This window comes from Balaenoptera musculus, chromosome 4 (assembly GCF_009873245.2).
Source record: "Balaenoptera musculus isolate JJ_BM4_2016_0621 chromosome 4, mBalMus1.pri.v3, whole genome shotgun sequence".
Lineage (NCBI taxonomy): Eukaryota > Metazoa > Chordata > Mammalia > Artiodactyla > Balaenopteridae > Balaenoptera > Balaenoptera musculus.
In genome coordinates, this window is record NC_045788.1 from 853 (window position 1) to 72,941 (window position 72,089).

At 42.5% G+C, this 72,089-nt stretch overlaps 1 long non-coding RNA gene and 1 pseudogene across 2 annotated transcripts; one reads left to right on the forward strand and one right to left on the reverse strand.

The window, feature by feature from the left end:
* The first annotated feature begins 5,554 nt into the window (after nucleotides 1-5,554).
* On the forward strand, nucleotides 5,555-30,811 carry LOC118894846. 2 transcript variants are annotated; one of them, XR_005019764.1, is made up of 4 exons: nucleotides 5,555-6,384; nucleotides 11,105-11,241; nucleotides 22,251-22,781; nucleotides 29,674-30,811. It is a non-coding gene; the product is annotated as an uncharacterized LOC118894846 (long non-coding RNA). The 2 variants fall into 2 exon arrangements; XR_005019765.1 differs by lacking the exon at nucleotides 11,105-11,241.
* Nucleotides 30,812-30,847: 36 nt separating this feature from the next.
* LOC118894473 lies at nucleotides 30,848-31,647 on the reverse strand (annotated as a pseudogene).
* Between the last annotated feature and the right edge of the window lie 40,442 nt (nucleotides 31,648-72,089).

Consider the following 72,089-nt stretch of genomic DNA (forward strand, 5'->3'; position numbering starts at 1 on the left):
TCTCAGCCTTGAAAGATCATCTTAACATTCATTTTTAGTCATCGAAGCTCATGTAACTGAGAGGAAAGGGGTGATTGGGAGGACCTAAGGCTTTTTCAAATCTCAGGCCCTTCCAGATCTACTGGTGAGTAAATGCACATCATGCCTTCAACCAGCAGCTCTTCTGTCCTTGGGATACAGAGTTCTGCAGAGTCTCTTGCTTTTCTTCAAGAGCATAGGTCTGCTTGGATTAGGGACCCATGCTAAAGGACTCACCTTAAACTAATCACATATGTAACTACCCTATGTCCATATACAATTGCATTCTGATGAAATAAATGTTAGGGCTTCAACATATGAATTTAAGGGAGGGGAACACAGTTCAGTTTATAAAAGTTGGTTCATTCTTTTCATATTTTTATATCTTAAAAACTTATTTTTCTTTTTTATTAAATAAAGGAATAATATCCATGAATTAATGGGGACAAAGACAAGATTGTTTGAGGTGAGAGGAAATGTTTATTAATGGATATGTCTTCAAAACTGGATTTTAAAAATGAAAGGGAAGCTATTGGAAATAAAAGGATTTCAAAATTTTAACCTTCTCCAAAAAATCAAATTTAAGGTTGGGCGATACCAAAGCTTATTTAAATGCTAAGAGGATGGTTCAGAGACAGGGAGTAGTTTCAAATAGAGTATACATCGTTTTACAACCCAGACAATTCAATATCAAAAAACTAAGCAACTCAATTTTAAAAATGAGAAGAGGATATGAACAGACATTTTCACAAAGGAGAAATACGCATGGCAACAGGCACATGAAAAGGTGCTCAGCAACACTACACATCAAGAAATACGAATCCAAAAATCCAAAATGAGATATCACCATGCACCAGACTAAATACCTTCATTAAAATTTCTACAAATAGAAAAATTTTCCAGGATATGGAGAAAAAAAGAACACTACTACACTGTTGGGGAGAATGCAAATTGGTGCAGTACTATGGAAAAGACTATGGAGGTTCCTAAAAAAAATTTTAATTAACATAGAACTACTATATGATCCAACAATTCCACTCCTGGTTATATATCTGAAGAAAATGGAAACACTATTTTGAAAAGATACATGCACCCCAATATTCATAACAATATTATTTACAATAGCCAAGACATGGAAGCAACCTATGTGTCCATCAACAGATGAATGGATAAATGACTAGTGGTGTATATATACAATGGAATATAACTCTGCCATGAGAAAAACAATGAAACTTTGCCATTGTTGACAACATGGATGGACTTGGAGAGTCTTATGTTTCAGGAAATACATCAGGCCAAAAAAAAAGAAAAAAAAGACAAAATGTGTAAAATCATTTAAAAAAATGAAACAAAGAAATGAAATAAGAACACAGAAACAGTCTCACAGATATAGAAAACAAAAAAGTGTTTACCATAGGGGAGAGGGAAGGGGGAGAGGGACAAATAAGAAACATGAGATGAAGAGATACTAACTACTATACATACAAATGGGGGAAAAACTTAGTTACATGGGGCTTCCCTGGTGGTACAGTGGTTAAGAATCCACCTGCCAATGCAGGGGACACGGGTTCGAGCCCTGGTCCGGGAAGATCCCACAGGCCGTGGAGCAACTAAGCCCGTGCACCACAACTACTGAGTCTGCATTCTAGAGCCCACGAGCCACAACTACTGAAGCCCGTGTGCCACAACTACTGAAGCCCACACGCCTAGAGCCCGTGCTCCACAACAAGAGAAGCCACCGCAATAAGAAGCCTGTGCACCGCAACAAAGAGTAGCCCCCGCTCTCAGCAACTAGAGAAAACCAGCATGCAGCAGCAAAGATCCAATGCAGCCAAAAATTAAATAAATGAATAAATAAATAAAATTTAAAAATAAACTTAGCTACAAGGATAAATTGTATGACACAAAAAATATAGGCAATATTTCATAATAACTTTAAGTGGAGTATAATGTTTAAAATAATTGAACCACTAGCTGTACACCTGAAACTAATATTGTAAATCATCCAGACTTAAAAAAATAAAACTAGAATAAGGTGTAATTGTTTTAAAGGATAACATAAATTCTGACAAAACAGGAGAGAATAGGAAAAAACACAGATGCAGAAAAAATTACCTAGCTGAGATGAAAAGCAATTTATTTCCTTGTATGAGGGAGAGGGACAAAGTAATAAATGACAGTAAGTAAATATTATTTTAAATCTTGTGATGGAAAGTACCTACATCCAAAATTATGTTTCATTTGTGTAATAGTTTACATATAATCTGACGAATGTGAGAGAAAAGTTGAGTCCATGGATATTGGGGGAAATGCCAAAGGTTTTAAATTATATATATATATATATATTTACTTGAAGTATAGTTGATTTACATTCTAGTAGTTTCAGATGGAATGCTCCTTTAACAATGAGCATGGGAGACAGAATCAAGATGGACATTTACCTAAGAAGCTGCCATTTCCTCCTCTCCTTCCTCCTGCTCTGGGTCATTTTCTCATTAATATCGTGTTGACGAACTACATCAGCATCTTGAAAATGTGCCTCCAGCACCGTCAGCACAGCTCCTTCACCTCTTCCCACAACACCAATAGGCAAAAGGACCTTGATATGTTAAATTCCCAACTTTTTTTTTAAAATTTTATTGGAGTATAGCTGATTTACAACGTTGTGTTAGTTTCAGGTGTACAGCAAAGTGATTCAGTTATACATATACATATATCCACTCTTTTTCAGATTCTTTTCCAAGATAGGCCAGTACAGAGCACTGAGTAGAGTTCCCTGTGCTATACAGTAGGTCCTTATTAGTTATCTATTTTATATATAGTAGTGTGTATATGTCAATCCCCATCTCCCAATGTTATCTCTCCCCCCCTTACCCCCTGGTAACCATAAGTTTATTTTCTACATCTATAACTCTATCCACCAGTCAGAATGGTCATCATCAAAAATTCTACAAACAATAAATGCTGGAGATGGTATGGAGAAAAGGGAACCCTCCTATACTGTTTGTGGGAACATAAAGTGGTACAGCCACTATGGAGAACAGTATGAAGCTTCCTTAAAAAAATTTAAAATAGAGCTACCATATGATCCAGCAATCCCAATCCTGGCCATGTATCCATAGAAAACTGTAATTCAGAAAGATACATGCACCCCAATGTCTCTGTTCTGAGAGATGGTCTTGAGCAAAACCTAAAAGGGCAGAGGATCCATGAATCTTCATGCACAATGTTACTAACAAAGTGTCTGTGTAAATCTCCACAAACGTTTTAACTCACAAACTTGATTCTGTGGAAACTGCCAGTGTCTTTTTTGCCTTCAAAGTGTCTTTCCTCACCTGGTGTCACTCAGGGAAGTACTTTCCCATATAGGAAACAGAAAATGCCCCCCCTTGGGGGTCACAGCATGAGGTCTTCTTGCTGCTGGCAGTCCTGGGGTCCAGGTTGGATCTTTCTTCAGAGTCTAGAACTTTGAACTTTCCACCAGATAAAGAATGTAGTCAAGCATTAATTTGTCAGACATCGACATACTTAGTGAAAATTTCCAGATTATGGAATAAGTATAATACACATAAAGGCAGTATGTTACCTCCTTTGGTTCACAGATGAACAGGTCTTGGAAAGTTACTTTTGGAATGCCACTGCAGATTCTCATGATGAATTTACCCAATGGGCTATCCTGTATATTGTTTGGCCTAGAAAGAAAATTCAATGTCTCCTGGACACACACGGTTTGTACCGGAGAGTTAGGCTGGATTTCGTGAGAACAGAGATGGCAACAGAGGTTAAGTGGTTACTTACTGCAATAGATCATTTGTAGTCCAGGTGGGAGCTTCCACAACGGAATCTAAGATATTAAAGGAAATGCATTCAAGGACACATGGAACATTCTCCAGGATCGTGCATATGCTGGGCCCTAAAACTCATAAAAAGGATAGAAATACAAAAAGTATGCTCTCCAACCACTATGCAGTTAAATTAGGAAATACATTTTGCAAAGCCAAATATCTGGACACACTCCCTTGAGGCTTTTCACGTTGGGAATTCTTAGACATGTTTAATATTGATGAGTTTGACCTCCTGGGATTTAAATATATGCACCATTTTTGAATATAAATGCTGTTTGTTTTATTTGGTAAAAGCATAGAAATTCAGAGTTCAGCATTTTATTTTATTTATTATTTTTTAAAATTTGTGTGGAGCCCTATATCTAGGGCACAGGACAAAAACTCTGGAATTAACTGAGCCCCCATGGCAACTGTTGCCATGGGCTCTCCTGACCTAAACGGGACACCCCTCCCCCACTCCATATTAGGTAAAATATTCACCATGTAGCAACCTTGTAGCATCCTGACCAATCACCTAATGCCAACCTGCCAGCAGGTTCTTTGTCTTGAAGCTATAAAAGTTGGCTACTAGCCCACAAAGGGGGTCGGCTCTCCCAGGTCTATCGGGAAGTCCTCTTGCTGTATTTGCAGCGACCTTCCCGCGCGCGGACCAGAATAATTTGGTAATGTGGCCTTTCCACCACCATTTTCTTTCTCTTTCTTCCTTTCCTTCTTTCCCTCCCCCTTTCTTTTCCTTTCTTCCTTCCTTGTCTATTTTTGGCTGCATCGGGCCTTACTTGAGGCACGCAGGATCTTCTTTGTGGCCCACGCCATCTCTCTAGTTGTGGAGTTTGGGCTTCTCTTCTCTCTAGTTGTGGCACGTAGGCTCCAGGGCACGTGGGCTCTGTAGTTTGTTGCACATGGGCTCCAGTAGAGGCTCACAGAGCTCAGTAGCTGTGGAACGCGGGTTTAGTTGCCCGGAGGCATGTGGGATCTTAGTTCCCTGACCAGGGATCGAACTGCATCCCCTGCATTGCAAGGCAGATTTTTTTTACCACTGGACCCCCAGGGAAGTCCCTGTAATTAACATTTTAATCAAGTCTAATCTCTTAGTATTTCCTGATTCCCCCCCTCGCCATTTTGTCAAAGAAAGTTTGAAAAATGAAATTTTGAAATGACCACTAATGTTCTCTCATGGAGATGCAAAGTCTGCATGAACATAAAAGCAGCATTATGTGTAGCAACCTTTCCTAAACCATAGGTCAAGCACGTTAACAGTGTTTAAGATGATCAATTATTGAAGAAAAGACCAATCCATTCAACCAATATTTTTTAAATAGCCATGCTTCCGCAGGCAGGCGGGAGGGGGTAGTGTATGTGGCCTTGATATTTTCACACCTCTTAACTGGAATTTGGCTTCCCTTTTTCCCCTTTAAAGTTTTTCTGTTTTGCTCGGCATTCATATTCCACCTGCCAAGCTCTCTGGCGGGGACCAGGCATTGGATTCCCGGGATGAAGATTAAGGTCCCCAGACCTACACCCGGGGGCGCCGAGGGGCCAGCGGGCCGAGGGGGCGGGGCCGAGGGGCCGGTAGGGGGCGGGGCCTTGGACGTCCTGCGCGGCCATTGGCGGCGCTGCGTGAGCGCGTTGGGTCTGCGCGGGCGGGCGCAGCCGCGGTGAGTTGTGCGAAGCGCGTCAGGTGCGCTGCCGGCCTCCCACCTCCCAGGCTCGCCCGCCCCCCACTCCCCTCCCCGGGAGCACAGCGCGGCCCGGCCGAGGGGCCGGCGTCGTCTGAGCGCTCGGGGCGGCGGCGGTGGCGGCAGCGTGGGGAACCAGGACGCGAAGCCGAAGAGGAGCATGGCGATGCCCCGCACGAAGCCCCCGCGAGGCCGAGGCGCAAAGAAGGCAGGCGGGGGCGAGAAGGGCCGGGCCTGCACGGGGAGGGGCTGGCGGGGAGGAGCCGGGCAGGAAGAAGAGCCGGTCGGACCCCAGGGCCTCGGTCTTTTCCAGCCTGCGCATCCGGAAGATCCTGTCCAAGGGCAGAGGTGCCGGCGGCTCCCGTGACGCTCTGCCGGACCCTCAGGCCCTGCAGGCCGGCGAGCTGGACAGCGCCCACTCCCTGGTCCCCAGAACCCCGGACCTCAGCCTCTCGGCCGTCGAGACGGGCCCGTCCGATACCGAGTGTGCCGACCCTTCCAAGGTTACCCTTCTTCCGGCATCCCGGCTGGGCCGGGTTGGGGGGCCCGGCGGTGGCCGCGGAGTCCGAGACCGCGGCGGGGCGCAGCGTGGACACAGACCTCCACAGCTTTCACTTGGCCGCGGGGCAGGAGGACCTGCTCTCGGACGTCCAGCAGGCGATCCGCGTCCAGGAGCTGCAGCAGCTGCGCCCTCCCCCTCCCCACGCCGGGGCCCTGCTGGGCCTGGACCGACCCCCGCCCGCCGGGCCCCAGACCCGCCCGCTGCCGCCGCTTGGTTGAAGTGGGCTCTAGGCAGACCGTCCTGGATTTGAGCCCTGGATTTTCCACTTTACTGGCAAACTAAGGTAAATGGCTTAATTTCTCAAAGTTTGTTTCTTCTGTAAAATGAGGAGTCACCGTAGTTTCTGAGTAAGAAGAAAGCATGAATACAAGTAAAACATTTTGCACAGTATGGGGTGTACAGTAAGTGTTCGATGTATGCAGTGTTATAGTATTTGGGGTCCCAGTGGAGCCATGCACAGTAGGGGAGCAAAAGGGGAGGGTTGACTGAGTCTCCTTGTAGCTCGGGAGATAGTATTGGAGGCAGGACCTGTGAGTCCACGAGGAGTTGACTGCAGGGACCGGCTGTAAAAGGAGTGTGTGTGCTCGGCATGCAGATGCAAGTGACCATGGAGTACAGGTGGTTCTGGGTTGTAAACTCGGAGACTGATGGGTGGCAAGGAGGCCGGACGTGTAAACAAGGACATTTGTGTCATCCTGGTGGTGCTTTTAAATAATTTTGTGTAGTTATACCATGAAAAGATTGGCATTTATTAAAAAAAAAATATTCTGGTGGCAGAACGGAGAATGGATTGAAGAAATTTAAAATTAGTGTCTGGGTGGTCGGTAAAAGTGCCTAAACTGAAACAGGGGCAGTGGGGAAGGAAAGAGACAGGTATGGGGAATATTCAGGATATACAGCTGTCAGGACTCGACGTTTGATTGGATGATTTCCTTGGCTTCTGAGTCACATCTTTGGGTGGATGGTGATTCTCTACGAAGCGTCAGAATGTGAAAGCGAGAACAGATTTCAGGCAAGATGGTCATTTTCTTTTGGACATCTAGAATTCGCGACTCTTTGGGACATTGCCGTGGCAGTTCTTGGAGGACAGAGGAACTGGGGTTACTGGCATAGGCCATGAGTTATATGCTAAAAAGGTAAGCGTATGAATCTCGTTAAGTTACGATACAGTGGAGAGAAATACATTGGGATAAAGTTCTCAGGAACAGTGAGGTGCAGGTGTAGAGAGAGTAGACGGAATGGATTCACGGGAGGCTTGCCTGGAGGATATCGTTTAAGATCTGAGGGGCGGAGCTGGTCTCCTAATTCCGAAGTCCAGTCTGTGGAGTGATTAGAACTGAGCTGTCAGCTGAGAGTGGACGCCCCCTGAATGGTGGAGGACGTTCTGAGAAGCAGACGCGGGGTCGCGGGGCCGGGGGAGGAAGGCGGGGCCTCGAGGGGTAGGCGGGGCCGCGGGAGGTAGGCGGGGCCGAGGAGGCCAGCCAGGGTCCTCACTGAGGGGGTCGATGATGACACTGCCAGGTGAAAGGGGATTCAGAGGTGGAGAGGAGTTTGCACAGGGTGGGCCTGGAACATTCTCTAGATGATTCCGGAGGCCTAGGTTGTGCGGCCACGTTGTATGAGAGGAATCAGGAAAGTCACCTTTCAGCTCGGCTGTCACTTGCTTGGCTTTCACATCCGTCTTGTCAGTTACCTTCTTGGGTCCTCAGTCCCGCTCCTCGCTTCAGCCTGTGGTTCTCAGTTCAGGGCCACAGTCCTTCCAGGGTGGGATTGGCAATGTCTGAGGCTATTTGGTCGCCGCAGCGGGGGAGGGGTGCAGCTGGCATGTAATGGTGGAGACCAGGGATGCTGTCCAGTACTTTACAGGACCCCTCCCCCAACGGAGAGTGTCCAGTACCAATGCCAGCAGTTGAGGAACCCCGTGATGACATTTGACTGCATCATATTCCCACGTAAAGCCTTTTTAGTGGTTTTTCTGTCAGGATGAAGCCCACATTCCTTGGATCTCCATGACCTGCCTCCTTCTCCAGCTCGTGACCCACCTCCCGTTCTGTTCCTCCACACCCTTCACCTGCTGAAGTGCTGTTCGGTTTCCAGGACCGTCCCTGGGGCTGGGTGAAGGTTCCTGCTTCTACTCCTGAACTCTTCCTTCCTAGTTCAGTTATACTGTCTGTCAGAGGATGCTCTTCAGGGCCAGATGTCACTCCTCAGACACCTGCCGTCACCACCAAAGTCTGCATTTTTCTCTCTCCAAGGACCTAACCTGTGTCATTGTAGGCTACGTACCCTGCATGCCCCGGTGCATATTAAATCTCCCGTGGAGCTGCCCTCGTGATGGTGCAGTGCCGCATCCCTGTATTTACCGTAGAAACAGAGATCTACGATGAACGCAGGGATCTGGTGTCCCCAGAGTGGTCAGAGCAGACTCCAGTCCTAGACTGTGGACTCCTGCCCATCTCCTCAACTTACTGAAGACGTTGGGGCAGTTACCCAAGGTCACAGATTAAAAATTTTCATGTATAAGAATAGTACCTACTGGGGGTTATTTTGAAGATTAAATGAGACTAATTGTTAAAGCATTTAGCACACTACCTGTCATGTGATAAGTGCGAAGTAAATACTAGAGATTACTGTTTTTATTATATTTCAAGTTTCTGTCTAAGAATCCAGTGTAGCCATTCATTAAATACGCCCTGATTTCATGAAGAGGAGGCTGGAAGGAAAGCCGTGGTGACTGAGGAAAGGAAGACCTGGAGGATCTATTAAGTGAATTGTTTGAGTGATCAGGAGTTTCCTATATTTCATAATCTCATGAACTTGGAGGGAAAGAGGTAGAGGATGGGATGGAATGTGGATTTGCCTAGGAATTGCTTGTCTTGGGAACCGACTCTCTATTGGATTTCTGCTTCAGGTCTTATTGTCATTCTTCTTTCTTAATCTACTTGCTACTCTTGATTTTCCTGGTGTGATTTCCACCTTCTTCCCCCAACCCTCCCGCTGCACATTTTTCTGGAGAGAGTGGGAAAAGCTATGAGTCAGACACCTGGCAGTTTGGAGAGGTGAGGCCATCACACCCACTTGGTGGTGTGTTCATGGCCACTTCACAGTGACCACATGCTTTCGGGGGAAGTGTCACATGCAAATACTGGCACATCAGTTACTTATTTGTAGTGTCAACCTAAATAAAGGAGGTAAACTGAGGCAACCTCAAATGACCAGAAATTGAGTTTATTGGGGAGTAGCAGAGGAATTGCAATTCAGGAAGTTGGTTGAAGGCTCAGGGAAGCTCTGTTTATGGACAAGGAGTGAAAACGGGGCGTCCAGCCAGAGTCCAGGCAGTGAGTTCATTGACTTGAAGATGGGGAGGGACTCTTGGCAGGTGTTCACTGGTCAGGAGACAGGTTTCCGTCTTCTGTAAACCAGGCACTTAGGGGAAATCAGTCTCTTGGTTCCTCAGTTTGTTTCCTGGGGGCGTGTGCGTGAGAGTCTCCATCCCCTCCCCCAGTTCTATTTCACACTGAAATCCTCTCCTGGTCACTTTCACTCACTCTGTTGTGTGTGTGTGTCCAGCATACTTTGCAGATAATATGGCCTGAAAGAATGAAAGTACCGCTGTCTACAAGGACCTCTGCTTTACTCAGAATTCCTGAGACAGAGGAACCCAAGTGCTAGAGGTTGTTTATGCACAACATTGTTCTGCTCTCTCAAGGACTCTACAATGTGGAATACACTTAATTTTCTTGGCTGAATAATTCTTGTAGGGTAAAATTATTGAGGGGAACTGTCAATAAATGTAAACAGGAAGAAATCTGCTTACTATTCTTAGTTTTCTTCAAAGGGCATTTTTTCATCCAACTTTATTTTTAGTTAAAAAGTAGTTTATTTCCTAAAGAATATGATAAGTAGATTGTGTCAAGAAGTTCTGAGTTGGTTTCTCTCTTTGCTGGCTGTACACTTACATGGTTTTTCAATAGTTGTGTTAGTAACCTTTCTTTAGCACAGGCTTGATTGTGTGCCGGGTCAGGTTACATCCCCCAGATTTGTAGTCATATGGTTCAGTGTGAAAGAGAAGGATTTTAAAACATGTTTTGGAAGTTATTTCTCTGGACTGCATCATTGTATGGTTGTATGTAGTAATCAGTATCCAAGCTTTCATGCATATGAATTGAAGCACATATATTTTGAGATTATTTTATTTTTTTGACTTGGTATGTGGTTTAGTAAATTTCTAACATGTGCTGCTTTTTGTGTATTCCTTCTCAGAAGGCAGGCAGGTGATTCCCCCCACCCCCACCCCCCAGTTACGCTCAGATGGAGAGTATTGTTGCAAAAGTAGTGATGCTGCTGATTGCTATTTCCTCACCACGGTGTAAATGCTGCCAGGACTTTTATGGATTTCAGAATAATAATCTCCAGCCATGAAGTTCATTGAGGTTTAGAAAAATCAGCTTTTAAAAACTCATTAGTGGCAGTCACCCTGTTTAAGTTAATGACGTACTTTCTTCTCTGTGGTTTGTTTTTCTCATTTAAGGATCATGCTATTTCGGATGCCTGTTTTGCTTTCACAACTAGCGCTCTTACCACTTCTTTGGCAAACAGTGTGGGTGATGCAGAATCCATTTTGAGTTTATATGATGGACTTTTATTAAAATGGGTGACTCAGCCCAACTTTTCTGTTGTGATTTTCTTCTCTTTCTCGTGGATGTGCACTGAGTAGTAATTAGTTCTGTGGATGTGACTCGCCTTTTGGTGGCCTCCTTCTCCCGTCTCAGGAGCCAGGAGGAGTGCAGAACCTGAAGGGCCCTTGGACCCAGAGGACACCAGCCAACCAGGAGCTTAGAGGGCTTTTCCTCCAGATTTTTACTAGCCTTTGGAAATCGGAAAGATGATTTATTTCCGTGTATCACTTTATTGTCTAGATGAGGGGTTGGCACAGTTTCTTAACGTTGGCCAGAGAGAAGATATCTTAGGCTTTAGTAACTGTTTTACAGCCTCTGTCTCAGTACCCAGCTCTGCTGTCGTCCTGTGAGAGCCGCCGCGGACAACGTGCAGTGAATAAGCGTGGCTGTTACTTCCTAACAAGACTTCATTTACAAACATGGCAGCGGCTGCAGTTTGCTGGCCCCTGGTCTATACTTAGGTAAAACGTAAAATGTAAATGTATTGTGTAGTGTGGCTTTTCTTTCCGTCTCTAACCATGTGTGGTCACCAGCCAGTCACATAATCGTTACTGACTTTTTTCATGAAAAACGCAGCTCCTCTCCCTGTGCTGTGTCGCTCACTGTCCAAGGGGCTGCCGGGTGGGCAGATGCAATGGCACAGTGTCTCGTGGGGACAGGAGACTTGAGTTCCGAGTGGTCATTGCGGCTGGAGCACAGTGTCCAGTGTGAGGGGCCGGCATGGGGGCGGGGCATCTGCAGAGAAGACTCTGGGTGGTACCCAGAGCCCTGGATGGAGGCTTCTGGAAGACGGGTTTAGGAATTGGAACTCAATCCCGGGAGCGGTGGGGAACCACTGGAGGGTTTAGGCAGAGGAGAGGGCATTCTGGGTGCTGTGGAGTCTGGACCGAGGGGTATTCTGTGGGTCTGACTTGGAGGCTGGAAGATTCTGAGGAAGATGAAGTGGGAATCCAGGGGAGTGGAGGTGCTGCCCTTAGCTATAGACGTGGTGCTGGGGATGAAGAAGGGGCAGTTCTGATGATACTGGTAGATTAGTTGTTCTCCCAGCACGCGCGGGCGTTGGAATCACCTGGAGGACTTGTGAGCACAATTGCTGGGCCCGCCCCAGAGGTTCTGAGGAGGTCTGAGCTGGGTTCCCAAGTGATGCTGCTGATGGTGGCCCGGGACCACACTCTGAGACGCTCTGCCTTAGAAGGTCCACATGACGAGCCTCAGGGATTTGGCTGATGATATAAAGGCGAGGGAGAGGGCAGGAATGAGGAGGGTATGTGCCCAGATTTCCGGCTCGGGCAACAGGGGAGAGGGTGGTGCTGTTTACTGTGTGAAGTACAGGAAGAGCAGGTTGGGAGAACAGCTAGTTCAGTTTAGGTCGTACGGAATTTGGGGATAATCTCCTAAAAGATATGCAAAAGTAACTGGTTATGTGTGTCTAGGGGTCAGGAGACAGAGCCTAGGGGGAGAGAGATGGAGGAATCTTCATCGCGTAGATGATCCCTGAAGCCGTTATGCATTGAAAAGGCCTGCAGGGTGAGAATCAAGCAGGGCGTGATTTACAGATGAACATTTATGCAATGGGCAGGGGGCAAGCTGCATGGGGCAGGTAAAGAACAGTCAGAGGTGGGGCAGAAAAAAAGATTAAAAAATAGACAGATGGAGTATTAAGTGATATTAAATGTTGCTGAGAGGTCAAGATCGAGTAAGGCTGAAAAGCAGTCATTGACTTTGCCACAGGTTATTGTTATTGTCAATAACCTTGCAGATGTAGAGAGCAGTCTGGGTGGGGTGCAGGGGGCGCCGGCCGGGTCTCCGCAGGCTGAGGCTGGACGGACGGTCTGGGTGAGCTAGGGAGATGGGAGGGGGTCAGCGCAGGTGTGTGATGAGTGCCAGCGGCTTTGTGTCAGGTGGGTTATGAGTGGGGAAGGAGAAGTACCTTTGTTAAAAAGCTTGGGAGTGTTTAGAGCCTGTGCAGATGCCAATGGGAGGGGTCCCATAGAGAAGGAGAACTGATGGATAGCATGTGGTCCTGGAACGCAGAGGGAGGGCATACGTAGCTCAGGTCAGGGTTGGCCTGGGACACGGACAGGAACACCTGTGTGTGAAAACAGCCGTGGGAAGGGGGACGCAGTGCAGGTGGGCTTTCTAGGTGGCTCACAGGAAGGTGAGGGAGTGCTGGCGGCTTCCGTGTTCGCTGTGAATTAGGAGACGTTGACCTCTGCACTGGATGAGTAAGGGTTTGTGAGGCCAGATATTTGAAAATGGGGTGGAAACAGTTCATTTGGATGCACAGAACTGGGACTGAAGGCTGGCGGGAGGGATAGGGGTGCCCATGGAGGCCGGCAGAGGTGCAGGGTGGTGGGTTAATGTCGGCCCTGCCCCAGCACTGGGTGTGGCAAAGGCAAAGCAGCACAGGGATCTCAGGCTGGCGCTGTGCCGGGTGATGCATCGGAAGGTGAGTGAGGATGGGAGTTGGGAGTCAAAGAGCTCAGAAAGGGGCAGTGACTTACCTGTGGCCGAAATGCTTTGGACAGAGCCAGAAACCTGTCTCCTGAGACTCAGGTGGATTGCTTTTCTCCACAGCCACCCTGCCTCCCTGAGAGAAGGAAAAACTTCTTCCACTTGAAACATTCTAACTTTCCCCATGTTCTTGGTGGTTAATGGTGCCAGTGTATTCATTAACTGAAGTTGGGTAATGAGTATTTTTTTAACAAAGTAATCCTGTGGCTTCAGGTCAGGTGAATGTGCTCTAAAGAATCTTGGACATTTTTAAAGCTGTTTGAGGGCTTCCCTGGTGGCGCAGTAGTTAAGAATCTGCCTGCCAATGCAGGGAACACGGGCTCGAGCCCTGGTCCAGGAAGATCACACATGCCGCGGAGCAACTAAGCCCGTGAGCCACAACTACTGAGCCTGCCCTCTAGAGCCTGCAAGTCACAACTACTGAGCCCGCGTGCCACAACTACTGAAGCCCTCGTGCTCCGCAACAAGAGAAGCCACCGCAATGAGAAACCTGCGCACCACAACGAAGAGTAGCCCCCGTGAACCGCAACTAGAGAAAGCCTGCGCGCAACAAGAAGACCCAACGTAGCCAAAAATAAATAAATAAAATAAATAAAAAAAAATAAAGCTGTTTGAAAAAGATGTTGGGGATCCTTGTAAGTAAATACTAGGGATTCACAGATGGAAGACAGCCTATGAAGAGTGGAGCTTAGTATTAGTAGCTTGAGAAATCTGCGTGGAAAATGAGGACCCGAAAATGTACTTGAAATACTGCCCTGAAAGGAGAACTTTAAAAACGAGAATTTTTCCACGATGTTCCATGTGAAAACCCTGGTGTCACCAGTTCACTTGGAGCAGCCTGGGAGGAGGTCAGTTTAGATCAGAGACTGAGGGGATGGGCCTTGGGTGCAGCTCAGAAACGTGTTGGAGTGTCCTGGTTCCCGTGAGTCTGGAGAGACCACATGTGAGCCTGCGGGTAGGCGTAAGGTGTCTGGGTGTCATCACCATTGTTTTCCAAGGCCAAGCTTCTCAAGGTACCAGGTGGGCTGTATTGAAGGTCTTACCGATCCCACCAGGAGCATGATAATAGGGTATCCTTGCAAACAAAGCATCTGATGCAAAGTCAAAATATAACTGAGGTTAGGGATTGGCATTAATGGATTCTGAATCTGAAAGTGGCCTCATTTAGTAGTAAATATTGGTTGTATGTTGTCTATATATTTACTGAAAGTGGACAGGGAAGAGGACGTCTGGACACGTGGAGGTGGAGGAGGAGGACAGGTGCCTCCCGAGGAGGGTCACAGGCGCGGTGGAGAAGGCCTTTCTTTCTAGTTTTCTGTTACAAATGCAACCAATATTTACTACAGTAGGAGGTGATCTTCAGATTCAAAATAGATGGCAGGGGAAGCCAGGGCAAGATCTGAGTGGAAATCCTGCGTTATGTACCTTAGAATGCTGATCTTGACTTAATACTCTGCAAACAGGGATGTTCGGGAGACAGGCTCTGAGATTCATGCACCAAGTAGCAGAAGGTCTTTGAGGGGCCCCCGTTGGTGCATCCACCACTCCCCTTCCTGGGTGTCAGTTATGAAACTGAAAGATAGTGGTCTACATATGCTGACTTTCAAAGTATTTGGGAAAAAGTATGTACTGAGGTTTGCTATCTAATAAGAAAAAATTTACTCTCATAGAGGATGTATTGACTTAATATTTAAGAAGCTGCCCCTGATTTATCAGGCACAAATCTGATAGCAGTATTGTGGTATTTCAGTTGGCAACTGCTGCAGGCTTGTCCTTTAAAATGGTATCTTGGGAATTCCCTGGCGGTCCAATGGTTAAGACTTAGTGCTTCCACTGCAGGGGGCCTGGGTTCCATCCAAACCAGGAATGTCAACTCACTGTGGACAATAGGCAGTGAAGATCTAAAGGCAGGCAATGCTTTCCTCAGTGTGAGCAGGAAAATGTGAGAGGGAGTGATTATGTCCATGGCAAATGCAGGTTAAGTGAATCCACGTGGGTCTGTTGGGTTCCCCCAGTCCAGGCGTTAGGGCTGAGGAGAGTCAGAAAACTGGAATTTATTTCTTGTTCTTGATGCCATGAGACACATAATGTAGATGGTCTGTGGCTTTCAGGACCATGGTAACAAAACTAAACTGTTTCCATACTTCAGCATTTCTCTGTTTTGCTAAATAAATAAATAAATACATACATACATACATACATACCTTAGCAGTAGTTATGGAGGAAACTGAAAGTGGTCTTGGGTCCCCATATTTATCATCAGGGGAGCTTTTTTTTCCATCGCACCCAAAGTAGGTCTCAATGAGTTATGTTTTTATAGCAACATCATTAAGGACAAAATCCATGAATAGAAGCCAACATTTAGTCTTAGGTCCAAGCACTGTGCTAAGTGTTATTTAATTTAAACATTTATTTATTTAACCCTACTTCCATTTTCTGGTGTGAAAACTGAGGCATAGAGAGTGTCACTTGCTAAGTCCCAGAGTTCTGTAAGTGGCAGAGGCGGAATCCAGACCCAGGAAAGCTGACCCCACGTCTCCTGCCTTTCCTCGCTTCTGTAGCTGATGTGTTGCCGCCAGAGCTGTTGATTCAGAGACGCTGCTGCCCGTGAACAGCGCGGGGCCCCCTCCGACCCCCGGAGGGCGCATCCTCCCATAAGTTATGGGCGGCCCTCCGCCTGCAGCCGCGGTTCTCTCTGCGGAGCATATGATTCTGAAGTGTTGCCTCCTGAACGAAATCCGTGTGGAAGCGGACCCGCGCCATTCAGACCCGCGTTGTTCAGGGGTCACTTGTCTATCTGGGAACTCTGGCCTTGTTCCGTTGTCGTCACTCTGGTGCACGTCACCTCTGTGCCTCCTACTTGGTCTCCGTGTCCCCCCTCCTGCCCCTCAGCTCCTTCTCCACAGACGAACGATCCCGTCACCTGCTGGAGATGTTCACCCTCACCTGAGGCGGCCTCGGAGCCCTCACGCACGCCTGCAGGGCCCTCCCTCAGCGGGCTCCCGGCTGGGTCTGCAGCCTCTGCTCCTCTCTGCCACGTTACCGTGCTACCGCAGAGCTTCCTAAAATTCTAATTTGGGCTCCAGTTTTGGAAAGTCCGATTGATTAGGTCTGAGGTTGACCTCTGGAAATAGGGGGTTTTGATCGGCCAGGTTTGGGAAAGCCTTGCTCTAGAAAATGTGTTCTATGATTATTAGTTGCTGCTTAGACGTGGAAGCTGCTTTTTGCCTTTTTTCATTAACCCCAAGGAGGTCCTACCTTTGAATTCTCAAGAGTTTGAGCTCAGCCGATGAGGGCCACTAGGCTAAGCTTAATGACCCAACGTCTTCCCCAGACGGCTCGTTACGTTTTGGTTCACTTTCTGTGTGTAATTGAGAAACTGCTCACGTGAGAGAGAGAGACGGAGCTGGTCTCCAGGTGGTTGATGGACTTTTCAGTGGAGCTAATGCCACCTCTAATTTATTATGGGAACTTCCTCTGTTTAATTCTTTCATTGTTCTCATTTGAAAAAAGATGAGATGTAAAATGCAGATATTCAGACCTGGAAGCGTAACTCTGAATAAATCCCTGTCTTTAACAAAAAGTTTATTAAATTTAATCTTATTCAGTATTTACTGTGGCCCCAGGCCTAATCCCTGGGATTTTTCTCCCTTTATATATTTATAAGCATGTTCTTCGGAATTTTACTTTTGAAATACAGGGGGTTGTGGAACAAGGAAGTTACAGAATATTAAGACTGAGAATAAAATAATTATTTATGAGTTTACCAAAGTTTCAAACAATTCTACAGAGAAAAATTTTAAAGCTTTTCTATAATCTTGTCTACAGGGTACGTATTCTAGATTAAGAAGTTGTTATGGAATGCATATACAGATATAGATAAAGTTATTTTTTACAGATATTTTTATCTCTACTGTTATCACACATACTCAGTATTTCTGATTTGATTTGTAAGCTATTTAATTGTACCACATAAATGTGAATGCATAAAATGAGCAAGGTACTATTACTGTTAGATTCTTCCTTTCTTTGCTCTGTTCGTGCCAAGCATTTCTGTGGCATTTATTCTATAGCGTTTATTCTGCTGCATTGTTGATTGCCATTCCCCTATTTTTGTGGAAGAGAAGTTAGGAGGCCATTTCTTCTTGGCAAGTCTCTACGCTCAGCAAATACGCAACCGCAACCGAGGTGCTAAATTTCAGTCAAAAGTAGAAGTCAGCGTCATTTTGAAAGTTTCTTCTCATTCCTGCACAGGGATCCAAGTAGCACATGCTTAGCTCTGCCCTCTTCTGGTGATTTCAAATTATGGAAAGGGAATTCCCAGAACAGGATTACAGATGACCCTTGAACAATGTGGGGTGAGGGCTACCCTCCGAGCAGTCGACAAGCTGTGTATACTTTATAGTGAGCTCTCTGTGTCTGCCGTTCAGCCAGCGGGTTGGGCTGCAGTATTTACTATTGAGAAAATCCACGTGCAAGCAGACCTGTGCAGTTCAAACCCTTGTTGTTGAAGGGTCAGTTGTAATTTCCAAGGTTACAGAGTGGCTGGAAGACGTTTTAAAATTTCAGCACCATAGAATATATTCACTGAAAAATTAATTGTAATAGTTTTGATTTTTAAAATGTAAAATAATCATTCAAATTGGAGAAAAATGGAAACTGCTTTCTACATTGCTCAAGAAAAGTCATTGTAATTTTCTTTCTCCAAGTACAGATGAAAACAAATACAAATATAGTTAAGGTTACAGTCATATTAGAGAGAATAATCCAATATTTTGAATGTTGACGCTGATGAAGTTAAAGGATTTTTTTGTACTCTTCTGACCCAGTACTTTCTCAGTTCAAGCTCTAGATAACTCTCTTCCGTTGACTTTTAGGTTAAAGGAACAGACCTTCCTTTTTAGATAAAACAGTTTTCATTAAGATGAATTTGCTAACTGATTACCTCCCTTAGCTACAGGATTAACTTTTACTGAAATATTCTTTCCCTTTTAAGGATTTGTACAAAACTTTGTGAAGGAGCTTGTGTCAAGATATAAAGATCATGGGTGCTTACAGACATGATGGACTACAAATGCACATTTAAAAAAAAATATGTATTTATTTCTTTGGCTGTGCGCCAGGCCTTAGTTGCGGCGCTCGGGAACTTCATTGCGGCATGCGGGATCTAGTTCCCTGACCGGGTATCGAACCTGGGCCCCCTGCATTGGGAGCACAGAGTCTTAACCACTGCACCTCCAGGGAAGTCCCTACAAATGCACATTTCAGAACAACCAGCCATCAGACATAGTGAACACAGAGTACTGACGGGAACCGGTTAACCTCTTCTTTACCCAGCAGTAAACTACCGTTGATTAAACGAGACACCAGGCCATCCCATGATCTCCTTAGCTATGAGCAAGAAGCATTGTCTTTGAGCATGAGGAAAGCTTCCACAAGGTAAGACCAAGCAATCACAATTAAGGTACCTCCTGCTGAGAGCCTTGCTGGATCATGACTTTACTTAAGGTCACACTGACATTTAATAATAATTTGAGATTAAAATCCAGCTAAAGAGCACTGAGCTAGGGGATGAAAATTGATTTTGTTTCTAAACTCTGTAATGAGTTGTGTTATCTCACTGGTAAAATGAAGTCCAATTCCATGACCCTTTAAATAACAGTAACATTTGTGGAGCTGTTAGTTTGCTAAGGATTTTGCACATGTCATTTGATCTTACACACCTTATAACACCCTGGAGGTATTATTCTTAATGTCTATTTTCGAGAGAGGGAGACTGGGCATTGCAATTAGCAGGAGATGGTCCCCATCTAAGTCTGTTGAACTCTGACACGCCTCCTCTTGACTATCGTGTCTGTCATGCAGAGACCGTTGAATCTCTTTTAGAATCAGTACAGGCTATGGACACGAACATGTTAGCATCTCACAAGTATGGTCTAAGACAAATGCACAAGTTCCAACAGGAGCCTTCCTTTGTTAATAACTTCAGAAAATAAGTGATACGTAGTAGAAGCAAGATGAAGCTAATAAACTATCTTTCCTGGATAGCTTATGGATACATGGGTCATATCGATAAATTTTGTTAGTCCTAAGTCCCAGTTGTTACATTAGTATAAGTGCTTGATCTTTGGAAATGGCTTGTCACGGCCTCTGTTTTGTGTAGTTGTGTTTGCGCTCTGGAGAGTGGCTGGTCTCTGAACGAGGATGATCACAGCTGTAGCCTTAATGGCAGCGCCGTTCACTAATCATCCCATCAGGTTCCCTGGAAGCACCGTCCAGGCCCCCTTGTCTGTAAGGAGTAGAGCTCATTATAGATTTTTACCTCACTTCCACATTGCTGCTTGTGGTTGGTGACACAGCCTTTATTTTAGCTCCTCTTTCTGTGAGAGAGGCTCAACAGGCAGCTGTAGCCGATGTGCTGCTTCCACTCGGTCTGTGTTTTCCTGGAGCGCATTGTCAGACCTCCCCCTCAGCTGATACCTGTGAGAAAGTGTAGGCGCTGGTGTGTGGAGCCTGGACTCCGGGGAGGGGCGTCGTGTCCTGAAAACTCAGGAATGCAGTTTCCTGCAGCACTTCCTCCTAGAGAAGGAAGCTTCTTCCGCCTGAGGTGGGTCGCCAGTGAGCGTGGCTCTGCCCCGCCCCGAGCAGGACCCTGCGGTCCCCGCCAGCCCTGGCTCTCAGCTCCCGCTTCCTGCTGCTCCTCGCGGGCGGCTGCCTCCAAGGGCCCTGACGTTTACAGCGTACACGTCACGCTCCCTCTGTCTCATTCAGCCCTCGTCTCTCCTCCAGGCCCGGCTGAGCCTGTGTGCCCTTCTCTGGGCCCTTTTGTTACTCTGAGCTATTTATTCCCCTCAAAAAATTACTTTCACTCCTTCCTTTAACTTAAAATTGGTTTCCTTTCATCAGACCGCAGTTTTTTGAAATCCATACCTTTGTTGGCCTTCTCTCTGGCTCTCTCGTAACCTCCTAGTACCGGGAGGCGGGGGTGTGTGTGCACGTGCGCGTGCATCAGTAGGGTCATACAGCACCTCCCCACCAGGCTCTCCCTCCCTGGGCCTGCTCCCGGATCACTGGGAACCTCAGCACCCGGCCCCGTCGCCTGTCGCTGCTTCTGCTGTGAGCTGGAGGGTGAGGCAGGGATCGCATCCCTGGAAACAAAGTCGTGCCAGGTACCAATGAGGAAATTCTGTTGCTGCAACCCTTGCTGCTCTATGGAGCAGATGTGTGCAGAGAAGAGCTTGCATCATCTGGATTTTCTGCCTTACTGCTCATCCCCTCTGTCTGCCTGATGAAAGCCTTGACCTCCGTGTTCCACTGGCATCTCAGATTCAACTTACCTGAAATCAGACTCCTTTGCAGAACATCCTCAAGTGGTCCTCTTTTCTCAAGGGCACGACTGTGGCTTTCTTCCAGGTGCAAAACCTTGCCTGCCTCTGCACCGAAGCCCTGTGGCCCTCAGCTCCTGGGAAGTCTGCCTCTCAGCCCGGGGTCCCCACCACCTCTCGCTTTAGGCCTCTTGCCTGGATCAGTCCCCATACTTCCCATCCCCTGCTTGTTGTGGCTCATTCTCACCAGGACCGGGTCTGCTTTATTTTACTGAGGGCCCCTGGTCCTGCTCACATGGTGCACATCCCGACTGGATCGGCACTCCCCTGCCTTCTCCCTTCTCCACTTTGACTCTCCCTGGTCCCCCGAGTACCCTGCGATTCTGTGTCCCCGATTTGCTGATTTCCCCCTTTTCCTGAATGTTCTCCAGCCATACTTTTTGGATTTAAATAATAATTTTCATTTTTTATTGGCAAATTTTGTTTTTCAGATTCTTTTTAAAATTGAGGTAGAGTTGATTTACAATGTTGTGTGAATTTTTACTGTACAGCAAAGTGTTTCAGTTATACACCTATATATGCATTCTTTTTCATGTTCTTTTCCATTCTGGTTTATCACAGGATATTGAATATAGTTCCCTGTGCTATACAGTAGGACCTTGTTGTTTAACCATTCTGTATTCAGTAGTTTGCATCTACTAATCCCAAACTCCCAGTCCATCCCTCCCCTTGGAGGTTCCGCCTTGGTAACCACAAGTCTGTTCTCTCTGTCCATAAGCTTGTTTCTGCTTGGTAAATATGTTGATTTGTGTCATATTATAGATTCCACATATAAGTGATATCATATGGTCTTTCTCTGTCTGACTTACTTCACTTAGTATGATAATCTCTAGGTCCATCCATGTTATTGCAAGTGGCATTATTTCATTCATTTTCATGGCTGAGTAATATTCCATTGTATACATGTACCACATCTTCTTTATCCATTCGTCTGTCGATTGACATTTAGGTTGCTTCCATGTCTTGGCTATTGTAAATAGTGCTGCGGTGAACATTGGGGCACATGTATCTTTTTGAATTAGATTTTTCTCTGGATATATACCCAGGAGTGGGATTGCTGGATCGTATGGTTACTCTATTTTTAGTTTTTTGAGTCACCTCTATATTGTTTTCCATAGTGACTGTACCAATTTACATTCCCACCAACAGTGTGGAAGGCTTCTTTTTTCTCCACATCCTCTCAAGCATTTATTTGTAGATTTTTTGATGATGGCCATTCTGACTGGTACGAGGTGGTATTTCATTGTAGTTTTGATTTACATTTCTCTAGTAATTAGTGATGAGCATCTTTTTATGTGCCTCTTGGCCATCCGTATGTCTTCTTCGGAGAAACGTCTGTTTAGGTCTTCTGTCCATTTATTGATTGGGTTGTTTGTTTTTTTCTTGATATGGAGCTGCTTGAGCTGTTTGTAAATTTTGGAGATTAATCCCTTGTCAGTCACATACTTTGCAAATATTTTCTCCCATTGTGTGGGTTGTCTTTTTGTTTATGGTTTCCTTTTCTGTGCAAAAGCTTTTCAATTTAATTAGGTCCCATTTGTTTATTTTTGTCTTTATTTCCATTACTCTAGGAGCTGTCTCGAAGAAAAGATATTGCTGTCAGTGATGTGATGTGGAATCTCACGCTTTTACTGAGCCAGCATCTGTCCTCAGCATCTGTCCAAGTGCAGCACCTCAGCTTTCCTTTGGGAACTACCTCTCACCTGCTTCCTGTCCAAACAGTTTCAGGGGGCTGATCCCACGTTCCACCCACCTGGAAGATGGGTGTATAATCCATGTCTAGCCAATCCCATTTTCCATCCTGTGCTTGCTGTGACCGGTTCAAGGATGAGAACGTGACCCAAGCCAGGCCAAAGGCATTCAAAGTCATGAGTTTTCACGGAGCTTAGGGAAGGAGAAAACCTTCCAGGAAGAATGGAGATTGAGTGGGTTTCATCCTGGAGTTACTGGAGGCCCTAGATGCAGTGAGAAAGACTGTGCCTATGATTGGGACCACCCAAGGCACTCAGCAGGACTGATGGTTGGAGAGGGACCAGGTCACACTGTGAGAATGTGAGCCCTTGGGCCTGATACCTCCAACCCCACTCTTCAACTTGTCTCTTGTAAGTATTAATTTATTTCTGTAATTTATAATAATATTATTTATTTTACTTGAGTAAGCATGTCTAGTCCCTTGTAATCAAAAAAGTCCTGACACATCAGGACCAATGATTCCTGAGACTCCCTCTGGCCTGGTGTCCTCATTGGGCGGGCGTGTCTGGGGGAGATGAAGACACTGGGTTGGGTCGGATCTAAGGGGAGCAGCTAACAACTCTGTGCCTGTTCCTTCTATGTCCTGGGAGAGGGAAACCTCAGAACAACGAGAGGAGAACTAGCCCGGAGAAAGGGTCATAGGATGGATAATTGGTCTGCTTGTATTTTCCGTATTTTAGGGTTCATTTTGTTTGTGTGTTATTAAGAAATCACCTTTTTATTCTAGATTTACAGGGTGGTGCAATCGCTTGTTCTCATTTGACATTTAATTTCACCTCTCATCCTAGTTTTCTACAGAATTGTCACAGTTAATGAACAAATATGGATACTTTACCATGAACTATAATCCATATTTTATTCAGGTTCCCATCATTCTCCCATTTTCTGTCCTAGGATCCCATCCAGCGTATCACAGGGCATTGAGTCATCATGTCACTTTAGGATCTCTTTGGCTTTGACATTTTCTCACACTGTCCTTCTCTCAGTGACCTAGACAGTGTTGAGGAGGACTAGTCAGGTATTTTGCAGACTGTCCCACACTGAGATTTACTTGGTGTTTTTCTTGTGATTAGAATGGGTTCATGGGTTTTGAGGAAGCAGATCCCAGAGGCAAAGTGCTTTCTCATGACTGTATATCACGGGAACATACATAAAGGCAACTTATCACTGTTCATGTTAACTTTGTCTTCCTGGCTTAGGTAGTGTTTTTCCCCACTGTAATGTCACTTTTTCCTTAAGTCTGCGCCGTGTGTCTTCTTTAGGATGAAGTCACTATGTGGCCCCTACACTTCAGGCCAGGGGAGTGAGCCCCACTTCCTTAATGAATGACTGAGTATCTACATCAACTCTTTGGAGTTGTTCCATGCAGTTGATTCAACAGCACTCATAAAACACACACACACACACACACACATGCACACACACACACTGTATATAATCATTTACTTTTACCAGTGTGGACACTCCACCCAGATCGTTATTTTAAGCTTTTGGTTATAATTCAGCAGAACGGTATTTGGTTGTTCAATTCGCTCCTGCTTTGGCTCTTGAGAGCTCCTTCCATGGGCTCCTGCTTTCCTCTGACATAGTTCCATCCTGTGGGTTTCCTGTCTTCTTGGTGCACATTTTCTTATGTGCTTGTTGACCATTTGCATTTCTCGTCTGGAGAAGGGTCTGTTCAAGTCCTTTTCCATTTTAAAAATTTGGTTATCTTTTTGTTGTTGATGATTTGTAAAAGATGTTGATGTATTCTGAAAAGCAGGCTCTTGTCAGATATATCACACGCAAATATTTTCTTCCCTTCTGTGGGCTGTGTTTTCACTTTCTGGATAGCACTTTTTGATGCACTAAAGTTTTTAAAATTGAGGAAATATAATCTATCCATTATCACATGGGTGTTGTAACCTTCTTCCTTTGCTTGTCTGTAACCTCTCACTCTAAAGGTAAGAAACCTGGCTTCCACCATTTGTCCTTCATTGCATTCACTGCTTGCTCCATTCCGGATTACAGATATACTAGTTTCAGTATTGTTAGCTTCTACCACCATGGGAAGGAACTTATAGAGCCCACTATTTATGGATGGCACAACTTGCCTTTGTTCTACAGATTCTGGTCTTTTCTTCTATATTTAATTAGGTCAAGTATCTTTTGCCCCACCATCCAGGAGTGAGTTTTTTTCATTACATTTCTAAATCAGTTAGATTCCTTGTCACATTCTCTGTTCCATCCTGTGACATTCCCATATCTTAAACCACTACATTTGAGTGTATGATGATTTCCTGGCTGGGTTGTAAAGATCTATGGCTTTAGACTACTGCATAGTGGCAGGCATCCGTCACTGAAGTATCCCATGGAATATTTCAGCTCCCCACCCCATAACCTGTTTACCACCTCTGATTGACCTGTCCCAGAATGTCATAGAAATGGAGTCCTGTGGTGTGTAGCTGCCTCAGACTGAATTCTTTCAGTTAGTAATACACATGTGAGAGTCACCAGTGTTTTTTTGCATGGGTTGCTGGTTTATTCCTTTCTGTTTCTGAATAGTTTCCATTGCATGCATATGGGAGGCAAAATAACTTTCCCTCTACCCTCCTAGGTTCTTGACTGAGGACTCCACACCCCCACCCCTCGTAGGAAAAGACAAACATAATCATATAGACAAATGCCAGTAGATATATCATCTTTCTTTCCAAAATATTAGCCATGAGTCAGTAAAACTGAGTAATGCAAAATCATCTGTGTATAGAAAATGGTAGACTCTGAATTGTGTTTCTGGCAGATGGAACAAGAATGATTACTTGCTTAGTGAGAGCTAAAGATTTTTACTAATATCTGTGGAGGATCCTTTTCAGATTTAGATTTGCCCTGATATGTAATCTTATGGAGGCTGTGGACTAAATTCTGGACAAAGGAATTTTTGGAAATACCTGTAGCCATCTTGGTGTTTTTTAAAGCCAATCTGAGTGGACAAAATATCCAGTTTGTCTACAATTAGCATTTTCCCTTCCAGTCTCGGGTAGCAACTTTAGTGGACTTAGTTAATTTCAATGGCTGGACATGCAAAGGAAGAGAGCATTGCGATTTTGGAGGGGGGCGGGTGGCGTGGGTGGAGGAGGTTTTAATTGCATTCATCAGGTGAAGAAATAATGTCTCCTATTTTATGACAGGAGGCAAGAAGCACAGTAAAAGCAAGGCACCCTCAAGTTAGAGTTATTTCCTTGGATGTTTGCATTTAAAGACTTGGTTCTCAGGACCAGGAGGACAGAGCTCTTGCTGGCAGAAGGGCCTGAGGGAGGGTGCAAGCATCTTAAAGAAGAACTTCTGGGCATATTTCCTATTATCAGAGGTGTGGGGCAATTACTATTTAAGTGTTTCTTCTTTCTTGAGTGTACGGTAGTTCTTTTCCCTGTCGCCTGACATGAAAGAAAGTGGAGACTCTCATATTGATAAGAAGGGTGGGTGGGCTTTGAACTCCTCCTAGAGCCGCATTTCTTTTTTTATCTAGACGAGATTCATAAAGCACGAACACGTGGGCTGCCCTCCAGGAGCTTGCTGCCTATTGGGAAAATGCAAACAAGTCCACTGCAGTGAGAAACTTGTGTTGCGGAAGGTGAAATGGGAGCAAAGGGGAGGGCGGAGCGAGTCCTGTGTGGTTTCTCCTTAGATCCTCCTGCACCTGGTTTCCTGACTTTTCTTCTTTCTAGAAGCGATCCCCTTGTTAGCCAGAAAAAGAAGAAGAGTTACAAGAGACTAAGAGAGAATTAAGAGTCAAATCTCCAAAAGCGAGCGGGGCAGCGTTTCCTGCTGGCTTGCTCCTCGTTTTCTTTCCTCAGGTCTCCTCTGCCCTGCACACCTCTCTTCTCACCTGAGAGTCAGAAGTCAGAGGAGGTGGTGGTGATCAATCTCCACGCTTATCTCTGAGTCTCAGCTCCTCAGTGGGGTTTTAGCTGAGCCCTAACGGTGAGATGAGGGCAGGCCTGGCTAACGGTAACAGGGCGCCCACTACAGACAGCTTTGTGCAAAGCACTTTACAAGCCTCATTTCACTGGCTACTCCCCACACTGTCCCCGCTTCCCCGCTCCCCCGCCCCCCCCCCCCCCCCCCCCCGCCATTCAGCGCTATTATTAGTCTCATTTCACAGGTTAGATGCTCAATAACTTGCCCCGGGTTATACGGTGATGAGGTGTCAGAGCCAGTTCTTGGTGATGCTAGGGCTCGAGGTCTGGACCCCTGTGGTTGCACGGGGGCATCCAGAGGACGTGGGGGGAAGGGGAGAGGGAGGGCTGAGCCGCTTAGGGGTCATGCGTGTGGGGAGCGGCCGCCCTCCCGCACGTCCGACGCCGAGCTCCACGTCTCCCCCCAGCCCCCCGGCAGGTGTGTGTCCCCCGAGGTGTGCTGCTGGGGAAGGCCTGCTCCTCCCGCCCACTGGACCGCCCGTGGCGTGGGGCTCCTGCCCCCCCTGCCAGACCTGGGGGCGCCCGGGGAGCTGAGTGTAGCCCGTCCCCTCAAAGGGCGTCTGGGCCAGAGGGTGGGGCAGAGAGGTAGGGGGTCAGGAGGGACACTGAGGTGCGGTGGCTCCGGGGTGGAGGGGAAATGGGTGGAACTGGTGTTGATGGGGGGTGTGGGGGGCTGAGAAAGGGAGGAGCCCGACTGCCATGAGGAGATGGGTGGTGATGCCGCTGATTGAAACAAGGAAGAGAACCCTCTGCAGACGCTGGGACCGTACTTTTATATCACACAGTTATTACGTGTTATTGATTTGATGGAATTTTTTTCTGAAAAAAATCACCCAATTCCTTTATGTGATAGGGAGATATAACTATATATAACTTTCCAGAATACATAGAGCAGAAATATTATTATTTGGCCCATAAAATCACGTTCCCTTCCTGCCTGTTTCAGTATATTACTTTTCCTCCTTTCGCATCATTCCCTTATCCTTTTCTGCTCTCTAGGGTAGGAAAACACACTTCTTGCTCTCTGTATGATTGGTTTGGCAGGTTCTTCTTGAATTCTTTGGACGCCAGGTGGAGGGTCACACTTATCTCTCATTGGTGATATCCTGCGAGCACAGTGGTGTGAAACCTCATCATGGGCAAAGCATTGCACTTGCACGCTTGTTAGAGCACACCCAGCTGGGCTGTATCTTGCTTAAGTCACAGGTGAATGAGTTGTTCACTCAGGATGACACAGGGCTATCACTTAGAGCTGGGGGTCACTCTGATTTCCTTACCCACTGCCGTGCTCTGCCCCCGCCCCGCCGTGTTACCCACACGCGTGACCATCCGTTTGGGGTGTCCAGGAGGGGTCTGCAAACGCAAAGGCACTTGCTCCCAGGCGCCGCCGGTGTTCGCGGTGGTGGTCACGGGAGTGTGGAGCCAGCTCTGCCCCCTTGGAGCACACTGATGCCCAACATCATAACAAAGCCGTGGCTTCCACACTGGGGAGAAGGATGAAAATGCAGCCAGTCTGGTGAGTGGTCATACAAATTTCAGGCCCTTTCCTGGCAGGAGGGGGTGGAGGAAAAAAGCCACTGGGCTGTGGGGAGTGAGGTAGCTGGCCTCCCAGTTCTGCTCGGGGCCAGCCCCCCGCCCCCGGGCAGTTTAGAAACGCACGGCTGCCAGCTGGGGAGGCACGACCTCGCCCGCTGACTCTGCCTCGCCCTGCGGGTCTGCTCCCGGCTCAGGACCGGCAGACGTGGTACCAAATCCCGCTGCGCTGTGGCTGGGACCCGCATCTCCCTCTCACACATGCAGGCCAGCGCTCTGCTCCGCTGCCTGCCATGTCTGCAGCTGTGTGTCCCCAGTCTGAGGCCTCCAGCGTGGGCTGGAGGGGAGAGACAGGAGCCTCTGGATGAGGAGAGGGATGACGGGCCTCACTCCCAGAGACCTTCCCCGGGAGCTGCTGCTGCAGTGCTTTCATTCCTCCTGTTACAGCCTTGAAACCATGCTTGCGCTAAGAGCTCTGGGAAGTATGTCACCCTTCTGTTCCTGTTATTTTGATGACCTTTTAGAGACTGCCATCCTTGGAAATATCTTCCTATAAGTTATATGGGTTCCCCCTGCTCCATGAAACAAAAGCTGCTTCGGAAGCACCCCTGCCCTGTGTCCCTGCGCAGTCGTCAAGAGGCCCCGCTCCCAGCTTCCCATCATTCTCCTGCCGGGCCATCTGTGTCTCACCCCCAGAAGCTGAGGATGCCTGGCAGGGGCCCTGCCCACACACCACCTCGCCATCCCAGGGGGTCCCAGCCTGGCTCACGTGCGCATGTAGGTTTCCACCTGGCAGCACAGATCCTGTCGGGGATTCATCTCCTGTTCCCAGCGATGCCTGTTCCCACCCTCGGTCTCTTCCCTAAGCCTAAGCAGGACACGCACGCCTTCAGCTGTCCACAGCTCAACTCGTTGGCTCGAGAACCTGCCTGTCCTGGGAGCCTATTTAACTTAAGGCACTGAAAGCGAGAGATTTTTTACATTCCCACTAGAATGAATAATACTGTGGGTGGACTTTTTCTTATTAATATTTGAATGGATTTAGGGTTAGAAGTGAGTGTTGGAACAAGTTATAAACGAATAATAAACTTAAAAACAATAAATATAAACCTCACTATCTCAGACAATACTCAGCTCTGTGCATGTGTGTGCATGTTTGTGTCAGAGAGAGAAGGAGAGGAAGAGAGACGAGGTCCTGCTTTTCTCTGCACATTTTGTAAGTGAGGGGCCTATTTGGCATGGTAACTATTTAAATCTTAAAAATAAAGACGGTTTTAAATTAATCTTTACATCAAAAAAGTATACCATTTTCCCAGTCACATGAAAGAATGTTTTTTTTTCTTTTTTATGAGAATAAAGAAGTAAAAGGTACTACATTTATTCTGTGCAATACAGTGGTTACAAGTAACCAGATCTATGTATACATACCAATATAGAGCCCCAAGATACATGTAATAAGTGAAAATACAGAATACAGACAGCTTGATATTTTGTACATTTTAAAAACACCAGAACAATACCGTTGTTCCCTTATGACACTAGGTGGCCACGTGAAGGGTGGATGGGTGTACAGACTCACGGTGCTGGCTGCCTCTGTAGAGAACAGGAGGAAACAGGACAGCGACAGCTGCTTAAAGGAGCTTGGCTTACATCGCAATGTGTTATTTCTTTTTAAGAAAAACGGGGAGCGGTATTACTTCTGGATGGCGGGGATGTGGACGTTTATGATCTGTCCTTTTTGGTTACTTTCCAGCTTTTCGTCTGCAGTGAACTTCCTCTGCGCTCGACCACGTGCTCTGCTCCAGTACTGGCACGAACACGGGCAGCGCTGGACACACTAAGGACAGCATGATCCTGAACTTGAAATATGACCACACGTGATTTTAGCCTTAACTGACAGCCTCAGTCCTACCCTCTTGTGAGCTGAGACTCACAGCATTCATCAACGTGATCATTTAAAGGCAAACTGCATGGAAAACATTTTCTCCACTTAGATGAGAGCCTCAGAGCGACCCATCTTTTGTACAAAATTAAGGTAACCAAACTCCCTTTTCTCTGGTGCCATCTGGTGGAAAGGAGAGCAAACCTCATCTGTACCTTCCACAAAAAAAAACCACGGTTCTTTTCAGTGAAGCCTCTCTTTTATTCTGGGGCTACTGTGAAGCAGCCGTTTACTTTCTTTAGCGCCGTCTTCAAACTAAATTCTTCAGCCTACAGGTTAGATAAGAAAGATCTGCTCTTTTCTCTTGCTCCGCTCCAATTCCTTCTTTAAAAATTTTGTAATCAGATGATGCTTCTTCCTCATGAGACTATTTTGCAACCGCAATCCACATTCATCTGCATCTCAAACCCTCCAGAGTAAACAATTCCAACAGTTGATTTCTGTATTAAACATTGTCATTTGCTTTTACATAAACTATGACAGCACGCATATCTCCTTTAAAGAACTTTTTGAATATAACATTGTCACATAAATATAGAGTGGAAATTACAAATAGTTCCCTCTTCTAAGAACTGGATGAGATAGTAAAAAAGAAAACATACAGTATCTTACCAAGAGCCAATAAAATAGGCTAGATTTTTCAGACATTAAAGAAAAATACCAAAAAAAACCCCAGGATATTAAAAAAGCAAAAAACCCCATAGTAACAGGATTATTAATCCCCCAATTTGCAATACTGAGTTCCTTCATCCATTGGCGGTAAAATTACCCTGGGAAATTCCAACTGTACTCACTAAAAAGAAGTCAATTCCCGATGGTTTTCCATTAGTGTTTCATGTGGCTCCGATTCCATTCGAGCTTTATAACCTGCTATAACGGACAGCTTTTTAACTGTTTCCAAGTCTGCATTAGCAGAGAGTGGAAATAAAGTCAAAGGCGCTCCCTCAGAGGCTCACGTTTTTTAGATTTTGATGCAGATTTCCATTTAGTGAGTTTTGGTCACCCCGGTCAGGTGGCCCTGTAGGTTCACACACACACACTGGTGGTTGGTTTCACTTCTCCTTTCTCAAAGTTTATGATAAAGATGCTCATCCCTGTATTGGGGCTGACTGATGTGAGTTCGGACCTGCTCAGGGTCACCGGGAAGGAACACTTAAGGTCGGTCAGGAAATAATCCAACAGGCTTCTCATGTAGGCGCCGTGACTCACAACTAAGACACTGGCCACTAATCCTGGAGCGCCGCTGTCCGAATTAAACTTGGAGGCACAGGTTTTCCCTAAAGGAAATATCTCTGCCAAAGAACTTTCCAGACAGTTGCTCGGGGCTTCTTGGGAAAACTTCATTCTGACCTTCTTTCAGGATCAGCTGACAAATTCAAAGAAGTCTTTTCCACGCATTTTCACCTGGTCCAAGGTCTCTCTTCTGGGTGGTGTGAACACAGGGCACTCCTGCCCAGCTGCTTTGGCCATGGCCCTTAGCTCACTCAGTGGCCAGCCTTCTGCAACCCCGTATTTCCTTTCTCCAAGTCTTGAATCATACTTTACTGTCATATCTTTGCAAAATTTGCTCTTCTCCAAAATTCCATGCACGGTCTGCTTTGTCCTCATGAGGTCACTGGAAAAAATGTGAGTAAACTTCACGTTATTAAGACATATACCAGCAGCAGCTGCTTGTTTAAATCCAGTTTCTGAAAGAGGCTCATCTATTCATTGTCCTTGAAGTATCTTCTCCTTGCTAAGTCTTGTGTCTCCATGCCGGACCACGGTCAGACCGAAGCGCATCATCCCGCCGGCGCCGGGATAGAGCGAAGCAAAGGCCGCGCGCGCCGCCCGCACCCGCCCTCGCTGCCGGGCACCCGCCTCCTCAGCGCCCCGCCGCTTCCACACCCGCCACCGGCCGGCTCCACTGCCATAGGCCAAGGCGGCCGCCACGTCACTCGCGGATGGCCAATCACGGCGGCGGGGGGACTGAAAGAAGAATTTCTGACGGCTGCGGAGCGAATAGAAGTTCATGCTGCAAAATAGGGAATGGGATGGTTTATTAATTCGTGAGATCTCTAACAGATGCTTAAAGTGTTAATATTTTCCTAATGCAACCCACAATGGTTTAAATCAGACTTCTTTTGAAATCCTCAGAGCCATTTAATTGCTGTGTGACCGTAAGCAAGTTAGAGTACCTACAAGTTGGGGAAAATAGTTCCTACCTTAAATGAGTTAATCTATATGCAGCACTTAGTAGGAAGCTTGGCAAAGAGCAGGGATTATGGGCTTTTTAATGACTATTTTGAGAAGGAAAAGTTGGTTGCAATGTTGTCATTTTATCACAAGAGGGCAGTGCTAGAATAGAGAAAGCAGGACATGCACTTGGTATTAGAAATGGCAAGAAGTTTAACAGTACTGTTCATGTATTTCGTGGGATCAGAGAATGGGGCTTCACTTGGCCTTGGTCATCACTTTATTCATCCTCTCATCCGTCTCTATAGAGTTCTCTGGCAATTTTTAGCCAGATTTTGGAAAATGATCTCTTACTGGTTCTCCCCCAAAGTAAACTGCTTTTTTTTTTTTTTTAACCCTCTCTGTCTCTACAACAAAGATGTTTTTAAGTGTTGCATACTTGTGTATAAAATTTGGAGAACAGGCATGTTTCTCCACCACGTGGCTTTCTGTGTCTTTCCCTGTCTTTGTGTTTTTGCCTGTCTGATTCCTCGGTTCATTCTCACTTCACCCCATTATTTTCAGACATAGAACATCGCCATCATTAGGAAACATTTTCTGAACACATTTATTGAGTCAATAAAACGGGAAAGGTGCCAGGTCCACAGTGCTTGTCTGTCATCTCTTTTTTTTTTTTTTTTTTTTTTTTTAAACATCTTTATTGAAGTATAATTGCCTTACAATAGTGTGTTAGCTTCTGCTTTATAACAAAGTGAATCAGTTATACATATACAATATGTTCCCATTTCTCTTCCCTCTTGCATCTCCCTCCCTCCCACCCTCCCCATCCCACCCCTCTAGGTGGTCACAAAGCACCGAGCTGATCTCCCTGTGCTATGCGGCTGCTTCCCACTAGCTATTTTACATTTGGTAGTGTATATATGTCCATGACACTCTCTTACCCTGTCACATCTCACCCCACCCCCTCCCCATATCCTCAAGTCCATTCTCTAGTAGGTCTGTGTCTTTATTCCCGTCTTGCCACTAGGTTCTTCATGGCCTTTTTTTTTTTTTTTTCCTTAGATTCCGTATATATGTGTTAGCATACTGTATTTGTTTTTCTCTTTCTGACTTACTTCACTCTGTATGACAGACTCTAACTCCATCCACCTCATTACAAATACCTCCATTTCATTTCTTTTTATGGCTGAGTAATATTCCATTGTATATATGTGCCACATCTTCTTTATCCATTCATCTGTCGATGGACATTTAGGTTGCTTCCAGGTCCTGGCTATTGTAAATAGAGCTGCAATGAACATTGTGGTACATGACACTTTTTGACCTATGGTTTTCTCAGGGTATATGCCCAGTAGTGGGATTGCTGGGTCGTATGGTAGTTCTATTTGTAGTTTTTTAAGGAACCTCCATACTGTTCTCCATAGTGGCTGTATCAATTTACATTCCCACCAACAGTGCAAGAGTGTTCCCTTTCCTCCACACCCTCTCCAGCATTTATTGTTTCTAGATTTTTTGATGATGGCCATTCTGAAAGGAAACCATAAACAAGACCAAAAGACAACCATCAGAATGGGAGAAAATATTTGCAAATGAAGCAACTGACAAAGGATTAATCTCCAAGATTTACAAGCAGCTCATGCAGCTCAATAACAAAAAAACGAACAACCCAATCCAAAAATGGGCAGAAGACCTAAATAGACATTTCTCCAAAGAAGATATACAGATGGCCTACAGACACATGAAAGAATGCTCAACATCATTAATCATTAGAGAAATGCAAATCAAAACTACAATGAGATATCATGTCATCTCTTACTATCAGTACTTGTCTATGCTCCGGTCACACTCTGTTAGGATCTGATCAGCGTTTATTTAGCATTCTGCATGGGGCATCTGCCTACTGCATTTAGTTTTGTTGTCATGTAATTCTCCGTTTGGGTGGAGGTGAGACAGAGCCTCGGTGCAGGACAGACTTGCTCTCCGCTGAAACGGGCTGGCCTCCCTGATTCAGTTATCAGATGCTAATGCTAGTCCATTCTCACGGTACCTTCTGCAGCCAGCTTGCCTGATCTTGTTAAGCTGTGATTCTAGAGAAGTGCTCTCAAAGTAACAGACTTTGTGCTGTTTGTTAGGAAAGAAACACCTTTGTCTTAGAAGCGTTTTCCCTTCATGCTTGGCAGTAAATCCTTTGGACAGCACATGTGCTCTGATGTCTTGACAAATTCAGAGACAAATTTTTATTTACTACAAGGATTTGGACCACCCCATAAATTCCAGAACTAAATTCAAACTCATGAAATAAACCTAGGCACTACCAGATTCAGTGGCAAGTATTGCCTATAGGCCTAAAATAAAAATTGTCAAAATATATCTTTGTAATAATTTATGTTTCAAGGGCTACACACTTAAAGACAGATTTATTCCTTGACGTTAACCCAGTGTGTGTCCGTAACAATAAATATGTGGTGAGACATTTAACTCTTCTTGAGCCATTAATAGGGAAGTGAGTTAAATATGTATAATAAAATATCTAATATCCCTTAAAGTTATAGGACAGTCAAAAAAACTGCTGTACTTACCACAGAGAATTCTTCTATTTTATCGTTTTAAATTTCATCAGAATGTCTAACTTGTGCAAATTGGATTTCAGCAGCTGCTCACAGACATCATTTGCAAGACCTGTGTTTATTAGCTTGGATATCAGTCACACATAACCATGGGCTTTCTTAACACAGTTCCCATGTTCATACCGTAGTTATGAAACAAAGAAAATGCCTCCTACAAGAATGCCTGCTTTAAGAAAACCCAGTATACTGTACTCCAGATGTATAAAGCAGATAAATTAAGGGGTGATTTGTTGCCATACAAAAGGATTCTCAGGATTCGTCAGAAGGGTTCCTTTGAATACAGGCTCCCCCAGAGAGCTGAAGTGTTTTGCAGATCATTCACACCACTTGACACCCAGACTGGGGGACAGAGAAACTCAGAATTTAAGTGTTGAAAAGCCATCATTAATTGGAGATGAACACAAAATGAATATAGAGATTCTCTGTTACTTAAATAGTAGAAAACTCCGATTTGCTTTTTAGAAATGTAGATGGTCTTATTTATATACATGTATAGATTAAGTCAGAAATAATATCTTCCATTTTTTATGGAGCACCTACTGTTTGCCAGGAATCACATAGGACTGTTACTTACATTGAATTCTGTTAATAATCTCATGAGAAAGATTGTGTCCATTCGCAAATGAGGATACTGAGGCACCTGGGAGCCTTCTCCCCAAAGCCCAGGGTTAGTAACTGGCAGAGATGAGCTTTGAATCTGGTCTACAAGGTACATGCTCTTCTCCCTGTGCTGCCTCCAGGGGATTTTCCCGCTAAGCGTGGAGTGTGCTGACCCTGGTGCCACCAGGTGTGTAACCTTGGATGCTCCCTGCCTTCCAGCAGGGCTGGATCATTGACATGTTTGTTAACTTTCCTAACACCAACTTTCATGAGTGAAGATAACCAGACCCCACCTATTCCGCTGAAACCCATACCACACCAAGATATTGCTCCTGACTTCAGTTGGTACCAAGCTGGGCAGGAGGAGAAGCCGGAAGCTGGGGCTGCCCATAGTGGAGGTGGGTGCCATCTCGAGAGCCTGAGCAGGGGGTGCTGGGCAGGAGTCGAGGGGCAAGCAGAGTGCTGGAGAAGCACAGCCCCCAGGTGAGCAGGTGAAGGGCTGAGGCAGGTCTAACGTGATGGGTAGGGCTTGGTCATGGGCAGGGAGGCAGGAAGCAGGCCCAGGGATGGAGGTGGGAGGCCAGGCAGGCTGACGAAGAGGCCTGGTGTTGGAAGGATGCCCGAGGGGAGCCGGGGCGCAGGGAGGCTGTCAGAACAAGGCAGTCTGTCACTTTGGGAAGAATTAGGATACCAGGCAGGTTATCAGGGCAGAGACAACAGAAAGATAGGAACCCAGTTTCTCCAGCTGAAGTTGGCACTCTGTGATCAGAACTGGGGCACAGGATCAGAGTGGGAAAAGCAGAAATGTGGATGCGATCCTTAGTTTCTGGCTTTGATTCTTTATATTTCTCCTGTTGAGTAAGAAGATTGGTGCCCCAGCCTGGAATAGATTTGATCCTCTAGATAAGGGTCAAGTGGACCCCGCTATTGGAATTGGAGGGTTAGAGGGAGAGCAGTGCCAAATGTGGGTATTTTCCTGGTGATATGGAATTACTAGGTGTTCAGTAAATCTGTAAATTGGCTGATTGAAAAAAGAACCTGTATGGATTAAATTAATACTTCAATCAATCAATCCAATTAATCAATTTTCCTACTGAGCCTTGGAAAGAAGTACTTAAATTTCATATAACAGTTTAAGAAATACATGGGAGCTAATTAGATTGACTAGTGTCTAGTCCCAACTCTTCTAGACAGTTCGTTAGTCACGTTTGGGCAGATTATCGAACATCTTTGAGCCTGATTTTCCTCAACCTATAAAATAGCAATAATCCCAATGTTGCAGGATTGTTTTAATACTACCATCAGTAAGAATATCCAAAATTTATTAAGCATTTCTTTTGAGCCAGGCACTGTGCAGAGGACTTAAATACATTATCTCCTTTAACTGTTGTGAGGAATTAAGCAGACGTCATAGTCATGACACCTGGTCCAGTGCATGGCACATAGTACTCCGCTCACATGTGTGGAGACTCATGTGCATAGTGATGCACAGGAGGATGTGTATTATTAAGGGTGAGTGGGTAATTAAGGGTTTAGATGGTAGGAGAAGGAGTGATCAGGTGGACTGATGGATGAGAGAGAGCTTTATCAGATCCAAAGAAGAAACCAGGTATCATATCAGTCATATCAGTAACCTGCCATAGGTAATTCTTTGTTTGAGAGCCCATCACCCCTAGTCATAGTAGCACTGGCCTCAGAGACCCGGTGTGCTTTACTAAGACAATGAAGTCTTCCCAGGTGTCACCCAAGGGCTACTGCACGTAGAATGTGTCTGATGCAAAGCAGTCAGTGACAAACTGGAATCTGTCGGTATTACAGAATCTCTCTGGGAATATTGGTTCAGCCCAGTACCTCCCTAGAGGTCTCAGTGTAATTTGGGACTCACAGCCGTGTTTAGCCAACCCAGTCTCTTGTTCCCCCAGAAGCCAACCTGGAGACAGGGATTTGGCTGCGTGTGGTTTTTATGGAGGAGACCCCAGGAAACACTGCAAGGAAGCGGGGAATTGAGACGAGGAATGAGGAATGCCAGCAAAAGTGTGTGGATAAGGAGTTCAGCTGTGGGCAGCTGGGGTCACTCCTTCTGGGGACCCTCTAAGAAACGGTGTAGGGTAGGAAGCTGGGTTATTTATCTTCCTACGTTCATGCCCCTCTGCTTGAAGATGCACGTTACAGGCATGAACTGCCCAGCGCTGTCCTCTCAGGCAGAGCAGTGCAGGTGAGAGGGGAAAGCACAGGCATGTGTGGGCACTGTCCAGAACGCAAGGATGCCTTCGAGTGTAGGGGTGGGGTGGGGGAATCACGCAGGACCCCAGCAGCATCTGCTAAACACATCTTCGTATTTGAAGACACTCAAGTTTTTAACTCTTCATCTTTGAAAGTCCTCAAAAGAAATTGCCACCTTAATGTAAAATAGGACCTTCCTTCACCGTTGATGTTTCATCGTCTTTGCTGATTGCTTTCTTCAGCCTCTGTCACTGTAAATATTTCCTTTGGGGTAACCTTTCTGAACATTAATCTGCAAATGAGCAGAAAATAAGAGTCCTATTTAATAATTATTGAGACATGAGCAGATCTCTAGAGCCTGTATGAGCTTAAAAGGAGTAACAGTGTTGCATTCAGAAACTGACACGTGCAGCTACTGGTGAAAGCGTGCAGTGAGCCTCTCTACAGGGTTTCAGGCTTGCAACTCTTACCTACAGGGAGGGGTCTGGTTAGCTGGCAGCGTGGACCAAAATAAGAGTCCTTCTGCCACACCGACTCACATTCATGCTCCTCACATTTCCCCTATCTTTGAATTTACAAACTGAGAGACACATACTGGTTCTGCTACATGAGAGAACATTTGAATGTCAATGTCCTTATTTGATAATTATTTTCTAAACACTGTGCACAACGCCCCCCGGAATTCAAGTGTAAACAAGGCCTGGCCCCCAGGGACTGTAAAGAGAGTGATTCATCTTTAGGGTGAAGATGGTCTTCTTAGGACTTTCTTCTTTCCTGTGCCCAGTTATCCCAGTGCCCAATGCACACTTCGCAGATCCATTCAGATTCCTAAGTAAATTTGTCCTAAAAATACTGAGTCGGCTGATAGTCAAGTTTGGACTTGCAGGTAACACTTCTTTCAGGTGAGGGTTTACAGTCCTACCTTCAAGACCGTAGCTTGTTTTTATGATCCCTGTCCTTCAATTTGGGAGGATCAAGTGTGAAAGAGGAGATGAAGGAAGGAGGGATCCCACACTCAGCTCTGGTGGGAGAGTGTGGGACACTGGCTATAAGCTGAGGGGCTGGATGAAATGACCGGGCTGGTGTCTGTCTGCACGCAGAGGTCCTGACAGTGAGCTGCACCGAGAAGGCGCTTGGCAATACTGACGTGACTGAATGTTGTTACCTGTGATGAGGCAAGGGTCCTGTTAAACTCTCTAGCGGAAATCCAGGAATAATTTCAACCTTTTGTCTTTAGTACAGGAGCTGCTCACTAGCAGGAAGATGGGCTCAAGTGACTTTCACAGCCTGTGTCTTACTTTGTGTACCTTTGGTGACACGTGGTGACGTGTCAGGGATAGAAGGTGAGAAATGCAGAGGACAACTTGATCCATAAAAATTTACAGCTGGGGGCTTCCCTGGTGGCGCAGTGGTTAAGAGTCCGCCTGCCAGTGCAGGGGACAAGGGTTTGAGCCCTGGTCTGGGAAGAGCCCACGTGCTGCAGAGCAACTAAGCCCGTGCGCCACAACTACTGAAGCCCGTGTGCCTGGAGCCCGTGCTCCGCAACAAGAGAAGCCACCGCAATGAGAAACCTGCGCACCGTGATGAAGAGTAGCCCCCGCTCACCAGCAACCAGAGAAAGCCCGCATATAGCCACGAAGACCCAATGCAGCCAAAATAAATAAATTTTTAAAAAAACCTACAGCTGGGTCACAAATAACAGATCTTCATAGTTCTTTTGCATTGTAGTTTGTGGATAACCATAGATAATTAATCTACGTGGATAGTGGCAGGAGTAATATTTATGGTTCATCCCTGTCAGGTTTTAAAATAGAAATTTACACTGGAAAGTAGAAATTAGGCTAAGAGAATTCTTTCTGAAGGGTTCAGATGATACAAAAAAGATGAAGTAGGCTGGTGGGGTCCTCAAGCAAACATGATAGCCTAGAGAATTTGTGAAAGGCTGTGATTTATCGTAATCCATCTTGTGCTTTTACTAGAATTTGAAAATTACTCAGAAGTATCTAATTTGCTGATTACTGGTGTTTCAGCTCTGGGGATATTTTTCTGACAGTTTGTTTGCAGATCCCTTTCCGGAAAATTTATTAGCAAGCCATTTTTACATTTCCCCATGATCTTTCATTCTCTTTTGAGATATTATTGATTTTATTTTCCTGAACACAGTTTTATACAGTCATATCTGTGCAGAAGCAATTTGGTATCGTTCAAGGAACTGGGTTCGTATGGGCATTTGTCTTAGTAATGTATAAATAACATTTGCCTATTATCTTGTATGAGATGCATGAAAGGAAAACTGTGCTTTCTAACTCAGGATTACCCTTGTGTATCTCCCTTAGTTGATAATGCCTTGCAAAATTAATGTCCACGTGATTTAAAAAAAAAATAAATTTACTTACTTATTTTATTTTTGGCTGCACTGGGGCTTCGTTGCTGTGCACGGGCTTTCTCTAGTTGTGGCGAGCGGGGGATGCTCTTCATTGCAGTGCACGGGTCTCTCACTGCGGTGGCCTCTCTTGTTGCGGAGCACAGGCTCTAGGCGCGCAGGCTCAGTAGTTGTGGCGCACGGGCTTAGTTGCTCCGCAGCATGTGGGATCTTCCCGGACCAGGGCTCGAACCCATGTCCCCTGCATTGGCAGGCGGATTCTCAACCACTGCACCACCAGGGAAGCCCTGTCCGATTCCTTTTATGTGACGTTCTAAAACTGGCGAAATTCTTTTATGGTGTTGGAAATCAGAACGATGATTGCCTCTGAAAGCAGCGTCCTGACTGGAAAGGAGCATGAAGAAACTTTCAGGGGTGATAGAAATGCTCTGTTTCTTGATTTGGGTGGTGATTACATGGTGTATATATTTGTCAAAACTTGCTGAACTGTGCAATTGATTTGAGTGTTTTACTGTATGCAAATTACAGTTGACCCTTGAACAACATGGCTTTGAACTATGTGGGTCCACTCACAGCAGAGTTTTTTCAATAGTAAATACCACAGTACCTCATAATCTGTGGCTGGTTGAATCTGCTGATGTAGAAGAGGTGGATACAGAGGAACCACGATTTACTCAGATTTTCTACTGAGCGGAAGTTTGGCACCCCTGACCCCCGCATTGTTCAAGGGTCAACTATATACTTCAAGGAAAAGACAATGTTTACTTTTCTAACGACCAGTTTTGGGGATTCTTAGGATGCAGTGCCCATCTGTGCTCTGGGAAACGGGACAGCCTTTGGAGAGTCCATTCTGGATGCCACATCCCGCCATTCGACCCTCGTTACTGGGGAGCAGCGAACTGCTCCGCATCAAGCAGAAGGACTTCAAGGCACTATGCAAGGGGAGCCCCAAGGCTGGTTTGTCAGTTAACGTGGTTGCAGAAAAGAAAGGGAGCTGCCACTTGGATAATGGCATTATAGTCAAGCCTTAATGTGTTCTGCTTTCAGCCGGTGGATGGAATTTAATTTTCAAAACTTGTTTTTGAAATAAGTGTGTAAAAAAGCCATTTTGACACAAGACATCCTTCTTTTTTTTTTTTTTAATTTAGTGAGTGCTCAGTTTTCTGTCGCTTGACATGCCTTATAGTTATTTCTTGAATGACCATAGTGTGTTTTATGTATTTCCTTCCGCCTATTCCACGGATGTATTCTTAACCAGGGAACAAAATACTTGGATGTTTTCTTTGGCGTTTTAAAAATCATCGTCGACATGTTCCCTGGGAAAGTGGAATGAATGGGGTTAACATCTGCTTCATTTAAATGCTTTTAAAAATGAGGTGCCCTGTAATAAGATGCGGGAAATGAGGGACGTAAAGATGACTGGTTACATGCCAACTTCACAGTGCACAGGGAGCACAGCAGTGGATGGATGGGCCTGGTGGCGTGTGCATTTCCCATTTCTCACCAGCGCCCCTTAGGGTACTGCGAGGGGCAGGAAATAAATCATCTTACATGCAGTGATGGCAAATGGAGTGCTTAGAATGGAGCTCATTCCTTTTCAGTTCTTCAAGCTGATTTTAACCTGTGGTTGTTCCTTATCTTTGTCCTCGGTTCAGTATGTCCAAGTGTTAACCCATCGAGCTGGCCGGCTTTGCCGCTTGTTCCTGAGTGGCTAAGATATTAAACTTGATCGAAAAAGAATTTTGTGTAATCAAATAGTTTCTTCCAGAGCCAAACAGATGACACATGCTTTAAGGGAGCAAACCTGCAGGTGAAAGAGTGCTGCTTTGCTTTCAAAGTCCTGCAAAGCCTTGGAAGGCCTTGGCGGTGAAACCTGTTACTTTTATTCTTGGCAGTAGTGAATAAATTGCGGGGTTACTTGTTTGAAATATTCCTCTTAGAAAATACTAAGGAGCTCCAACTGGTCTGTAAAGTTCAGAGACAAAAGCGAGTTTTAGGCAGGGAAAGCTAAAGTAGGTTTGCATGAGGTGTGTGCAGAGAGGTTTTCTGTCAAGTAAAAGGGACCAAGCAAGCTTGAGGCAAATAAGCCACTTTTTGGATCTTTCACTTAAAAGGTAAAGTGAAAAGTCTTTTCCAAAAATAACATTTGGAAAACTGATTTATGACTCCTACTTGTGATGTATGTCATTATAATTGCTTTTGTCTGTGATGACTTATTCAAGTTGCTGGTCAAGGATAGTTTGTGGCAATATTTAAAAATTTATTTTAATTAGGAGGCCTCAGTGATGTGAAAGAAGTTCCTGAGAAGCAACTGCTTGCTACCTGTAAACATTTAAAAAAATTTATTAAAACAATTTTCAAACATACAGAAAATCAAAAAGGATAATACAATACACCCATACACTCTCACTTAGTTCAGCAGTCGTTAACATATAGCCATATTTGCTTCATCTTTTTTTTTTTTGCTGAACCACTTTAATGTAAATGACAAACATCATGACGTTTCATCCTAAACATTAGCATATATCTCCAAAAAATCAGAATATCCTGCTACATACCCATAATACCATTATTTCACCTACAAAACTAAATAATATGCTAATGTCATCTAATACCCAGTCCACAGTTCAAATTTCCCCGTAAATATCTGTAAATAAATAAATTTACTACATAAGCATCTTATATTTGTTTTATTTCAAATGAGGTTCAAATAAAGAACTATGTGTTATATTGGATTGTTATATCTAAGTAGTTAAGTGTAGGCTTGGAAGTTTTAATTAAGCCATTTATTAATACCTGATCCAAGATTGTGAGTATTTATGATTGCTGGTGGCTCTTAGAATAAAAAAATGCTGATTTACTGTCCAATTCCATGAATTTCTTCTCAGCACACACAGTCTAAAGTTCCAGTGGTTAGAACAACAGCGAGGGCTTTTTTGATTTTCTTCCTGATTTTCTAACATTGTATATGAAGGGGCTTTCAGGTCAGCAGCATGTTTTGACATCTTTACATGGAATATTCCAAATACATGAACTTGAATGGGGAGGTGTGTCCACTGTGTCCAGAGAAGTAGATTAGAGAGGCAGTTTCCATCAAACTTACACAGACGCCACTGAGAGGTCCTGGCACTAGTGACCTACACCTGTTTACCTGTGTTCCAATTGCATGAACATCATTCTGGCCAAAAACTTTCCTTCATTGTGGACGTGTTTGAGCATGTCCACAAATACACACTTGTGAATAAATTATTTGAAATTTAAGACAGCAGTGAAACTAGACTCTTTAAAAACAAACCTCAGAATGGGAGAAAATATTTGCAAACGAAGCAACGGACAAAAGATTAATCTCCAAAATATACAAACAGCTCATGGAGCTCAACATCAAAAAGCAAACAACCCAATTAAAAAATGCACAGAAGACATTTCACCAAAGAAGGCATACAGATGGGCAAGAGGCACATGAAAAGATGCTCAACATCTCTAATTATTACAGAAATGCAAATCAAAATTACAATGAGGTATCACCTCACACCAGTCAGAATGGCAATCATCAAAAAATCTACAGGCTTCCCTGGTGGTGCAGTGGTTAAGAACCCGCCTGCCAATGCAGGAGACACGGGTTCGAGCCCTGGTCTGGAAAGATCCCACATGCCGCAGAGCAACTAAGCCCATGCGCCACAACTGAGCCTGCGCTCTAGAGCCCATGCTCCGCAACAAGAGAAGCCACCGCAATGAGAAGCCCGCACACTGCAACAAAGAGTAACCCCCGCTCGCTGCAACTAGAGAAAGCCCATGCGCAGCAACAAAGACCCCGCGCAGACAGAAAAAAAAAAAAAAAAGAAAGAAATCTACAAACAATAAATGCTGGAGAGGGTGTGGAGAAAAGGGAACCCTCTTGCACTGTTGGTGGGAATGTAAATTGATACAGCCACTATGGAGAACAGTATGGAGGTTCCTTAGAAAACTAAAAATAGAACTACAGTATGACCCAGCAATCCCACTACTGGGCATATACCTTGAGAAAACCATAATTCAAAAGGACTCATGTACCACAATGTTCATTGCAGCTCTATTTACAATATCCAGGACATGGAAGCAACCTAAATGTCCAATGACAGATGAATGGATAAAGATGTGGTACATATATACAATGGAATATTACTCAGCCTTAGAAACGAATGAAATTGGGTCATTTGTAGAGATGTGGATGGACCTAGAGACTGTCATACAGAGTGAAGTAAGCCAGAATGAGAAAAAGAAAGATCATATATTAATGCATATATGTAGAATCTAGAAAAATGGTACAGATGAACCTATTTGCAGAGCAGGAATAGAGACTAGATGTAGAGAATGGACATGTGGACATGCGGGGAAGGGGAGGGGGGATGAATTGGGAGATTAGGTTTGACATAAATACACTACCATGTGTAAAATAGATAGCTAGTGGGAACGTGCAGTATAGCGCAGGGAGCTCAGCTTGGTGCTCTGTGATGACCTAGAGAGGTGGGATGGGGGGTGGGTGGGAGGGAGGTCCAAGAGGGAGGGGCTATGGGGATATATGTGTACATATAGCTGATTCACTTCATTGTACAGCAGAAACTAACACAACGTTATAAAGCAATTATATTCCAACAAAAAAAAAAAGAAAAAAAAGAAAAAGAAAAGCAATATTTTAAATTTGTAGTCTGACTCATGCTGCAACAAATGTGATTTCTTAGCTGATAGTTACCCAGAAGCTATTGTGATTTTAGCCTAACCAGGACATATAGTATCACAGAGAACCATTGCTTGGATATAGTGATTGATCCAGTAACATTTATTCCCCAAGTGTGTTTGTGGCCTCAGTAAATGTTGACTGACAATTTTTTATGCTTTCTGGGATATAAAACTAAGTGGTAAAAATAAAAAATATGTGACGGTTTCTGTCTTAGGAAAATAATGCAATTTTTTTTAACATCTTTATTGGAGTATAATTGCTTTACAATGGTGTGTTAGTTTCTGCTTTATAACAAAGTGAATCAGTTATACATACACATATGTTCCCATATCTCTTCCCTCTTGCATCTCCCTCCCTCCTACCCTCCCTATCCCACCCCTCTAAGTGGTCACAAAGCACAGAGCTGATCTCCCTGTGCTATGCTGTTGCTTCCCACTAGCTATCTATTTTACGTTTGGTAGTGTATATATGTCCATGACACTCTCTCACTTTGTCACAGCTTACCCTTCCCCCTCCCCATATCCTCAAGTCCATTCTCTAGTAGGTCTGTGTCTATTCCTGTCTTGCCACTAGGTTCTTCATGACCTTTTTTTTTTTTTTCCCTTAGATTCCATATATATGTGTTAGCATACTGTATTTGTTTTTCTCTTTCTGACTTACTTCACTCTGTATGACAGACTCTAACTCCATCCACCTCACTACAAATAACTTCATTTCATTTCTTTTTATGGCTGAGTAACATTCCATTGTATATATGTGCCACATCTTTATCCATTCATCCGATGATGGACACTTAGGTTGCTTCCATGTCCTGGCTATTGTAAATAGAGCTGTAATGAACATTTTGGTACATGACTCTTTTTGAATTATGGTTTTCTCAAGGTATATGCCCAGTAGTGGGATTGCTGGGTTGTATGGTAGTTCTATTTTTAGTTTTTTAAGGAACCTCCATACTGTTCTCCATAGTGGCTTTATCAATTTACATTCCCACCAACAGTGCAAGAGGGTTCCCTTTTCTCCACACCCTCTCCAGCATTTATTGTTTCTAGATTTTTTAATGATGGCCATTCTGAGCAGTGTGAGATGATACCTCATTGTAGTTTTGATTTGCATTTCTCTAATGATTAATGATGTTGAGCATTCTTTCATGTGTTTGTTGGCAATCTGTATATCTTCTTTGGAGAAATGTCTATTTAGGTCTTCTGCCCATTTTTGGATTGGGTTGTTTGTTTTTTTGATATTGAGCTGCATGAGCTGCTTGTAAATTTTGGAGATTAATCCTTTGTCAGTTGCTTCATTTGCAAATATTTTCTCCCATTCTGAGGGTTGTCTTTTGGTCTTGTTTATGGTTTCCTTTGCTGTGCAAAAGCTTTTAAGTTTCATTAGGTCCCATTTGTTTAATTGTGTTCTTATTTCCATTTCTCTAGGAGCTGGGTCCAAAAGGATCTTGCTGTGATTTATGTCATAGAGTGTTCTGCCTATGTTTTCCTCTAAGACTTTGATAATGTCTGGCCTTACATTTAGGTCTTTAATCCATTTTGAGTTTATTTTTGTGTATGGTGTTAGGGAATGATCTAATTTCATACTTTTACATGTACCTGTCCAGTTTTCCCAGCACCACTTATTGAAGAGGCTGTCTTTTCTCCACTGTATATGCTTGCCTCCTTTATCAAAGATAAGGTGACCACATGTGCGTGGGTTTATCTCTGGGCTTTCTATCCTGTTCCATTGATCTATATTTCGGTTTTTGTGCCAGTACCAAACTGTCTTGATTACTGTAGCTTTGTAGTATTGTCTGAAGTCAGGGAGCCTGATTCCTCCAGCTCCATTTTTCGTTCTTAAGATTGCTTTGGCTATTCGGGGTCTTTTGTGTTTCCATACAAATTGTGAAACTTTTTGTTCTAGTTCTGTGAAAAATGCCAGTGGTAGTTGCAATTTGTAAACAAGAATATTTCTAAGAGTAATGAATATTGTTGAAGAAATATTTTTACATCTGTCTCTTAATTTTCAGTGTTTTATTTCTTGATTCTATCAGATATGTTGGCAGTTGTTGGACTGAAAAGCTTTTTCGCTATTTCTTTTTACTGCCTCTTTTGGACTGTGCAGGGGGAAAAAGCCCTTATCCATGAATAATCTTTCAAGTCACTATGAGAATAGGAATTATTGAATTAACAGCAGCTTAGTCTTTGCTGTTGTACTTTTAAAAAGGTAAGTTGGAAAAATATACTTCTCAGAGACATCTGCTCCTGCTTGAACAGATTTGATATTCCTATCTGTCTTGGGCTGTCAGAAAAATTAAAGCCAAATACTTAAAACATAATATCTTAGAATAAAAATCTCAGAAGCCTTTTGGTTGTGTTTTAATATTTTATTTAGCATGCAAACAATTTCAGCCTACATTAATGGTAGGCTTTCAAGATGGACCGGTATTTTGTATCCATGTTTACTGGCCCTGGGTGATGAAGTAGAACTGCATAATCCATCCTCAGATAGGCAGCCCCTGGCCTGCCTGTTAATGCACAGGGACCGACACCTTCATCTGAGGATTAACTGGGGCCTAAAAGCCAAGGGACTTGCTTTCTTCCAAGTCGGACGATTGCACTTACTTTTAACAACTTTGGAGCTTGTACTGTAAGGTTACTTCCCAGGCCAGAAATTTGCATCAAAGGGCTAAGAAAAATACATCCAAAAATAAACATGAAAGCCAAGACTTCATGCCAGGAACTCCAGCCACACACATCCTGTTGGCTGGTTCTCTTGCCTCTCTTCTCACAGTTCTGCTTCTTTTAAAGCAAGTGGAAGCTGGTCCGGTCACTTGGACCTTGTGTCTGCACTAGAGTCTCACTCCGCTGTCCTCAAGCCTTTCCATGGGGTGCTGAAGTGATTCAAATCCAGAGAGGAAGGGAGTGAGGTTATTAGGAGGCAACTGCAGTTACAATATATGTATATAGGAAGTCTTTTCCTATTGCCTTTGACAGCCCAAGCTTTCTTGGACAGCCTCCAGCCCCAGTTTTCACTCTGTGGACTGAGATCCTCTTAACAGTAATAGATGCTAACAGGAAGTTATCCTCGATGAAGGTGCATGTTGCTGTCCAAATAAAGGACTGCTCTTCACTGGATGTCTGAGAACACTGAGAAAAAGAAAAAGAAGGACGTGTGCCCTACCAGGTCAGAATGGATATTTTTCTATTCTTTAGTGGGGAAATATTACATGTCACGGTTTGCAGTTTGGTTTGAGGGATTATACTCTAAAGCGTCTCTGGCCTTTCTAATTATATTCCACCAGACCTCCATAGGTACCGCAGCACTGACATAATTTGATTTCTTCTTTATTTGTGGGGGGCAGGTGTGTGTGTGGTAGTGGGGGAGTGGTGGCTCATCTTTTTCTGACTGTGAAGGACGTGTTTATTTAGCCTTATGATCTGAAATGTTTCTAGAAGTTATTTGTTCATAAGTAGGCAGAGTTACATTTATCACATTAATATTAAATATACATATTTATTTGGTGAATGGCATATATTAAAAATGAATTTGGGGCAGGAAAATAGATTGAGAATGATGGCATTTCACCCTCTGGATGCCTCCTAGGTTCTTGCTTGCAGCTCTCAGATATGAAGTCCTTAGTGTTTATGGGAATTCTGTTACATTATTGATGACTTGAAGTCCTACCAGCTCCAAAAGCTATGATCTCACTCTTTCTCAGAAGATGATCAGGGGGTCTGAACAGATCAGAGCTTGGCTGACAGGTGCCAGGAATGCCTAGATGTTGTGGGTAGGCTTGGTGGCAGGGTGCTGTAAGCAGTGCATTCCTTCTCAGCTGGTGCACCTTTGGGTGTTCGTTTCAGGAGTGTGCAGTGGATACTCACGTCTTTCAGGAGCTGCTGTTAGGAGAGGTTTTGAAATCCTTCCCCTGGTCGTGTGTGTGCCAGCACGCCGCTGACACCTTCCCCCAACCCTCTCCCTGCACTCTAATCTTGCAGTGTCCCTCTTCACTCTCTCAGCTCACTCACCGGGTTGCCTTCCTGCTAAAGAGCTGCTCGACTCAATGTTAGTTGAGGCCACTTTGAAGATTTCATCTCTAGAAGCTTCTGTCATATTCAACATACTTGGCTCCCACCATGGGGAAGTGCAAAGTGCACCACATCTGTCTTTCTGGTTTCTGATCTAGTGGAGAAGACAGACAAGCATAAACACAAATCACCCTGATATGAGACAAACTAAAAATACTATAAGAAAGACACATATGCTGAAGGGCATATGGCAGAGGGCAGGGAGAGATTCATTTCCACACAGGCTGTCATTTCATCCAAAGACAAAGAGATCTGGTGAATTCTTGTGGGGCTAAGAAGCCTCTTTTCCAGCATCCCTAAAGGACTGGGGTCAGTTAACCAAATTACAACATTTGAGGCAGCCTTGACCCAAAGGACACAGAAAGGGCTTCCTGACTTGTGCTGCATTCCACTTTCCCCTCCTGCCCTGGGCCCCTGGGCAGGCTTGGTTAGGGTCTGCCTGCCCTCTGAGGGTGTCATGTGTTGTATTTCCAAGTGCCTGGCTTTGTGTTTTGTTTGTTTTTCAGTCATCATCTGCTCTGAGGAGATGCAAATCTTCCCTGAGGTTTAACGGGTCTCCTGGGCAAAGGCAGTTCCAGTTGAGAAAACTTTTAAGAACTTGAGACTTTCAGAAGGAACTCATCGTAGGTATGGGCTGGGGATATTGTTAAGCTCTTTATGTGTCAGGAGCCCTGTGGTCATGGCCAAATTCTACTCCTCTGCAGTCTGTGGGCCACCATGGAGAGGTTAGGGCACAGTCACTGGGGCAGCGTGTCTGACACCAGGCAAGGGGCAGCAGGAAATCCTGTCCCAAAGTTGGCAGCTCAGAATTCTGGCAGTCTTGCCCAGGTTGATCTAACTGACCTCACTGTTTTGAGCTGTTTAGATCAGATCAGTAAATGTAAGACAGACCTTCTAAAGGTTATTGATGTGGCTGACTGGTTTGGCCTGACATTTTGATCTATTCCTGGCTTAACCCAACTTTGCTGAATGACTTTTTGGAAAGCTCTCTAGCTTGCTGGGCCACCTATTTGTAAAATAAATGTACCTATGCTTCAGTCCTGCCTTGCTGACAGCAGTGGTCCAAGTTAATGTTGAACCATAGGTGCCTTATGAGTTGAAAAATTTAGTGTCTCCCCTCCTCTTTTGGTTTGCAAATTCAAGAAGATCCCCAAGACTGTGTGAATGGAAAGAATAAAGTATAGGCAACAGCTCATATTGTATCAAAATATATTATTCAATAGGCAAGGACTTTTTGGTATCTTTCATCATTTGTAATTGTAATTCTTAAAACTAGTTTCACATTAGAATTACCTGGGGAGTTATTAAAACATTCCCATGCATGGACCCTCTCTAGACCAATGAAACCAGAGTCCCTAGAAGGTGGGACCTGGGCTTGATAGCTTCTGAAAGCTCCCCTGGTACACCTCGTGGGCAGCCAGGGCTGAGAACCCCTGTCTTCCAGCACCAGGCTCTGGTGTCTACTCTGCCACTCTGCACTTGCTGCTTCTGCGTGTACCTAGCCGGCATCTTCGCCCCATGCTAAGGCTCTATGACTGAATAACATGTTTGTTCCTTACTAGTCTGTGTTAAATTTCCCATTGTAATTATTCCTTCCCTCATATAGACATTCTGCTTCCAAGTTGGGGTTTCTGCCAGATTTAAGTGATAATGGCTATCCGTACTTTAGAGACAGAGTGAGTGGGATTTATTTGAGGCTTTGTGATTAGAGGTGACCTATGTGGTCTGGTTATTAGAAGTGTACGAGTAAGGTGCAAAATCACCCCCAAATTCCAATCCTACAAGCACATGTTCTCTTAGTTGTTAGAACAATGGTGTTGTCATACATCATGTGGCTCCTGGAAAATCCCACTGTGCCCTTGTGAGAGATAAAAGTGAAAAAGGCAAGTAATAGCTTAGGATTGTAGGGAATTTTCATTGCAAATTGGAATGCAAATTGCCTGTACAAATGTACAGAATGGGGCAAAGCCTTTAATCGGCATTTGTATCTTACTCAGCATCAGATGTTTGATACTAGAGAGAAACCTTACAAATGTACAGGATCGGCAAATCCTTTAAATGGTGTGCAAGCTTTATTCAGCATCAGAGAATTCATACTGGGGAGAAGACTTACAAATGTTAAGAATGTGACAAAGCCTTTGAGCAGCTTTCAATCCTTTCTAGACATCAGAAAATACATACTAGGGGAAAAAAAATCTACAGATGTAGAGAATGTGGCAAAGTCTTTAACCAGAGTTGTCACCTTGCTCGACATCGGAGAGTGTGTACTGGAGAGAAACCCTATGGATGTCATAAGTGATGAAAGACGTTTGTCCTAAATACACACTTTAGAAAACACCAGAGAGTTCATACTGGAAAGAAACTTGAGTGATGTAAAAAATGTACCAATGTATTTAATCAAAATTAAATCTAAATAAATATTAGAGAATGTATAGTAGAATGCATTGAGTCAATGACTCTCTTCTGGTATTACTCTAAATCAGAACTTATAGAAAATAAAACAAAGTTAAAACACTTAATTTTGTTAGTACGGATAAGAGGATCAAAGAGATGGATATTTGAACTGGTATAATTATTTTCAATGTATCCTATTTATATTGACATTAACATTATTTGAGAGTTTTTGAAAAGGAAAATTTATGTAATTCAGCTCTCAAATTACTACATGCTATGCCTTTTTTTCTACTGTGTATGTGAACTTCTGTTTTTGATTGTTGCACCCTCAAAGATAAGCGAAGCCTGTTTGTATTAGGTGGGAATCCTGTATGTCTAATACTCCATGGAAGTTTAATGACCCTGTAATATAAAATGTACAGTAACAATCTAAATGGAGACAGTGTTTGTCATTGATTTAAAACATTTCTATAGGTCACCATAAGTTAAGCGTTCAGCACGTTACTAATTTTTATTAGGCAAGAACATCAGCTACAGGTTTTCATCAGTCAAGCCTAGGTTATGATAGTTTTCATTATATTCCACGCTCATATCACAGACATATTCTTTTTTATCACTTCTTTGTATCTTCAGAAAAGTTCACAGGGATCATATTAGCAAGATATGCTCAACAGTGTTCAATTCCTAAGATATAGCTCAGCAAAAATAATAAAAGTTTTCAAAGAAATAAAAATTCAAAACCAGTAGCGATAATTTATTTTATACCATTGTATATATTCTCACCCTGTGTATCTTTAAAACACAAAGAGCATCATCCACAAATAGATTTATAGATTTACTCAATTAAAATAATCTTAATTTCATTGTCATGAATATTTTCTTCAGTATCACCTTTAATATGTACAAAGTGCCCAAATAAATGTATGTCTGTGTGCTTGAAATGTCAACATTTGATCCACTTTTTTCTTGATTCTGTTATTCTTGCCAGTTAAAGAATCTGAGGTAAACATTTGTTAGTGTTGTCTTTGTGAATTTGAATTGTTCTTTTTAGGTAAATTTTAGTTCAGGTAAACTGGAATAAAACCCAAGCTCTAATATTTACTGAGTGTTTGACAAAATATCACAAAACAGAGAAACAGTAATATTATTTTTCTTAAACTATTTATGTGGTGCACTCAATACTTTTCAAAAAATGTTAGAAATATACATAGTACATAGTAAATATTCAAAAAAGTTGCTGGTATGCTTACTGTTCTATTAAATGAGTAAAAGCCATAAAACACTTACAGTTCCAAGTTAACTGTGAATTCTTACCTTTCCCTACTATCTCTGCTATTCAAAATTGTGGTTAACAAATCAGAGACTGTGGCATCACTAGTGAAAAATGAGCTTGTTAAAAAGGTGGAACTCATGCGCTACCCCATAATTCCTGAATGAGATCTGCATTTTTACAGTATCCCCAGTGTACTTGTGTGCCTGTTCAAAATTGAAAGTACATTTCTACCTCACCACGGCCTTTCCTTCTGAGAAACACACACATTTTATCCAGTATGATATATATAAAACACTCAAAAATGCATATGCCTGTGCTGATGTCATCATTTTATAATTACTCTTCCAGATAAGTACAGTCTGTAAAGTGGTTTTGTGAATCACATGTTATTTCCTTTTCTTGTAGTTAGAAATACAGTGAATATAAACACAGAATACTACCGTGTACCAAACTATCTTATTGGATAATTCAAGACACTCTTCTAAATTAAAACCAGTTATCTTAACTTGCTGTTTTCTTCTTGGGTCACATAATGAACTCTTCCTGTGATGACATGGCATGTGTACTTTTAATTTCAAAATCTGCTGACATTCCAGGATGTGGCCATAGATTTCTCTCAAGAGGAGTGAGAATGCCTGGACCAAGATCAATGGGAATTGTACAGGGATGTGATGTTAGAGAAGTATAGGAACCTGGTCTCCTTGGGTGAGGATACCTTTCTTCCAGAATTCCTTATCCACCCACAGGGTTTGGATTCCTTCACTTGTAGATTGTTTCCTGAAATCTTCTGCTTCCTATGATAGAATTTCAGATTCCTGCTTTTTAGGAAAAATTGGGAGTTTGTGGGTATAGTCAGAAAGGCTTGATCGTGATCCTAACCTTCCTCTTTTTTTTTTTTTTTTTAAACATCTTTATTGAAGTATAATTGCTTTACAATGGTGTGTTAGTTTCTGCTTTATAACAAAGTGAATCAGTTATACATAAACATATGTTCCCATATCTCTTCCCTCTTGCATCTCCCTCCCTCCCACCCTCCCTATCCCACCCCTCTAGGTGGTCACAAAGCACCGAGCTGATCTCCCTGTGCTATGCGGCTGCTTCCCACTAGCTATCTATTTTACATTTGGTAGTGTATATATGTCCATGCCACTCTCTCACCCTGTCACATCTCACCCCTCCCCCTCCCCATATCCTCAAGTCCATTCTCTAGTAGGTCTGTGTCTTTATTCCCGTCTTGCCACTAGGTTCTTCATGACCTTTTTTTTTTCCCCTTAGATTCCATATATATGTGTTAGCATACTGTATTTGTTTTTCTCTTTCTGACTTACTTCACTCTGTGTGACAGACTCTAACTCCATCCACCTCATTACAAATACCTCCATTTCATTTCTTTTTATGGCTGAGTAATATTCCATTGTATATATGTGCCAATGGATAACCTTCCTCTTTCTTGAGGTGATCTGCATCTTTCACCCTAGATTACTGGTAATTCTGTAAGTTCATTTGTATAAAATACACTAAAGATCAGATTTCCACCGCTTATTTATTACTTAGACATGGATCGCAGGAACTGATTTTTACCTGTTGCCTAGTATTTTAAATGTTCTTTCAAAAAACAGTCTTTGGGGAAATTAATTTCTCAAATATTTTAACATTCCACAATGCCTTCTCTTCTCACCTGAGCACAATACTAGATTGGAAATTGGCGCATCTACAGCAAAACTTACATTGCTCTTTTTAATGGACAGGTCTTGTTTTCTCTAAGCCAGAACTGGTCACCTTGTTGGAGCAAAAGAAGGATCCCTGGGATGTGAAAGGAATGGAGACAGTAGCCATATGCCCAGGCATGTGTGAATAGATGAAGCAGGTGACGCAGGTGAGAGGTCCAAAGATCACAGAGGAAGTCAAACCTCTGTCAAACCTAGTACAGTTTGGGAAGATCTGCTTCAATGGAAATGATATTTGTGAAGCCTAGTTTTATTTCTGTCGCTGTCATAGGGGGACATCTCCTGCCTGTTTCTTGTGCTCTTAAATCCTCCATGTATTCCCCTTCGGCTCCAGGGATTATCCCTCACCTCCACACTGAGAGCCAAAATCCTGGTCTTGACCTGTGAGGACCTGCATGATCTGGTTGCTCTCCCACTGCTTTTGGGTTCTAGGAAAAGCTGTGCCCATTTCTGAGTAACTCTGTGCTAAGCACCCCCCATTTTAATTTTAGTGTAGCTGATTTACAATGTTGTGATAATTTCTGCTGTACAGCAAAGTGATTCAGTTATACATATATATATATATTTACATTCTTTTTCATATTCTTTTCCATTATGGTTTATCATAGGATACTGAATACAGTTCTCTGTGCTACACAGTAAGACCTTGTTGTTTATCCATTCCGTATATAATAGCTTACATCTGCTAATCCCCAACCTCCCACTCCATCCCTCCCCCTTGGCAACTATAAGTCTGTTCCCTATGTCTGTGAGTCTGTTTCTGTTTCGTAGATAGGTTCATTTGTGTCATATTTTAGATTCCACATATAAGTGATATATAGTATTTGTCTTTCTCTTTCTAACTTACTTCATTTAGTATGATAGTCTCTAGTTGCATCCATGTTGCTGCAAATGGCATTATTTTGTTCTTTTTTATGGCTGAGTAGTATTCCATTATATATATATGTACTGCATCTTCTTTTTATTTATTTATTTATTTATTTATTTATTTATTGGCTGTGCCACATGCCTGTTGGATCTTAGGTCCCTGACCAGGGATCAAACCTGGGCCCCCTGCTGCAGTGGAAGTGTGGAGTTCTAACCACTGGACTACCAGGAAGGTTCCCCCCCTAAATCCTCTTTATCCATTTATCTACCAATAGACATTTAGGTTGTTTCCATGTCTTGGCAATTGTTTTGTTTTGTTTTGTTTTGTTTTAATTAATTAATTTATTTATTTATTTATGGCTGTGTTGGGTCTTCGTTACTGTACGAGGGCTTTCTCTAGTTGCAGCAAGTGGGGACCACTCTTCATCGCGGTGTGCGGGCCTCTCATTATCGCAGCCTCTCTTGTTGCAGAGCACAGGCTCCAGACATGCAGGCTCAGTAATTGTGGCTCACGGGCCCAGTCACTCCGCGGCATGTGGGATCCTCCCAGACCAGGGCTCGAACCCGCGTCCCCTGCGCTGGCAGGCAGATTCTCAACCGCTGCGCCACCAGGGAAGCCCTGTCTTGGCAATTGTCAATAGCACTGCAGTGAACGCTGAAGTGCATGTAGCTTTTTGAATTGTAGTTTTCTATGATATATGCTCAGGAGTGGGATTGCTGGATCATATGGTACCTCTATTTTTAGTTTTTTAAGGAACCTCCATACTGTTCTCTATAGTGGCTTCACCAATTTACATTCCCATCAATAGGAGGGTTCCTTTTTCTCCACAACCTCTCTAGCATTTATTATTTGTAGACTTTTTAATGATGGTCATTCTGACTGGAGTGAGGTGATACCTCATTGTAGTTTTGATTTGCATTTCTCTAATAATTATGGATGTTGAACATTTTTTTTTTATGTGCCTGTTGGCTATCTGGATGTCTTCTTTGGAGAAATGTCTATTTAGATCTGCCCAATTTTTGATTGGGTAGTTTTTTTGGTATTGAGCTGTATGTGCTGTTTATATATAAAATATTTTCATTTGGAAATATCCAATTAGAACCAGAATGGGTGAAAGAGAGCACAAAAGATTGTTTTTGCTGTTTTTTAAAAAGATATTCTGTGACTTGATAATTAATACATGATATCTGGGGTAAAATTGCCTGCAGTTGGAGATATGTTACAGAGTAAGGTTTCTTTCCCTATCATATGTGGATGCTAGTTTGACATTTTTGCCAGAGAGAGTGTTCAGGAGGCAAAGTTCTTCTCCCTAATGTGGGGAAATCACTTTCTGATAGAGACTTTCACTGAAATTGGAAGAGTGGAGAAATATTGGTTCGGAGGGGACAAGCCATAAATCTAGGTTTTTAATGAAAAGCTGTGGCTTGTAGTTTACCAGATGAGCAAAATGGGTATTCTTAAATTTTAGAAAAAAAATATAGTTCTCTTTGCATTTGCATTATGAAGCTGATACATGGAATTGAGGATTCTACATTTTTTTTAACACAACAGAATTATCTTGACCTAATGTGTATGCATTGAACCTGTGGTAGCTTATTTTACCACCTAAATATTTTCCATTAGACTACAAAGAAGCAAAGGAAAAAATATATACATATACACATACATACTACATTAGTGTGAGTGTGTGTGTGTTTATATATATATATATATATATATATATGATGTGTGTATGTGGGTATAAGTATGTATATAGTATGTATATGAAACACATCTATAAACCGTATACCTATATGTGCATGTAAATATACACACATATATATGCATATGTATATCCAAATTGTTTCCTTATAGTAACATTGAAATATTGTTCAAGAAATTGAAAAATAATATTAATTACAATAATAAGAAATTGTTTTAAACTAAAACCTACTTTAAGTAGTATATCATAGGCTAACAGTTTTATTGTTTAAAATTACACGGAATATATTTCCTATTTTTTACTTTAATTCTTGTAATTATGTATATCTCATGCAAAAAATCTAATTACATATATTGAAAAAGCATTTGATTTTAACACGAGCATGAGTCTATTTATGTTTACTATAGTAATGGACATTTTTCAGTTTAGATTTTCCATCTTACTATGTGCTTTTCAATGAACCTGTTCTATTTTGTTATTTTTTTATCTTAACTCTTGTGTATGGATTTTTTAAAATAATTCTTTTTATCCCTTCTCTTTGAAAATTACATGAGCAGTATATCTTAGTTAATAATCTCAGAATTTCAGCTTACTTTAAACAGATAATCACAGTGTCAATTATTTAAAGCATTCCACTTCTACCTTGGTGACTCATGGATATTAAAAATTGCTTTTGAAAAATTGGAGATATGTATTACAAAACAGGTAAAGACACAGAGACGTTTTATATATAAACAGCAAATTTCAGAAGTTCAGAATCTGAATATACTCTATATATAGCTCCTGGATAAAGAAACAGAAAATCGTTAGACACTCAGAGGCACTTGTTTCCCCTCCTAGTCACTACCAGAAAGGGTAACCATTGTTCTGATACCTAACAATTCAGATCAAATTTTCCTACTTTTAATTTTATGTAAATGGATTACAGAGCATATACACTTTTGTATCTGGATTTTTTATCTCTTATGTCATTTGTGAATATAACTATATTTTTGCTTGTTGTTGTGCATCACACTTTGCCATTGTTGCTTATGATTCCATTTTGTAAATACTTAAGTATTAATTATTCCACTGTGTATCAGCATGAGTGATTTTCAGTTTGTGTCTATTAAGAATAATGCTGGTATATCAATTCTAAAACTTGTGTTTTGGTGATTCAAGTATGAATTAATCTTTGGTATATATGTAGTAGTGGAATTGTTTCATCTGTTCATCGTTTTTAGATACTTCCAAATATTTTCAAAACGATAGTGTCTATTTTTATACTCATCAGTAGGGAATGAGACTCTTAGTTATATGCAGTCATGCCAACAATTAATAATTCCTGTCATTATCATCTTAGCTTTCTGATTAATGTGTGAAAATTCCGGATATTGGTTATGCTGCATTTTATTGATTACTATGGAAGTGAAGCATCGTTTTCAAATGTTCAATTAATGTTGAACCTAATTACCCAAGAACTAAGTAACCTCTTCTTGAAAAGTTTTTTGGTTAATCATCGCACTTCTGTTCTTGTTCTGTCTTATTGATTTGTAGGAGTTCTTTGTACATGCTTAATATGAGTCTCTCTCGGACTCTCCTTCTGTGTCTTTTAATCATTATCAATTTTTAATTTAATATTATCTAATTTGTGATTTTCATTGTTTTACTTTTTTTTTTTTTTCTGTTACAGAATTATTTTCCTATTCTAAGCCATGGAGATATTCTCCTTTGTTTTCTTAAGAAATTTTTATTTTCTTAAATTTTTTTTATTTTTTGGCTGTGTTGGGTCTTCGTTGCTGCGCGGGCTTTCTCTAGTTGTGGTGAGCGGGGACTACTCTTTGTTGCAGTACGCAGGCTTCTCATTGCACTGGCTTCTCTTGTTGGGGAGCACGGGCTCTGGGCACGCAGGCTTCAGTAGTTGTGGCTCGCGGGCTCAAGAGCACAGGCTCAGTAGTTGTGGCACACGGGGTTAGTTGCTCCGTGGCATGTGGGATCTTCCCAGACCAGGGCTCAGAACCTGTGTCCCCTGCATTGGCAGGCAGACTCTTAACCACTGCGCCACCAGGGAAATTCCTTAAGAAATTTATTTACTTAGCTTTAAAGTTAGGTTAGCAATCCACACAGAATCAGTTTCTTGTATCATAGTAAACAATATTTTTCTATAAAGTCTAAAAAGTTACATTTATTCTTAAAATGTATTATTCAGCTTTCTTTCCAATTGCTCTTAAGTCTCATTGATTCCCTGATATAAACATCATCTTACCCAGGGATCTGACATTTTCTGTGAATTCTCATAGTCATTCCCTTCAGTTCTTCCTGCCTCCTGAAATCTTTAGCAATCCCATGGTACCACAAATAAATGTCATCCTTAAGGACAAAAAACTTTACTCAGAGGATTGATTATTCCCACATTTCAAACGGGAACTTGCAACATGTTAGGAGGTGAGTGTACATGGGTCTCCCATATTGTTTCACATCTTGTATCAGCCTCAGCTTGCACTCTCTGTTCAAGAATTTTGTACCACACACTAAACTGGAAGATGTAAGTAGTGTTTTGACTGCAGCAAAGGGCAGAATAATTGCCTGACTAATATAATAAACATAATGTCTCACTCTGATCAAAGGTTGGGCAGGATTGCTTGCAACCCACTTTAAGGGATTGGGGTGTTTTAAACTAAAGAATCCTCAGCTGTGATCCAAACCTCTCCCATGTGTAGCATCTACTTGGACCTCTTTGCATCACCCCCTGGGATATGGGGTGGATAAGGGAAGATAGGTGATCATGAAACTCTAGCTGCCTGTTGTGTCATAAAAAATAAAGCATTTTGTCTCATATTAAGGCATCTAAAATGTGGGTTTTATTTTTCAAAATCTATGCAGTTGTCAGCCTAACATGTGGTCTTTGCAACTATGGTAAATTCAAAGACACTTCAAATTTATTTCCAGGTTTAGTGATGACGGAATGCCAAGAGATACAAAACTTTCTTAGAATAAATGAGGCTCCTTTATACTGATACATCTGATTGGTAATTATGAGAACATTTCCTAAAAAAGAAGCAAATTCTCTAGCCCGGGTAGTGGGTGAGTTGGAAGTTAAGTGCCTTCCATTGTTCTATATGTTAATGCAGCTAATTGTGGAAAGTGGGGATAACGGAAGCAGCCTAGATGTGCTCAGTTTTTCTTTGTTGTCCTTCTGGTGGAAGGAGTGAGGGTCAGTGAGTTACCAACGTTGATGCAGAGCTTTGGGTGATTCAGAAGTATTGTTAAGTTTATTGGTTGAGCTGCAGGGAGCCAATAGGCTGCTTGAAATTAAACAGAACTGTATCTTGCTGGTAACGTGTGTAGGCACCTCTTTTTTTTAAAGTTTTTTAAAAAATATTTTATTTTATCTTATTTTACTTTATTTTGCCGTGCCGCACGCCATGTGGGATCTTAGCTCCCTGACCAGGTATCAAACCCGCACCCCCTGCATTGGAAGCATGGAGTCGTAACCACTGGACTGCCAGGGAAGCCCCCAGGCACCTCTTTTTGATGTGCTCTGATACCTCTTGCAACTAATATACTTACTTAAGATACACTAAAAAAAAAAAAGCCAAATGTATTTATGGGAATTACAAGGAAGGGAAAAACTGAAATATTTTAGTGTGTTTTATACAGGTACACATGTCACCCTTCTGATTTATGTGATGTCATGAATGTAGGGGCACTAGGAACAGGGGAGTGTGGAATCACTAAGGACTGTGAGGTGAAGCATGGTTGCATTCATGGGCAGAGAGAGGGAAGCCCCTTATCTTGTTTACACTCTAGATAAGTGGTAGCTACAAAGTGAGGAAGCTAGCAGAGATCTTAGGGTGAAGAGCCAAAAGGAAATGAGCCAATAGGAAATACTCCTATTATCTTAAGCAGCCCTTCTTGGTAGGCTTCCGTAACTAGCCCTTTGAATTATTTCACATGCTTGTCCAGAGAATGGTACAATATTGCTAGAGCACCTGACACTTTAAGATGTTAAAATCCTCTTAGGGTGATCACTTAGGGAGAAAAAAAAAACCTCAACTCATAGGGTTTTGAATGTGTTTACATTGGGGAAGGAAGCTTCCCATAACAAGGTGGATACAACCTTTTTGATGAATTCCACGTCATATGATTTTTTGCTGCTTCAAAATCTATAGCAGGAATCGATGTGTTACATGATGTATTTCCCTATCTTACGAGTTTTAGAGGGCGTGTCTCCACTGGGGAGAAGTGCAGGTAGAGAAGTGAGAAGTTAGATGTGAGACCAACATCCCTCTCTCTGCCAGGAGTGGTGCACAAGGATGTAGCCCGAGTGCCTCCATCCTTTAAAGTCCCAGGTTTTCACCATGGTGATCATGTTTTATTTGTTGGCAGTTCAGGGGACTTGATCTCACTATCCCTCTCAAAAGGTTTTATTACATGTCTGGCAATATGGATAGCTCATAAAACAACAAAATTGAGAGTCTTGCTTACCAATTTAGGTATATTGGGACTATGTAAGCCAATTTACAATGTTCAAACCTTCCAGCAGTAAAAGAATAATCAGTATTCTCATTGGTCCCTCCAATAGTCTTATGTTGAAACCCAGCTGCAGGGTTGATGGTATTAGGAGGTGGTGAGTTTAAGAGGTAATTAGGTCATGAGGGAAGTGATCTCATAAAGGGGATTAGTGCCCTCATCATAGTACCCCAGAAAAGCTCCTTTACCCTTACTCTCCTTTGACCACATAGCTAGAGGACCCCCTCTTTGAGCCAGAAGTTGTGTCCTGACTAGACACTGAATTTGCTGGTGCCTTGATCTCGAACTTCCCAGCCCCTACCGCAGTGAGAAAAAAAAAATCAGTTGTTTATAAACTACCCAGTCTCTGGTATTATTTTTAGCAAATTAGACAGGTTAAGGCAGAAATTGGTATGAGAAGTAAGGGTACAACTGAAAAAAATACTTTAAAATGTGGAAGTGTTATTGGAACTGCATAATGGATAGGATATAGAAGAATTTGAAACTGCATGCCAGAAAAAGCCTGTATCACTGTGAAAGAACTATTAAGGGCAATTTCGGTGAAAGGTCAGTGTTCCTTCTGAATAGGGGAGAGCTCTAGAGAGAGCCTCAATCATCTCAGAGAATACCTAAGGTCCGTAAACAAAATTTTGAGAGAAATATGTACTCTAAAGCTCAATCTGGGGCTTCCCTGGTGGCACAGTGGTTAGGAATCCACCTGCCAATGCAGGGGACACAGGTTCAAGCCCTGGTCCGGGAAGATCCCACATGCTGTGGAGCAACTTGAGTCCGCGAGCCACAACTACTGAAGCCCGTGCACCTAGGGCTGGTGCTCTGCAACAAAGAGAAGCTACCTCAGTGAGAAGCCCGCACACAGCAATGAAGACCCAATGCAGCACAAAATAAATAAGTTAAAATAAATAAATAAATAAATAAAGCTCAATCTGATGAGGTCTCAGACAGAAATGAGAATGTGGCAAAGAGCTTGCCTGAAATGTGGTCCTCTCCTAGAATTCTCTGCAAGGTAGTTCTTGTAAGCGATAAAATTGGAATTTTGGCTGAGGAAGTTTCTATGCAAAGTGTTGTAGGAGCAGTCTGATTTCTCTTTTTTTTTTTTTTTTTTTTATAAATTTATTTATTTATTTATTTTTATTTTTGGCTGTGTTGGGTCTTCGTATCTGTGCGAGGGCTTTCTCCAGTTGCGGCGAGCGGGGGCCACTCTTCATCGCGGTGTGTGGGCCTCTCACCGTCGCGGCCTCTCCCGTTGCGGAGCACAGGCTCCAGACGCGCAGGCTCAGTAGTTGTGGCTCACGGGCCCAGTTGCTCCGTGGCATGTGGGATCTTCCCAGACCAGGGCTCAAACCCGTGTCCCCTGCATTGGCAGGCAGACTCTTAACCACTGCGCCACCAGGGAAGCCCCTGATTTCTCTTAAATGCTTATAATAAACTGGGGGAAGTGGGAAAAATGTAGATATGGAAGCATTAATCAAACTAGAAGCAGAGCTTAAAATTTGGAAAAATTCTCAGGCAGGAATTGAAAACAACTACAATTAATATACTAAAGGCTATAAGGATAAAATATAAAACATGCACGAACAGATAGCAATGTAAGCAGAGAGCTATATCAATAAAAATTTTTTAAAAAAGCTCTACATAAAACAAACTAACAATAATAAAGAATGTGTTTGAGGGGCTTATTAGTAGACCTGATACAACTGAGGAAAATTATATCTGTGCTTGAAGACATGTCAATAGAAACCTCCACATGTGAAAGAAAGGAGAAAATGGACTGGAAAAAAAATCAACCAAACTGAACATACAAAAATTGTGTGACAGTTAGTGCATCATATGTGTAATGGGTATACCAGAAAAAAAAAAAAAGGAATGAAAAATACTTGAAATGATAATGACTCAGAATTTTCCCCAGTGAATGACTACGTCAAAGCCAGAATATTCAAATCCAGACAAAATACTATTAATATTCACAATGACTGTCCAGTATCTCTCAGGAACAAAGATGCAAAAATCCTCAACCAAAAAGTAGCAAACTGAATCCAACAATGTTTTAAAAGAATTGTACACTAGACCAAGAGGGATTTATCCCAGTTAGGCAAGGCTGTTTCAACACTCAAAAATCAATTACTTGTATCCATTTTATCAACTGGTAACTGACTGTACTGCTGAACTGAATGAATAAGCATTTTCAGAACTCTAATGAAAAACTGATGAACTCATAAAAGTGCTAACAAAAGATAAAGATGAAAAAAAAATTAATTACATGGGACTGAGTGAACTGATGAGGATGAGTATAATTTTTGTGACTTTCTGTCTGAATTAAAAAAAAAAAATCCCACAAGGACTCAGGGGCAAAGAATATACAAATCAATTTTCACTGCAAAGTAAAGGAGCTGTTACAGTGGAGGATTACTGGACTGAATGTCAATATTATGACATAGTGTGAGTGTGTTTCATGTTTGGTAATTGCAATCATTGTTGCTTTTGTTGTGGTCATCCATGTACAATGCTTGGTGTCAGTCTATCTCTTGTAAAAATAAAATACAGTGTCTGTGTGTATGTGTGAAAAAAAAATTAATGTATCCATTTTATCAACACCTTAATGAAGAAAAAAAATATGATCCTATCAATATGCAGAGGAAGATTTTGACAAACTCCAACACCCATTCTTGGTAAAAATTCTCCGTAAACTGGGAAGGGAAAGGAGATTCCTCATCTTAATAAAGAAAATCTACCAAAAAAAAATTTAGAGCTTTCATCACACTATGTCAGAAACAAAATTTTCTTACTAAGTTCAGGTAGAAAGCAAGGTTTTCCCCTTTCCCCACTTTTCAGTATTGTACGAGATGTCCATGCTAATGCAATTAGACAAGAATAGGAAATAAAATGAACACACATTGGATAGGAAGAAAAAATAAATAAGAAAACTAGCAACCTGATTAAAAACTGGGCCAAAAAACTTAACAGACAGCTCACCAAAGAAGATAGACGCTTGGCACATAAGCATATGGAAAGATGACACACATCACATGCCACCAATCTGAAAAGGCGACATAATGCATGATTTTTAACAGTATGGTATTTCCTAAAGGCATACATGTAAGACAGTAAAAATTTCAGTGTTTACAAAGGGGTGGCAGAGGTGGGGCTATGAATATCCTAAGTCTAGAGGATTTTCAGGACAATGAAAATATTCTGTGTAAAACTATAATGATGGAGACATGACATATATTTGTCCAAAGCCATAGAATGCACATCCCTAAAAGTGAAACATAAGGTAAACTATGGACTTGAAATATTTATGATTCAATGAAGATTTATTAATGGTTAGAAGTGTACCATGATACCATGATGATACTGAGGAAGCCGATGAATGTGAGGGAGCAAGAGGTAGATGGGAAATTTCTGTGCCTTACTCTCAAGTTTGCTGTGAAACGAAACCTTTTATCAGAGAATCTTAAAATTAAAAAATATATATATTGGTATTGCTGCTCGCACACTTAATATTTTAATAATCAGTGCTTTCAAATAATGTATATATTTTTAAACATCTTTATTGGAGTATAATTGCTTTACAATGGTGTGTTAGTTTCTGCTTTATAACAAAGTGAATCCGTTATACATATACATATGTTCCCATATCTCTTCCCTCTTACGTCTCCCTCCCACCCTCCCTATCCCACCCCTCTAGCTGGTCACAAACCACCGAGCTGATCTCCCTGTGCTATGAGGCTGCTTCCCACTAGCTATCTATTTTACGTTTGGTAGTGTGTATATGTCCATGCCACTCTCTCACTTTGTCACAGCTTACCCTTCCCCCTCCCCATATCCTCAAGTCCATTCTCTAGTAGGTCTGTGTCTTTATTCCCGTCTTACCCCTAGGTTCTTCATGACCTTTTTTTTTTTTCTTAGATTCCATATATATGTGTTAGCATACTGTATTTGTTTTTCTCTTTCTGACTTACTTCACTCTGTATGACAGACTCTAACTCCATCCACCTCACTACAAATATCTCAATTTCATTTCTTTTTATGGCTGAGTAATATTCCATTGTATATATGTGCCACATCTTCTTTATCCATTCATCTGATGATGGACACTTAGGTTGCTTCCATGTCCTGGCTATTGTAAATAGAGCTGCAATGAACATTTTGGTGCATGACTCTTTTTGAATTATGGTTTTCTCAAATAATATTTGAAAAAAGAATGTGCATCTCTAATTTTTACCTCCATCAATGTCCTTTAAAAATGTGATAAAATATAAGTAACTAAGATGGGGGAGAGAACAAACGGTAGCAACACAATTCATAAAACAGAAATAAACACACAACGGGGCAACAACAGCAAAGAATTCTCATTTGTTAATTCACTTATAATGTGCCCTGTTACTTAACATAGATCATGACTTTGTGCATCATCAAATATGCATTCATGGCATCATTTTCAAAGGCTTTTGTCCCTTCCCATCACACACTTTTAATCAATCCTCCATTGCTGCCTTTGGTTTATTTTCAGAGACATCTGTGATGTAAACACCTTCGTTCCCCTGGTTTCTGAAGTTGGAGAAATTGGAGGCTCCCTCACCTGCAGAGATGTGGTCAGGCTGCAAATCATTTTGTGGCCCCAGGGAGGGGAGGGGGTGGGAGGACCTATGGGCTCAGGGTAACCTTGGGAAGAATTCTTACAGCAAAGCCTCACACAACCCCAGTGCCACCATGTGATTCCCACCAACCACTCGCCTCCCACCTCCCTTCCCTAAGTAGAGATGCACTAGGTAATGACAGGTCCACGCCCATTCCAGGAAGAGCCCCTCCGCAGGGAATCAGGCTGACAGAGCCTGTGCTTCTAGAAGTTTCCACCCCAAATCCTCACACTACTCCAGGGGTCTCAGGTGTGCTGTGTGTGATTTCTCTAGCTGTGCAACTGAAAATGGGGGTTGGGGGAGAAATACCTGCACCAAGAAGGAACTTGTTAAAGGTGATATTTATGGGTTCCACCACAAACCTGCAGATTCGTAACTTCTTAGAGTGGGGAGCTGATCACAGAAGGATTTGTATTCACTCTGTGTTTTCAGGGAAAAAAATTTGTATTCATTTGTATTCAGGGGAAAAAAAAAGAAGGGTTTAGCTAAGTGGTTCCCTTCCAGCTTCCCACCAGGATCAGATGACCAGTCTTAAGAAATAACATCACCTGTGCCTTCAACACAGAGTCTGTTTATTGGTTGTGTGAGAGCATCAGTGTTGTGCTAATTAAGTGCTCCAGGTGATTCTAAGGTGAGGCCAGGGTTAAATATGTGGGCTCTTGGAATATTTGTGAGAGTTGAGCGCAAGCTTTAGTCCAAGGAGAGGCAGCAGTGTCTGCTCTACCTGAGTTTGGAAGAGGAAAGTCAGTGCAGCCCACACAGTTCATTGTAGTGGAAGTTGTGGACATGTATATGAGGAAGGAACATGCACAGACAGCAAGGAGAAACTCACAGCCTGATCTTCCTGTAGGAGCTGACTCTTCCTAAACCTCTCTTGAAACAAAGGACAGGAGAGTTTGCTCTTTTCAGCAGTTCAAGGTCCTTTTGCCTGTGGGTGTGTTGAGAGCAGGTGAGGGAGCTGTGCTGACATCTTTGAAGGTATATTCCCAAGAGGCTGATGTGATTCCTCAACATAATACTGGTGAGAAAAGGACCTAAAGCAGGAGGAAGGAGAGGCAGAAATGGCAGCTTCTCAGGTAAATGTCCTGTCCTGGGTCAGAGGCTGTGTCTGCTTTTCCTCCTGATGTGTCTTGGATTGAGAACCTACAAAACGTTAATCACGAACTTTTGATGTTCCTGCCGTCGACTTAAAAAATATTCACAACCTAAAAGTCGAGAGTTATGTTTTATAAGGTGGGAATTTTTAGGACTTCAAGCCCAGCATCTCAAGTAACTCTAAGAGAACTGCTGTGGGGGTGAGAGGGGAGCTAGGATATATAGGAGTTTTGCAACAAAGGGCAGGGAGTTGGGAACATCAAAAGATTATTGTTAATTAAAGAAAACCAGCTAGCCCAAGTTAAGGAATTTAGTGCTTTTCTATGTATGGGAAGATGTCTGGGCTCACTGAAGTCATTCCTTTGATATGCATCTCACCTATCTGGGGCTTGTATCCTGTGTTTTCACAATCCTGAGTTTCCTCAGGGCTCACCGTAGGGAGTGGCTGCAGCCTGATGGCTGCTAGATGGCAGGTAATCTTTCCTTCCTCGGTTTTTTCAGGGCTCAAGGGCTCACATTGGAGGGCTGCAGTCGCTGATTCTTGTGGCATCCTTTGTTTACGGATACAACAGGAAATATTCCATTTCTCACTGCCTAGGGAGGTTGTTACTTATTTATTTGTTTACTTATTTGGTTGCGCTGGGTCTTAGTTGTGGCTCGCTGGCTCCTTAGTTGTTGCAGGTGGGCTCCTTAGTTGTGGCATGCAAACTCTTAGTTGCAGCATCCCTGGTCTAGTTCCCCGACCAGGGATCGAACCCCGGGCCCCTTGCATTGGGAGCACGGAGTCTTAACCACTGCACCACCAGGGAAGTCCCCAGGGAGGTTGTTTTCAAATACTTTTATTTTCCTTTATTCTTGTGATAGTCAAGAACAGCATTTTAGAATAATTCTCTCTTATTTCCCAGAACCTTTTTTTGATAGTCAGCCTCCATGTTCCCTATAGAGTCTGAAGAATTCTCACCATGAATTAATGATGTTCAAGTATTGAAAATACTCCCTTTTTGAGAGATTAACACAGGAAGGCATTCATATCCAAGAGTCCCATAGTGGTGGAGTTGGGTTTCTGGCTCCTAGAGAAGAATGGGAAAGTGTAGTGATTCATTTACATTTGGATGCAGGATCAGCTTTTGGATAGGATTAAGAAAATGTATAAATAGACAGGAAGACCTTAGTGGTCTTGAATTCCTCAGAGTTCTGGAAAAAAAAATAAAGGAGAGTCTGTTCCCTATATTGATAAGAAAGCCTTACTAAATAGTAATATGTAATAAGTAAGCCTTACTAAATGCACTATTTGGAATGCAGAACATAGGAAGTATATAAGGATTAAAATTTGCATAAAACTTACTTTCTTTTTTTTTTAATTTTTTAAAATTTATTTTTATCTATTTATTTATTTATGGCTGTGTTGGGTCTTCGTTTCTGTGCGAGGGCTTTCTCCAGTTGCGGCAAGCGGGGGCCACTCTTCATCGCGGTGCGCGGGCCTCTCACTATCACGGCCTCTCTTGTTGCGGAGCACAGGCTCCAGACGCGCAGGCTCAGCAATTGTGTCTCACGGGCCTAGTTGCTCCGCGGCATGTGGGATCTTCCCGGACCAGGGCTCGAACCCGTGTCCCCTGCATTAGCAGGCAGATTCTCAACCACTGTGCCACCAGGGAAGCCCAAAACTTACTTTCTTAAAATAAGTTTTTATTGAAATATAGTTGATTTACAATGTTGTATTAATTTCTGCTATACAGCAAAATGATTCCTTTATACATAAATATTTTTTCATATTTTCCATTTTTATTAGAGGTTATTGAATATATTTCACTGTGGTATACAGTAGGTCCTTGTTGTTTATTTTATGTATAGTAGTTTGTATCTGCTAATCCCAAACTCCTAATTTATCCCTCACAGATGAAAATTATTGTTAATTAGAAAGATTCTTTTTTAACAGTACATATATGTTGTATTCAGAATTCAGGTCAATAAATTTTCTCTTATTTTTCTTTAGAAAATCCACAACAATATGCTTCCTTTTTTATAGTGTGTTTCCCCCAAATTAGTTAATTTCATTTTGTTTTTAACCTATATTTCATGTCTGTAAATGATACTTTTCAACTCAGTACACTTAAGACAATGTGGTGTTGAATTCAAATTTGAATCTCCCATATGTTGCCAATAATATATGTGATTGTTTGTTTAATTATTACCCCTACTGTGCTTATGACTTATCAACTTTGTCTTCTTGGTTAATGATCACTGTTTGCTTTATTCTATCTTGGTGAGTAGTTATGGAAATAGTCTTAATTTCTCATCTACTTTTTAAATGAAGTTATTTGTGTGAGAGAAAATTTTGAATTAAAAGTAATTTTGGGGGGGAATTCCCTGGTGGTGCAGTGGTTAAGAATCCGCCTGCCAGTGCAGGGGACACAGGTTCGAGCCCTGGTCCAGGAAGATCCCACATGCTGCAGAGCAACTAAGCCCGTGCACCACAACTCCTGAGCCCACGTGCTGCAACTACTGAAGCCCACATGCCTAGAGCCCGTGCTCTGCAACAAGAGAAGACACTGCAATGAGAAGCCTGCACACCACAACAAAGAGTAGTCCCCTCTCACCACAACTAGAGAAAGCCCACACACAGCAACGCACACCCAACACAGCCAAAAATGAAATAAATAAAATAAATTTATAAGAAAAGGATTGAAAATAAAGAACAAATATTCTCTGACTACAATGGAATTTAATTAGAAATCAATAATAAAAAGATATTTGGAAAATCCCCAAACATATGGAAATTACACAGAATGATTTTAAGTAACCATAGGTCAAGGGAAATATCAAAAAAAGAAGTAATTTTTGATAAGTTTTACACTTCTATTTTGGGTATTTAATTTTTAGTTGTGGGAAAAACATAATATTTATCATCTTAACCATTTTTAACTGTACAGTTCAGTGTGTTAATTATATTCACGTATATAATGAATATAATTATGATTATGGCATTGATCTCTGGATACTTTCATCATGAAAAACTGACTGAATACTTGTTAAACAAACGCTTCCTCATTTCCCTGTACTCCAAGCCTCTGTCAACTAACATTCCACTTTTTCATTATCAGAGTGCTCACATAAAGGAAGTCATATACTGTCCGTTACTTTGTGACTATTGCGTATCACAACATAAAGTCTTCTAGATTTATTCACGTTGTATCATGTGACAAGATCCATCACTTTTTCAAAGCTGAATAGTGATCCATTGTATGTACATGCTACATTTCTTAACTGTTCATGTATTCATGAATATTGGACTGGTTCCATCTATTACTTATTTTGTGAGTAATGCTACAAAGTAACTCGAGTGTGAAAATATCTCTAACAGATGCTCCTTTGAAGTCCTTTATATACATACCCAGATGTGGGAGGGCTGGATCATATAATTCTATCTTTAATTTTTTGAGAAAACTCCATATTATTTTTTATGCTGGCTATACTCTTTTATATTTCCTTGAACAATGCATAGGGATTCGAATTTCTCCATATCCTTGTCAACATTTGCTATATACTATATGAATGTATATATATATATGTAGTGGTCATCCTAATCAGTATGAGGTGATACCTCATTGTGGTCGTGTTGTTTATTTCCATAATAATTACTTATTTTGAGCATCTTTCACATTTCTGTTGTTTATTTGTACATATTATTTGAATTAATGTCTATTAAATCTTCAGCCCATACATTGTATTACTTGTTTTTTGATGTTATTGTGTTCTAGGTGTTATTTATATATTTTATACCTTACCTCCTTAGCAGATACATGCTTTGCAAAAATTTTCTCTCCTTCCGCAGGTTGCCTTTCCACCCCCATTGACTGTTTCCTCTAATATGGGCAAGTTTTTACATATGTTGTCATCCCATTCAACTGTATTGTTTTTCTTGCCTGAGTTTTTAGTTTCATATCCAAAAAATCATTGCCAAATCGAATGTCATAAAAAATATCTCCTATGTTTTCTTCTAGGGGGTTTATAAGTTATAGGTTTGTATTTAAATCTTCGATCATTTTATTGTTTATTTATTTAGGCTGTGTTGGGTCTTCGTTGCTGTGCATGGGCTTTCTCTAGTTGCAGAGATCGGGGGCTACTATTCGTCATGGTACGGGGGCTTTTTGTTGCCATGGCTTCTCTTATTGCAGAGCACGGGCTTTAGGCGCATGGGCTTCAGTAGTTGTGTGCAGGCTCAGTAGTTGTGGCTTGCAGGCTCTAGAGAGCAGGCTCAGCAGTTGTGGTGCGTGGGCTTAGTTGCTCTGCAGCATGTGGTATCTTCCTGGACCAGGGCTCAAACGCATGTCTCTTGCATTGGCAGGAAGATTCTTAACCACTGCACCACCAGAGAAGTCCCTTCAATCCTTTTAGAGTTAACATTTGTATGTGGCATTAGGTAAGAGTCCAACATCATTCTTTCCACATGTAAACATCCAATTTTTCCAGTGCCATTTGTTTAAGAGACAATCCATTTCCAGTTGTGTGCTATAGGCTGGTTCAAGATTCTTTGACATAAATATGAGACCTCTATCTGTGCTCTCTATGCTCATCAATTATTCTTTTTCTGTCTGCATGTTTGCATTACTCTTTTTTGATAACTATACCTTTGGAGTATATTTAAAATCAGGAAGTGTCATGCTTCCAACTTTCCACTTTCTTTATCAGGTTAGTTTTGATAGTCAATGTTTTGTGATATTCCACATACATTTTCGAAGGAACTTTTCTATTTTTGTCAGAGGTGTCTTTGGGATTTTGAAAGAGACTGTTCTGAATCTATAGATCACCTTGGGTAGTATTGACAATTAATAATATAAGTATTCCCATCTGGGAACATGGAATGTGTGTTTGTTTATTTATATCTTCTCGAGTTACTTCCAACAGTTTTAACAAATTTTATCATACAAGTTTTTCACTTCCTTCATTAATGCCTAATATATTATTCTGTTTGAAGCTAGTGTAAATGAAAATATACTCTTAATATCTTTCTTGGATTATTTTTTGTTAGTGTATAGAAACTCAACTAGTTTTTGTTTCATTTTGTATTTTGAAATTTGCTAAATTTGTTTATGATTTCTGTGCTTATTTTCTTTTTAATGTGGATGCTTTAGGTTTTTCTACATAAGATTTTGTCATCTGTAATCAGAGATATTTTACTCCTTCCCTTCCAGTTTGGATGCCTTTTTTCCCTTGTATGATCATT